At 37.5% G+C, this 72,089-nt stretch overlaps 1 protein-coding gene, 1 long non-coding RNA gene and 2 pseudogenes across 7 annotated transcripts; 1 reads left to right on the plus strand and 3 right to left on the minus strand.

Annotated features, from left to right (window-relative positions):
- Positions 1-30,992: 30,992 nt before the first annotated feature.
- LOC141618236 (uncharacterized) lies at positions 30,993-34,348 on the minus strand (annotated as a pseudogene).
- A 7,379-nt stretch (positions 34,349-41,727) lies between these two features.
- On the plus strand, positions 41,728-44,945 carry LOC141620753 (L-ascorbate peroxidase 3-like). Its single transcript, XM_074437544.1, has 8 exons — positions 41,728-41,778; positions 41,872-41,947; positions 42,177-42,310; positions 43,056-43,104; positions 43,197-43,279; positions 43,357-43,436; positions 43,539-43,641; positions 43,731-44,945. Exons 1-8 carry the CDS (start codon positions 41,728-41,730, stop codon positions 43,833-43,835), a joined length of 681 nt encoding a protein of 226 aa, XP_074293645.1. The 3' UTR covers positions 43,836-44,945.
- A 648-nt stretch (positions 44,946-45,593) lies between these two features.
- On the minus strand, positions 45,594-51,138 carry LOC141618239 (uncharacterized). 6 transcript variants are annotated; one of them, XR_012531343.1, is made up of 6 exons: positions 50,812-51,138; positions 50,017-50,089; positions 48,919-48,976; positions 48,577-48,700; positions 47,571-48,497; positions 45,594-46,539 (listed from the first exon to the last, which is right to left on the minus strand). It is a non-coding gene; the product is annotated as an uncharacterized LOC141618239 (long non-coding RNA). The 6 variants fall into 6 exon arrangements; XR_012531342.1 differs by having other exon boundaries at positions 46,748-48,497; XR_012531338.1 differs by adding an exon at positions 50,307-50,358 and having other exon boundaries at positions 45,594-48,497; positions 50,812-51,137.
- A 5,257-nt stretch (positions 51,139-56,395) lies between these two features.
- LOC141620754 (signal recognition particle 9 kDa protein-like) lies at positions 56,396-56,755 on the minus strand (annotated as a pseudogene).
- Positions 56,756-72,089: the final 15,334 nt, after the last annotated feature.

The raw sequence follows: 72,089 nt of genomic DNA on the forward strand, positions 1-72,089 counted from the left end.
TTTTTCGAGTTGTTTGATATTTTGCGAGATGGATTTCATAGACTGTTTTGTAGAGGACCACTTGAGTATCCCTTACTTCAAGGATCCCATGCAAGCACTAGAAGCCTTAGAAGCAAGTGAGGCTAAGAGCATATATTGGGAGTTGGAGGTGGATCTCTTTGAGGCCGCTCTAGCTAACAAGGAACTTACTCGTGCACAATCCGAGTTGGTGCATAATATTCTAGTGGAAGCATGTCAACCCATAGAGGATGAGCAATCCATCCTAGAGGATATTTTGCAAACTCAAGAGCAAGAGGAACCCATCATGGGATTTGAATATGATGAGGTTTATGAAAGTGAAGTTGAGTATGCTATGAGAATGGAATGTCTAATGGAGATGGAGCAAATTCTCAATGAAACTCCAAAAGAAGAAAGTAAGGTACAAGCTCCTACTTTGAAACCCCTTCCCCCAAATTTGAAATATGCTTACCTTGATGAATCAAAGACCAAACCCGTGATTGTTAATGATAGACTTGATGATGACCAATTGGGAAAATTGTTTGATGTGTTGAAACAACATGAGAAGGCTATAGGTTATAGTCTAGATGACCTTAAGGGGATAAGTCCCGACTTTTGCATGCATAGAATTCATCTAGAGGACGACCATAGACCTACCATTCAACCCCAAAGAAGATTGAACCCCCACATGCAAGAAGTTGTCAAAGGAGAGGTCATGAAATTACTTGATGCGGGAATCATATATCCCATATCGGACTCTTTGTGGGTTAGCCCCGTTCAAGTGGTACCTAAGAAAGGAGGTACCACGGTAGTGACAAATGAAAAGAATGAATTAATACCCACAAGAATGATCACCGGTTGGCGTATGTACATTGACTACCGGAAATTAAACTCCGCAACAAGAAAAGATCACTTCCCCTTACCATTCATTGACCAAATGCTTGAGAGGTTAGCCTCTAACAAATTCTTTTGTTACCTTGACGGGTATTCGGGATTCTTCCAAATCCCTATACACCCGGATGACCAACATAAGACCACCTTCACATGCCCTTATGGCACTTTTGCATATAGGAGGATGCCTTTTGGATTATGTAATGCCCCCGCCACTTTCCAAAGATGCATGATGAGTGTCTTCTCCGATTACTTAGAGACCATAATGGAAGTTTTTATGGATGATTTTAGTGTTTATGGAAAGGACTTTGACTCATGCTTGCATAATCTTTCTCTTGTATTGCAAAAATGTGAAGATGTTAGCCTTGTTTTAAATTGGGAAAAGTGTCACTTCATGGTCAATGAATGAATTGTCTTGGGTCATTTGATTTCGGAAAAGGGCATCGAGGTCGATAAAGCTAAAGTTGAGGTGATAGAGAAACTCCCACCTCCCGTGAATGTTAGAGGGGTGAAAAGTTTTCTCGGTCACGCGGGTTTTTATCGTCGTTTCATAAAAGATTTTTCGAAAATAGCAAAACCCCTCACTCAACTTTTGCTTAAAGATGCCCAATTCCAATTTACTGACGAGTGTGTTGAAGCTTTTAATAGAATCAAAGAAGCATTAATCTCGGCACCAATCATTCAACCCCCGAATTGGGAGTTACCTTTCGAGATTATGTGTGATGCTAGAACCTACGCCGTTGGAGCGGTTCTTGGCCAACGGGTAGGGAGAGCTCTTCATGCCATCTATTACATAAGCAAAACCCTCGACCCTTCTCAAGTGAATTATGATACAACCGAAAAGGAGCTTCTTGCCATTGTATATGCTTTGGATAAATTCCGTTCCTACTTGCTTGGATCCAAGGTGATTGTATTTTCGGATCACCGTGCTCTTCGACATCTCTTGATAAAGAAGGAGGCAAAACCAAGATTGTTGAGATGAATTTTGCTTCTTCAAGAATTTGACTTGGAAATAAGAGACAAGAAAGGAGCCGAGAATGTAGTGGCGGATCACTTGTCAAGAATCCGGTTTCATGATGAAAATGGAGAAACCCCGATCAATGACTCATTTCCCGACGATATTTTGATGGCTATTCAAACACAACTTGAAAGGCACATCACCCCATGGTTTGCCGATTATGCCAATTATATTGTTGGAAAAGTGCTCCCTCCAAACTTGAACCACAACCAAAGGAAGAGATTCCTATTCGAAGTGAAGAGGTACTTTTGGGATGACCCAAACCTCTACAAGGAGTGTAGTGATGGGCTCTACCGGATATGCATCCCTCAATGGGAAATCCAAGGAATCTTGGAAGGATGTCATTCATCACCCTACGGTGGGCACCATGGAGCAAGGAGAACCGTTGCAAAAATTCTCCAATCGGGCTTCTATTGGCCTACAATGTTTCAAGATACAAGAGAATTCATCATTCATTGCGATGCTTGTCAAAGAACGGGGAATATATCTTGGAGGAACGAAATGCCACAAAGAGGCATCCTAGAGGTAGAAATCTTCGATGTTTGGGGAATTGACTACCAAGGGCCCTTTGTGACATCCAATGGGAATAAGTACATCCTTGTGGCCGTCGATTATGTCTCAAAGTGGGTGGAGGTAATTGCCACCCCAAATGATGATGCAAAAACGGTCACCAAGCTCTTCAAGAAGATAATTTTCCCAAGATTTGGAATTCCTAGAGCAATCATTAGTGATGGAGGAACACATTTCCATGAGAAGAAGCTTGCATCCCTTTTGACCAAATATGGTGTTCAACATCGAACCGGCTTGGGATATCATCCTCAAACAAGCGGTCAAGTAGAAATTTCAAATAGAGAGATCAAGCAAATCCTTGAAAAAGTTGTGAACAAGACTCGGAAAGATTGGAGCACAAAGCTTGATGATGCTCTTTGGGCTTATAGGACGGCCTATAAGACTCCCATAGGAGCCTCCCCCTACAAGCTTGTATATGGAAAAGCATGTCATTTGCCAATCGAATTGGAGTACAAAGCTTATTGGGCAATCCGAGCACTTAATCTTGATCTCAAATTGAGCGGTCAAAGGAGGATGATTCAAATCCAAGAGTTGGAAAAATTCCGACTACAATCCTATGAGAATGCAAAGATTTACAAAGAAAGAACAAAATTGCTTCATGACAAAAGAATTAGACAAAAGGCCTTGCACAAGGGAGACAAAGTCCTTCTATTCAATTCCCGCTACCGACTCTTTAGGAAAGTTGAACTCTAGATGGATGGGTCCCTATGTGATAACCGAAGTTGGAAAATATGGAGATTTCGAACTCAAGGCGGAAGATGGAAGCAAATTCAAGGTAAATGGTCAAAGGTTGAAGCCCTATTATGAAGGAGCGTTTGTTGGAGAGGTCGAGGCTACCTACCTCGGGCCTCCTCCCCCTTGAAAGGACCATCTAAGGGAGAGTTTGGTGGAGTCCTCCCTAAACCACCACTTGTAAATATACTAACCCTCTAACTTGTATTTATTTATTGCATTTAATAAATAACTCTTTTCATGAGCGTAAGTAAGGGAGGGTTACTAATGATTTTTGAATGAAGGAAGGAACAATTGCTCAAGTGTGGGGATGTATCTAACGAAGGAGGAGAAGTCAAAACTTGCAGCCCGAATCCGTGCGGATTCTCTGGAATCCGGCCGTCTTGCTGGAATCCGGGCGTTTAGTGGAGAAACCGTCCGTCCAGCTGCGCTGAGAAATTGAAGATTTCTGGACTGAAGTCGAATCCGAGCGTCCTGTGAAGAATACGCCCGTCTTGAAGAATCCGGCCGGATAAGAAGAAAGACGCCCGTCTTTCTACCTATGCATTTCAAGGAAAATCTCTGTACTGGAATCCGCCCGTCCCACCTTAAAAGAATCCGAGCGTCTTATGCTCGGGACGCCCGTCTTGTGGCGTCAAAATTTTGGTAATTTCCTCTGTGGCAAAATCCGAGCGGATTGTGAAGAATCCGCCCGTCCCGTGAAGCAAGAATCCGAGCGTCTTCACCTCGAATCCGCTCGTCTTCTCACAGCGTCTTGACCCGACTTCTTCCTAATTAAAATACCCCCACCACACATACTTTGACACATCACTATCCCTTCCACTTACCCTATAAAACCCACCTCCTTATGACTCCCATACATATCCAAATCACTCTCTTTACCCTCAAAATCAAAAATCCCCAATTTTCTAGGGTTTCCAATACTCAAATCAACAAGGAACATCCTTAGCAATCTTCAAATCAAAAGAACGCAACAAAAGAAGCAAGAATGGCACCAAGGAGATCCTCCTTTAGAAGTGCAAGAAGACCAAGGATGGTGGGAAGTTCCTCTACCTCACATCTCAACACCATTAGAAGGGAACATGTAGAGATTGTAGATCTCACAAGGCTCGATGATTTCTCGAATGTAGAATTCCTTGATGATGTGCAGCGATTGGTCTTCTACCGACTCTTAAGTAAGAATATTCTTCCCACTAAATTTCTTTGTCATGCTACCCTAAGAAAGCTTGGGATTTTTCACCAAGTAGAAGCACTCTTTGAGGTTTTTGGTCTTTCAACTCTCTTTCGCATGTATGAACCAACCTATCGGTCCCTTGTGCTAGAATTCTTAAGCTTTTTGAAGATTACAACCGTAAACAAAGTGATATGCATAGAGTTTAGGTTGGAAAATGTTTCTAGGATGATGACCCTTGTCGAGTTTGCCAATGTGTTCGGACTTGATGTTTCGCCTACCCGAACATCAAAGCCCAAAAAGTATAATGTTGCACCATTGTGGAGGGCCATGACGGGCCGGGATTTCATTCTTACTAAAGAGTGTCTTGCTTTTCACATCCAAAACCCGATCTTGAGGCTCACATATCGATTTCTTTCGGGTACTCTCTTCGCCCGCCGAGATCCGGCCATCGTCAACCAATTGGACCTTGTATTTATGGAATCATACCTCAACATTCAAGGGAGAGATAGGTATCACTTCAATGCACCTCTAGTTTTGCTAGAGAAGTGGGCAAGGTTTAGAAATGGGGATGATGATAGAATGAAGCACATAGTGAATGGTGGACTCATAACTAGACATGCAAAGCACTTTAACCCAAGGTTCAATGAGAACAATGAGTACACTCCACTTACGGGGGGAACGAGAATTAATGAAGATCTACTTGTCGTCCAACACCATTGGATAACCCTTGAGGGGGTTGATAAGCGGATAAAGTGGTTGACAAAAGGGAGCGATCCAATCTATCTCCCAATAACCGATCTACCACGGATCTCCCCAAGAAGAGGAAGCTTGTCCCCAATGCCCTCCTACCTCATCCCAAGTCAAACAAGGCAAACTCCACCACCACAAAATCCACCACCACAACAACAAGAACAACAAACTCAAAATGAGAAGATAAAAGTGCCTCCTTACCCCTTTCCCTACCAACCATATAACCATCCAAATCCCTTCATCCTCCCCCGTGACGACTTTGTCACGGGAATTTTGCAAGATTTATACTACCGTCAATATGAGGCCTCCGTGGACGCTTACTACGCTCTTTACCCCCAATACCATGAGATGGCTCAAAAAGGACGGATTAGTGAGGAAGGAGCTTTCCCCTCATGGGCTCAAATGGAATTGCTCTTTCCCAACTCGGAGAAGGCTAATGAAGGGGCGAACGGTCGCCAAGGGGAGGAGAGTGGCAATTCTTGTGGAGGTGACACGGTGAAGCTTGAGAGTGAGGAAGACGAATTCATGGATCCAAGTTTAAGCGATGCTTCAAAGGATATTTGGGATAGCGATATAGAGGGAGATGATGCCGATGTCTAGGAGACCACTTCATCACTAGCTGGAGCAAAGCAAGAGCACCCACCTAAGTTCAAGTGAAGTTTTCTCATCTCTCCTCTTTATCTTTATTTTTCATGAAAAGAAGTTTGTGTCTTGTCTCTTTGTATTTTATTTAATTTTGATCATTGTTGGAATAGTCCTAGCCCCATCAAAGGACTCACACCTCGGTACCATTGAGGTGTTCTTATTTTATTGTTCCCATTTGTAAAATCCAAAATGACAAACTAGTTTCATGCATAGCATAGTGTGTGCATGAACTATACCCATCCTTTGACATTAGCAATAGTGTCTCACTCGGTTTGGGGAAGTTAATGCATACGCAATGGGAGGTAATCTAAATTATCCTCTCCGTCATAACAAAAACCATGCATCATGTAGTGTAGCTTAGTGTAGATTGCATTTAGTATAGAAATCATGCATCATCTTTGCATAATTTCCATCATTTTGGCCATTGAGGACAATGCCCATATTATTGTGGGGATGGGAATTCTAACATTTAACTCTTATTCAAAAATCCAAAAAAATTGAAAAATTTCAAAAATCATAAAAATTGAAAAAATTGAAAACCCAAAAACAAGTTCATTTCCTTTGTATATATTGTCTTGTATATATTGTGTTTGTTTTATTCTTGTTCACATTGATTGACTACGCCACATCCGAGACATGAGGATATTGAAGACCGCATGGTATGATCTTTCCAATCTCCTTTTTCCTCTTTATGTTAATGACTATGTGGCTTTATTTTGATTGATGCGGTATAACAATGTGAATCTAGGACTTGCATTTAGATTGTTTGTCATATTAGTTGGTAGAATCATTTGCATTAAGATGTTTATATGCTAGTTGCATCATGGCATGTAGTTGCATGTTAGAGAAATTTTGCGAAACCGTCTACTTGGGAAGCTTGACAAGTGTATATAGGCCCTAGTAGATGCCTTTTGTTCTTAAGACTTTGCTTGTTAGAATGCTTGTAAAACACCCTAGGATGTGTCATGCTAGTATCCTTTGACCCATGGTTTAAGGCCTAGTCAAGAGTACCTTGTGGTGTGATAACTCCTTGGCTACCGTTTATTCCAAGGTGACCCTTGAAACCATGCAACCATCATTCATCCATGTTCTACCATACATTTTGTCAACAAAAGGGAATGGGCACAAAAAGAAATCAATTTGAGTTCAATGAAATGAAAAGTGAAAGAAAGTTTGCAAAAATGCATCAAATGAAAAAGAGGAGCAAAAATAGAACTCCTAAGCTTCAAATACAAGGCACCCTCGTTACTAATTGGGGTGACTTTGAAAATGTTCAAAAAGAAATGCAAAAAAAGTTGTCAAGTATTGAAATGCCAAAAATCAAAAAGAAATGGCAAGAAAGTGTTCTCAAATGTCAAATGCCACAAGAAATTTGGGGGGAAAAACAAAAACAAAAGCAAACTCCCAAAGTGAAACTCAAATATTTATTGATCCCTTTATCCATCATATCCATTTTTGTGCATGGTAGAGAGGGGACGACCCTTCTTCTTGTCTAGGCAAGAGGGGGAATTCCGTGATCCTCCAGTGTTTCTAACACCATAGGGAGTCTACTCTTGACAAAAGCATTTAACGATTGAGGACAAAGGTACCCTAGCTTGACACAACTTGGAGGTGATTTATTGCTATCCTTCTAGGCTTAGTAGTTTGAACAAATTGCATCTATGAAGGATTGTGTACCCTTGAATTGCTTCCCTTGTAGATAATTTCCGCCACTTGATGAGGGAGTGGCTGTTCTTTTTGTAGATGCATCCATTATGTGTTTTTGTGTGCTTAATGTTTGGATGTGTCGCCATTTTGGCAAGACCCACCTTGCCTTGCAAGAAGGCATCCTACCTCATGGTTGTCTTGTTGTGAGTTGAAGGGGCGGAGTGAGACCCGCTAATTGTCTCATATCGGCTATATTATTAGGATAGGTTAGTTTTGGTCCTAGTCTTTGTCACCTCTTTACTCGGGACGAGCAAAGGTTCGATTTGGGGATATTTAATGTGACCATAATTAGCGCATATTTAGCCCCCGAATTAGCCTTGTTTCCATGCTTTTTAGTGCTTATTTGGGTCATTTCTTATCTTTAGTTCTTTGTTTTGCATATTCTTTGAGATTTTGATCCCTTGGTAGGAAAGGAGTAAGAATCTTGCATTTTCATGGCAAAACGAGACTAAATTGATCGAATTCAATGACCAAGCATCAAGGAGAGACAAGATTAGAAGGCCTTTGTACATATCATAGTAGAAGAGCAATGTTGAGGAAAGATCCTTGAGTCCCCAAGGAAATCCCCAAGGAATTTATGAAGAAAAGGGAAGAAAAGAAGAAGTTACTATGCTGACTGACAATCCGAGCGGATTGCCAACAATCCGTCTGTCCAGCCCCTGCACAATCCAAGCGTCCCACGCCAGAATCCGCTCGGATTCCCCCTCAACAATCCGCCCGGATTCCCCAGAATCCGCTCGGATTCCAACGGTGCAATCCGCCCGTCCCGACCCTATTCCGCCCGGATTTCTTCACAGCACGGATTGTCTTCTTCAAGCTACGAAAAGAGAAGCCCTTCTCTCAGAAAATACCGGGTCCTCCTTGCTCAACTTAAAAAGTGTAATTACTAGTTTAGCCCTTAGTTAACCCTAATGCATCCTCCCTAATTTTCACTATAAATACCCCATTAGTCTAATTAGAGGAGCATGTTCTTCTTATCAATAATTAGTGTAGTTAATATCAATCAAATCTCTCTTCAATATTGTAATCAAGTATTAATCAAGTTTTAATCCAAGTTTTAGTTCTTTAATCTCTCTCTTGTTCATCCTTTATTTTGGGTAATTGAAGATTATTTGGGTTATTATTGGGAGATTGACAACCTCTCAATCAAACATCAAGTACTTCTATTATTCTTGCTTTATTATTGGAATCATTAGTAGGTATAATCTCTTAATCCCTTTTTAATTATTGTTAATTACTTTCATTTATTCATCATGTTTCATATTGTTGGTATGATTGACAACCTTGCTAGCATGATCAACATGATAATGAGTGAGTAGTCTCTTAGCTAGGGTTAATGGGTGATTAGGGAAACCAACATGGGGAATGATTCATGCTTAAATTAATATGCTTTCATGTTTTATTTGCTTGCTTGTTTTGATCTCAACTCATGCACATGTTATATTTGATGAAATGCTAAGCCTATGAATCCTTGCATTTACTATCATCTCCTATCTTTTCAATGAGACTTGTAAGACATAACCCAACTCGAGTCTCATTAGACCATGCATGTTGTTGAGTAGGGAAGATTAAGTCAACTTGTAGGTGTTGTACAATCTAATCGATTCGGCTCCGGGACCCAAACTTTCCTAGGATTGTCAGATATAACCCAACTCAATCCATCACAACAATAATTGCTTGCTTATAATTTGAGAACATGTTTGTATGATCATATCCCATGATTCCCCTATGATCCCATGACACCCTAGTGCCTTTAATCAATTGTTTACACCCCTTTAATTCATCTTGCTTGTTTATTTTCATTGTTATTCTAGTTTAGTAACCTTCTACATCAACCCAATTTGTGACACCCCTTAGACACCACTAGTTACAATAGAAATCTCATTTCAACTCCCGTCCCTTGGGATCCGACCTTTACTTGCCTCTTTACTAATTGTAGAGTTGTTTGGGGAGCTATAAATTGTGTTTTGATTCGACCGTGACCAACGACCACATCTTAATTTGTGAACACTTAGCGGGATCGCATCACGCAGCAAGAGCCGCGTCTCTTGGAAGAGGCGCAGCACCTGCTGCGTCTTTTCCTGGATGTGGCTTTGTCTAGGTAAAAACCCGATAAAAGTCGTGTTTTGTTCATAATTTCGAAACACAAATCCTCACAATACTCTCTCAAATTCCAACCATTTCTCGCCAAAATTTGATCAAAAGCTTGCATTTGCCATGACTAATCGAGGTATGTGTATTATCTTTGCATTAATCTTCCATATTTGATCACTTTGGATCGACAAATTAGGGTTTCCAACCCTAAAAAATGTCGAAATTTTGGGGCTTTTCCCCCAAACGATTTTGTCTTGCAAAATTGACTTGATAAATGAATAATTGGTAGTATACGAATCATAACCATGTCTTCATTTCGAATTTTTATTGAGTTTTGAGCGTTTGAGTGAAATTGAGAGGGTCTCACAACTGAACCGTAAATTGCTTCGAAAATAGCCTTAGAATTTTCATTGAATTTTGATTTGTGACGGCTTTTTTAGGACACTTTTCTAGGGCATAATCATCGTTATAACGAAATGCTGTCGAAATTCCGACTCGAACCCATGACTAGGCTTCAATTTTGGCTTGACTTGACCCCTATTACCACATGAGCGGTCGGGTTTTTGGGAAAATGGCCAAAGATGGCGAGAAAAGAGCGAGTTCGGAGCTTTGAAAGCTCGAAAATCCCCTAACTAAGGCTCGTCGTCATTTGACGCGGCCTAAATTCACTTTAATTTTGCAGGTGACGAGGCTTATACGTCGGGGAGAGGTCTCATGGACGTGGATACGTTCTTGACCCTTCTCGTACGCTCGAGGAGGCGTTAGAGCAGGCTTTTACTGCTGCAGTGGCAGCTGCTGAGGACGAGGTCGTCGAGGAGGAGGTTGTTGTGGAGGAGGAGGCCCGAGGCGGGCCAATGTTGGACGAGGTGGTCGCCAGCTGAGGGGAGCACCGGAGTGAGCTGAGAGTTGGGACAACAGACACTTTATTTGGGCTGCGGAGGGTCACCTGTCCTACAGGACGGTCAAGAGCTTGGTAATTTGAACTCATCACTTTTTCATTTATCTTCTTCTATTCTTATTTGCTATTCCTTTTCTCTTTCATTCGAGCTAAAGATAGCTCTTGCTTCGAATCAAAATAGGAGGCCGGGAACATCAGGTCTTGCTCGGACTACACGACGATGATGGAGTTTTACGGGAGGTTGTCGGCGGATGAGCGGACCATCATCGAGCGGGGAGCATTTGGTGCCTTGGTACGAGCTTGGAGGGACATCAAGGGAAGGAAGATTCGGGCTAACCTTAGCCTGGTTTGAGCTTTCCTTGATCGGTTTTGGGACACGACCTCTACCTTTCACATGCCTTTTGGTGAGGTGGGGGTCACGTTGGAGGATTACGGCATGATTTATGGGTTGCCGTGCGGGACCGAGGCTGTGGTGTGGCCGGAGATAGCCATGAGAGTGGACTCGGCTGAGACTAGGAGCTTGATCGGTTGGAACCTGATGTCGATGGCTGCTGCGGTTCCCGGGTTGGTGCCGAGTTCCTACGTCTGGGATTACTTCGCTGGGAAGAGACCGACGATGGTGGTGATCGATGGGAGGGAGACGGCTCCTCCTCCTTGCATTGCAGAGTAGAAAAATCGTTTGTGGTTCTGGTGGTTCTTGTCTTCGATCTACCTCGGAGACAAGGGAGAGAGGCTATCGATAAAGCTTCTTCCCTTCCTTTCTGACTTGAGTAACCTAGGCCGTTAGGACTGGGTCACTGCTGGTTTTGCGGTCCTCATTCGCTATATGAGGGTCATGGTTCGTCCGGAGCTGGTGGAGAAGGGGACTTCTCCTGCCACTGTTGGCCCTAGACTGTTGCTGGAGGTATGAACCTTAATCTCGTATCATGAAAGATCATTTCCTTTTCTTATCGAATCACGAAAGATCGTTAGTGATTATCTTGTCTTGCAGGCGTGGGTGTACTCCTACTTTCTGAGTCTCGCGCCCAAGAGGATGGAGCCAGTGGAGAGAGCCTATCCCGTTGTGAGGGATTGGGTGATGTGTCGTACGAAGAGCCAGCGTTCGTTTCATGACGTCTATCGACGGGACGTGAACGCTCTGCAGTTGGAGGGCGTGAGTACCTTCGACTCACCTTTCTTTGCTTGCTTCTTCATTGCTTTCTTTTAGAACTGATCATAAGAATGACCTCTTGTTTGCTTTTCATAGTAGGTGCCCAGGCCTTGGGTGGACTACACTGGCTGAGGTCCTTCGACCCAGGAGCTCGAGCCGGTTGCTGTTGAGGACGTCGATGGGTCCCGTGTGGTACTTGGGCGACCGTTTGACTCGTCAGTGCTCTCGTGATGTCTTGACGGTCCCCATCGATCCTCCTCGGACGATGTTCAGGGAGCCTTCCGATGCTGAGAAGGAGGCAGACTTGGCATATGTCGGTGGCGACGCCCTCTTTCTTCCAGGTGAAGACTACTCAGTGTTCCTCTATCGAAGGTTGGCGTACTGGCCAGTTGTGGTAAGTGCTTTATTCTTCTTTTGATTGTCTTAAAAACATGATGAATGATCATCAATTAATGAAAACCATTTGAATTTTGCAGGAGGTTGAGATGGCGGGCATCGAGCCCCCAGTGTACCCCGAGACCCTCGAGTACACTGATGCGACGGGGATGACGACGATCTCCGAGCTTCGCGACTTTGACGTGGCGGTGAGAGATGCTGGCCTGGACGAGTGGCAGCATCTGATTCGGAGGGTATGTTCCCCAACTTGTTTAATTTTTGTATAAGAACACATTTGTTTAAACTTATCCAATCATTGAGAATCCTTGTTTATTGCAATGTAGGTTGCGCCATCCCGGTTCGTGGCTTTGTGGAGTGTAGCCAACCGGCTACGGGCTACTGCCATCGAGGCAGTTGTTGGCGGTCGAGGACGTCAGGTATGAACCTTCCGTTTACTTCATTTTTGAATTTTCTAACTTTCTTTATGTTTGAAATGATTGACATGAGCCAATTCTTGTCGTTCGCAGAGGGAGCGTGACCTAGAGCGAGAGTTAGCCCAGTCCCGAGAGGAGACGGCTCGCCTGCTGAGGGAGCTAGAGGTTTGCGACGCCGAGATCGCTGCTCTCGAGGCGAGATTTACCGAGTTGGGCGGCGACCAGCAGTAGTTTGTTGCTTTTTTGTTGTTTTTGTTGTTGGCTGTACTTCACACACTTTTGTACATTTTAGGACATTCATTTTGCACTTTATACACTTTGTTTCGGGCTCGAGCCCCCAGTTTGGTGTACATATTCCTTTTGGTTGTATATATGATGGCGTCGGGGCCTTTCTTTCTTTGGGTTGTATGTTTGTACTGCAGTTAACTTTGAACGAGTTTGGTAGATGACGGTTTATGCCGTCATGCGCCGAAATTTTACAGTAAATTGCACATAAAACACATATTTGTACATATGGCCTAAATTAGCGCAAGACAAAGACTCGAGAAAATGCAAAAAATCAAAAAATTTATCGAAAATGACCGGACGGTAGGGAGGGTTACTCCCTAAAAAAATGAAAATGAAGACATATAAGTTTGAAATGAAACGGGAGTAAAATGATTCCCCAAAAAAGAAAAATTAAAAGAAATGGGTAAGTTTGAAAATGAATTATTTAAATTGGTGAAATGATTCCCCAAAAAAAGAAAACTAAAAAGAAATGGATAAATAATTAAATTGGTGAAATGATTCCCCAAAAAAAAGAAAATGAAAAAGAAATGGATAAGTGTGCTGAAATGACGAGAATGCCGATGTCGCCTCAAAATACGTGCCCGTGGAATTAGGAGACTCGAAACTTGGTAATTTGACAGAATTACCAAAAATAATAACCCGTATGAATAAGAAAATATGCTTTAAGGAATTAGGAAATATCCAACGCGGAAAATCACATAAATATAGCTGAGGAAGAGGCGCAGCAGAGTGCGTCCCTTTGAAAGAGCGCGCAGCAAGTCTTTGCGCCCATTCTCGATGTGTCCGTCTGTGATTTTAGGAAACAACTTTTAGTATAAATATAGACGTCGATGGAGGTTTTATTCACATAATTCTTCCGTCTTTCTTCATCTTATTACATAAAAAACTCTCTAATTAATCATACATCATGAATACTTTAGAAATCCGTCTCAAAGAATGGACAAACGAGTTCTCAAATGTGGAGAAACACAATATGGGTGCCTACAACTTTGGATCAATTTTGAGCTTGAAGCTAATTAAGGTCGTCAAACCGTTCTTGGATGCTTGTCTTGAGTATTGGGACCCAAACTATTACGTATTTGCCTTTCCTGGAGGCGATATCTGCCCATTCCCTGAAGAAATTGCTGCAATTGGTGGTTGGGACCCGAAACATTTACCTGTTATAGCCTCTACTTCTCAAGGGTATAAGAAAAAATTTAGGGATTTGCTTGGATTGACCAGACCTGAGGTTGACCGTCCTGTGACCTCAAAAGGAGTCCGAATGCTGGATTTCATTGATCGATTCATAAATAGGGCAGATCCTACTATCTCCTATGTTGCGAGGCGTAGGGCATTCGGGTTTTGCCTATTACATGTTTATGTCATTCAAGGGCATGTTGATGAGGATATGAGAGGTGACCCTCGCTATTTGAGCCTAGTTGAGAAGATGGAGCTGCGCAGGAGCCCAGCTTGCCTATGTTTAGGAGAGATTCTGTTGGGGTTAGATAACAGGAAAGCCAACCGCGAAATTCCTTATTCGGGAAGTCCCATCATTTTGCAGGTAAAAGAATACAATTTTTCTTTTTCTTGTTTTTTTTCTTTCGTTTTTTTTTTTGATTCTAATACCTGCTTTTTTGGTAGGTCTGGCTTATGGAGCGCTTGCGATTGATCGAGCCCCCAGTTAGTGTTCCTGCTTATCATGCTCGCTCAATTGCAATGAGGGCTAGGCTTTACATGGTGGACTTTACTTGAGTCTGCAACTACTGGGAGAACAAGCTAAAGAGCGAGGATGGTCCCTTGATTAGATGGAGCGTACCATGGTGGCATCTCAAGTCTGTTACTGAAGTATCGTCCCTGGATCCTACCCGATCGATGCGCATTCCTGGCTTGGAATTCATGATATGCATCTTCCCAGAGAGGCTGATGAGGCAGGTTGGATTGAAGAAGACGATTCCGAAGCTTGATACTGTTCCTCAGACTACCATGGCGCTTACTACTGCGAGCCGAAGAGAGTGGGGCATCAAATGGGATCAAAGAAACATGTGGTTCCTGAACTCTTCTGTTAGTGCACTATGGGTATCAGATTCCTACTTGCAGTGGAGGAAAGCTACTAATCCTGAGGAGCGATAGAGACTAAGGAAACGCGAGCCTGTTGACTACAAGGTTCGTGATGTAGAGAAGGAGAAAGAGAAGCACTTGACCGAGGGAGAGGAAGAAGCCGGATTTCGAGTTGTTCATCCATCGAAGAAACCGAAGACTTCTTTTGTCGTGGAAAAGGTGGTAGATAAGAATGGCAAGGCTAGACCATGAGAGAGACCGTTGGTGATTAGGTCTGAGATAGCGCAGGAGCGCTCGGCTCGTGGTCGAGACAAGAAATATGATAAAAATGACAAAGGCAAAGGGAAAATGGAAGAATACCCTAAGTCTATGATATTATTTATTATTATTATTATTTGTGATAAGATGGCGGGGTTTTTAGAATCATAGGCTATTTATTTTAGCATTTATTTTATTATGTAGCGTATTATTATTATTATGGAAAGAAATGAAATAAAAAGGTTAATTGGTTATGAAACCGTTGTGATTTTTCCTATTATTCTTGTCGAATTCCAAATGCATATGCAAATGTTCTTCTATTTACATTCAAAATAAAATAAAATAATGGGTTGTATCCTGTGAAGGATTGCCTACGTATTCATTTAAAAAATGAAATCAAACCCTTGCGCGTAGTTCAAGTAAATGTAAAATAATAATTGTTCTAAGCAAGAGCTTGTAATGAACTAGAAAATAAGCATGAGCTTTACTTACTCCTAAAGCATAATTCAATTTATTTGATGATATGAGGATGACGATCTGTCGAAATGCAAGAGCAAAGTGACATTAGCTTTATTTCAGCTGGCCAGGGGCCGTTTATTATTCCGTGCCACAGGAGCGACACGTGAGGTTACGCGAGGCGCGTTTTGTTCCTATTCTAGGCATAGTAACATTTCAGTTGGTCGAGGTTTGTTGGGTTGGCAAATTCACTCCCATCTAAGTCTGTGATCCTAACCGTAACCCCCGGGAGTATGGATTTGACCAGAAATGGTCCGGCCCAGTTGGGTTTAAACTTTCCTCGTGGATCGACAGGTAAAAGAGCTCTAACTGATTTGAGAACCAAGTCCCCTTCTTTGATGTTCCTTGGCTTAACCCTTTTGTTGAAGGTTCGTTTGATAGGTGCCTGATATGTTTGCACATTATGTAATGCACGCAATCTTCGTTCATCCAGGAGGATGAGTTCTTCATATCTATCTTTCTTCCAATCGGCTTCTAGGATTTGACTTTCGAGTAAAATACGTAAGGACGGTATTTCAAGCTCGACTGGTTGTACGACTTTCATGCCGTAGGTCAAATAGAAAGGGGTGGCCCCAGTGGGCATCCTAACAGATGTGCGATATCCCTATAAGGCAAATGGTATCTTGGTTGGCTAATCTCGATAGTTGTCAATCATTTTCTTGAGGATTGTGACAACGTTTTTGTTTGCTGCTTCTACTGCGCCATTAGTTTGTGGTCTATATGGCGAGGAATGGTGATGCTTGATCTTGTACTTGGCTAGCAGCTGCTCAGTCTCAGCCTGGAAATGTGACCCATTGTCACTGATGATCTCATGTGGGCAACCGTATCGACAGATGATATTGGTTTGTATGAATTTTGCCACGTTCTTGGCTGTGAGACTAGTATAAGAAGCCGCTTCTACCCATCTGGTGAAATAGTCGATAGCCACCAAAATGAAACAAGTGACCTCTGTTCGGTACAGGGTAATCTTTCCGATGATGTCGATTCCCAAGCAGAAAATGGCCAAGGAGATGTCATGGTGTAGAGTAGTGAAGGAGGGACGTGTTGCACATTCCCGAAGATTTGGCAGTTATGACAATGTCTGACATACTTGATGCAATCAGATTCCATTGTGGTCCAATAATATCCCAAACGTGTGATTTTCTTTGCCATCATTGGTCCACTCATGTGAGGGTCACATTCTCCATCATGAACTTCTTCCATCACTTTCCGTGCCTGTGAATGATCAAGGCAACGTAGGATTACACCAAGAAGTGTTCTTTTGTATAATTTCCCTTACATGAGGACGTATTGGGAAGCTAGTAAGCGTATAGCAAGTTGTCCCCTCTTGTCCATATCTGGTGGATAGGTGCCGTTCAGTTTGAAGTTCAGGATCGCTTGGAACCAAGGTTCCTCTGGGTTTTCTTCTTCATCTGTGATTTGGTGCACATAAGCAGGTTCTGACTGTCGTTCGATGCATAAAGGCATTTCTACCATATCATCCGGCATATTAATCAAAGATGCAAGTTTTGCAAGAGCATCTGCAAATTGATTCTCTTCTTGAGGTAGGTGTAGGTACGTTACTTGATCGAAGAATTGGGCAACTTGGTCTATCCTGGCTTGATAAGGTGCTAGGCTTTCACTCCGAATTTTCCAAGATCCCGTAATTTGGTTGATGATCAAAGATGAATCTCCATGTACTCGAAGATTTTTGATGCCTAAACTTACTGCTGCTTGTAGTCCAATGAGGCAAGCTTCGTATTCTGCCGCGTTATTTGTGACCTCAAAGTCGAGTTTGACAGAGAGTGGTGTATGCTCGCCTTCAGGAGAAATGAGCAACACTCCTATTCCAAATCCTCTTAAGTTCGATGCTCCATCAAAGTAAAGGTCCCAGGAGTCTATATCGGTTTGGAGTATATCCTCGTCCGGAAACGACCAAGTGTCTATTGTTTGTGCATCATTGATGGGATTTTCTGCGAATAACTCGGCAACGGCGCGCCCTTTTATAACTTTCAGAGGTACATACTTGAGATCGAACTCTGAGAGCATCAAAGTCCATCTCGCTAGGCGTCAATTGAGAACGGGTTTCTCGAAGAGGTATTTGACAGGATCCATTTTGGAGTATATTTTGACGGAGTAGCTAAGCATGTAATGGCGTAGCTTCTTCGTTGCCCACACAAGAGTGAGGCATGCCTTCTCGAGCGGTGTGTATTTGCACTCATACTCCAAGAACTTCTTACTAAGGTAGTAGATAGCCCTTTCTTCTTTTCCTACGGTTTGGGCTAGCATGGCGCCCATGGTCGCTTTTTTTCGATTCTTGTGAGATATAAACCAAGAGATTGATCTCGTTGGGGTGGCATGAGCACTGGTGGCTTGGCTAGTATCTCCTTGATTCGGTCGAACGCCTTTTGACAATCATTATCCCACATGGTGTGATCTATTTTCTTTAGCTTTTTGAAGATAGGTTCACAGATCATGGTGAGTCTCGATATGAATCGACTTATGTACTGCACCTTGCCCAAGAATCCTCTAACCTCCTTCTCTATTTGAGGTTGCAGCATTTCGATTAGAGCTTTGATCTTGGAAGGGTCTATTTCTATACCTCATTGGCTAACAACATACCCCAGGAGCTGGCCGGATGTTACTCCAAATGCACATTTCTGAGGATTGAGCCTCATGTTGTACTTTCGTAATCTGGAGAAGAATTTGCGAAGGTTCGCAATGTGCCCGTCTCTATCTTTTGACTTGACAATCATGTCATCTACGTATACTTAACCTTCTTTATGCATCATGTCATGTAATAGTGTAGTTGTGGTGCATAAATATGTAGCTCCGGCATTGATTAACCCAAACGGCATAACCGTGTAGCAATAGGTACCCCATTGAGTGACGAAGGCGGTCTTGTGCATATCTTCTATGGCCATCTTGAATTGTTTATATCCCGCGTATCCATCCATGAAGGACAATAACGCGTGATCTGTCGTGTTATCCACCAATATGTCGATATGTGGTAGAGGAAAGTCATCCTTGGGACTTGCTTTGTTTAAGTCTCTGAAATCAACACAAACACGGATTCTCCCATCCTTTTTGGGTACGGGTACTATGTTGGCTACCAGTCTGAATACTCGGAAACTTTGATGAACCCGGCTTTGAATTGCTTATCGACTTCTTCTTTGATCTTAAGTGCCCACTCTGTCCTCATTCGACGAAGCTTTTGTTTTACGGGTTTAAAACCTAGTTTGATTGGGATTCTGTGCTCTGCGATATCCCTGTCGATCCCTGGCATGTCTTTCTAGGACCAAGCAAAAACGTCATTGAACTCGTATAGGAGGTCTATAAAACTGGCCCTCTCGGCGGGGCTTAAGGTCGTCCCTATCCTAAGTTCTTGGGGTTCTAGTTCGGTTCCTACATTGATGGGTTCAATGTTTTCTATAACTGGTCCCCCTTCCCCCTCTTGTAGTATTTCTTTGGCTATGTAGGGAGGTATTTCGATTGAGTCTGGGTATGGGTCACCCTCATTATCATCGTAAATAGAATTGCATTCGGAATAACACGAAGAGTAAGCAGAACCTGATTTATTCATATTAAAATTTGAAAAGAGTTTAAACAAAGAAGCCATCTGTTCGGTAGTCAGTGTCGGTAAAGAGACAGCCGTTGGGACATTTCCCGAACTACATGTTACTACTTGATACTAAGCTAGGAGAAACAAGGGGAGTGGGAGTGACGACGGGAGGAGACTCTCTAGGGACTTCTCTAGACTCGACTACGATTCGACTCGAATTCATCGTCTTCTGGTTCTCCTTTGAACATCTCTCCTTCTTCAGTGGTGAGCTTGAAGAGTCTTCCTTGGTTGTTTGTCCACTTGATCGACTTTCTCCATCCTTTCTGTTGATTCGAACTGGTTTCTGTGATCAATGCGGTAGGTTTGAAGTGATCGTCTTGAAGTATCATGGTAATGATCTCATCCTGCGCAGCTGTAACAAATCGATCTTCCCCAAATAGTAGGCTAACAGCTTGTTCGTCTAAGCAAGGTACTTGACGAGTCTTGACGGTAGGAACCGTTTCTGGAGGAATGAAGTAGCAATCGTGAAAGATCTCGATTCCAGCTAACTTTCTTTCGAGATAGTGCCAAGGTTCGGGAAACCCGTGAAAGAGTTCTTGACTCCCCTCCCTAACAAAGTATCCATTTAGGGTAGGGAGGTAGGGTCGCACTTGGATTCCCGCGTTCTTGCGGTTTTGAAATTGAGTGAGCATTTCGAGGACCTCTTCTTTAGTGGGTTTGTACCCTAACCCGAGTGGTATCCTTTGTGAGTTGCCTTCTTTGTAGGGTGCAAAGGTGTTTCTTCGGATAGGATTCAAAGGTATTCCCGGGAAGTATCCCTCAGATTTGAGTATGTGGTTGACCACTAAATTAGAGTAGGGATTGAAGTATAAGGGTGCCAACTCGCTTTCTATGACGTTTATGCAATGGAAGCCCCCAAGTTCATATACTGGATCCGCGAGTACTTGGTTACTTGACCTCTTTTCTATTACCGCTTTGATGGGTGACGAAGTGATCGTCACCACTTTACCATCTAGTGGGATCTTGATCTTCTGGTGGAGGGTGGATGTTACCGCTTTGGAAGCGTGAATCCAAGGTCTTCCCAGAAGTATATTAAAGGATGCTTCAATGTCCACTATTTGGAAGTTAACCTTTCGTTCAATCGGCCCTGTTGCTATGGTAAGGTTAACTAGTCCAACCACTTTTCGTCGTGTACCATCATATGCGCGAACACCTTGGTTGGTAGGGGTCCAATCCGACTCTTTCATGCCTAATTTGTATGTCGTTTTCAAGGGTATGACGTTAACTGTCGAGCCATCATCTACCAAAGTCATTGACACATTCTTCTTCAAGAAAATGACAGTGATGTAAAGAGCTAAGTTGTGATTAGCGCCAAAAGATGGTAAATCTTCATCCGAGAAAGTAACAGGGTTACTTAGCTTAGGTGACTCTTGGAAGACCAAGTTGACCACGTCATCGGGTGTGGAGTTATGTGCCACATTTAGTTTGGCCAAGGCTTGCATTAAAGCTTGGCGATGTGGGAACGAGCTTGCAACTAGTTGCCAGACTGAAAGATCGGCCTTTGTCTTCTATAGTTGCTTTAGCAAATGGTCAGTAAAGGTATCTTCGTTATCATTCGGCGTGACAACGTTGGTATTGGTGCTTGGACCATTTGTTATGGGACCATTTTGAGAAACATTTTGGTATGGACGCCCTGAACGAGTAAGGTGGTCTACATCTTGGTCCTCACTGTTTTGGACTATTTCCTCACTGACTTTAACTAGGTAGTGTTCGGTGAGGTATTCATCTTCATCATCGTCGACCCATACTCCATTGACAGTAGCAAGTTCTCTCAATCTCATGATCTCGGCATCCAATTGGATAATTTGTTCGATTAATTCATCAACCACGGCTACTAATTCTTGCATTGTAGCATTTCGAGAGAGATTTAGTAGCGCACGTTCTTTGGGTGTTGCATTTGGATCACGTAGGGTTGCCACTACACTTTCTAATTCTGAAACTTTCCTATCCACACTCTTTGCCCAAGCTATAAAGTCGGTGATGGTAGGGGAAATGGTAGAGTAGTTCCCTTATTCTTCTATTGCATAGATCTCATCTTCGAATGGAGAAATGAGGTGTGAACAATCTAAGGTAGATTCTTCACTTGTAATCATCAGAACTCCAAGAGGATTCTGAGTATTGTTAGGTTTGCCTCCAGGCGATATTGGTAGGCGACCATCTTCAATCATGTCCTGAAGTACATGTTTTAGCTTGTAGCATTTTTCTGTGTCATGTACCTTACCTCTGTGATATTCGCAGTACGAATTCTCGTCCCAGGACTTGGATTTCTTTTCTGGTTCAGGTGTAGGGCCTATGGGTTGAAGCTTACCCTATTTCATCAATCTCTTCGGAGCATTGGAGTATGTATCCCCAATATTTGTGAACTCTCTTTGTGGGATACTCTTCTTTGATGGTTCTAGAAGGTTAACCTCATTAGTCTTGCTAGTAGAGCCGTAAGAACAACTTGTTAAACCTCGATATCCATGACCTACCATTTTGGACAAGAGTCCTTTACGGATCTCATCTTCGATCCTTGTCCCTAGTACAGTCAAGTCTTTGAAGGTCTTAATGTTTTGGTACCTCAAATTACTTGCATAAATGAGTTTTAAATTGTCCACGAATTTCTCCACGAGGGTAGCTTCATCTGGACGTTCGACAAGTTGGGCACTAGTCTTCCTCCACCTACTTAGGAAGTCGGTGAAGCCTTCTTTATCATTTTGGGTAAGAACCTCTAAGGTGCGCATATTGACTTGGATCTCAGCATTATCCGCATATTGCTTAGAAAACTCGATCGCGGCATCATCCCAAGTGGCAATCTTCTTGTGCTCTAGAGAATAAAATAATTGTTTTGGGATGGTGTCAAGAGATGAAGGGAAGATCCTTAAGAACATCTCAGGTTTAACGCCTTTGATAGACATGTAATCCTTGAAAGCACGGATATGGTTCAAAGAGTTTTCATGCCCCTTGAATTTCGGGATATCCGTCATGTTGAAGTTGGTTGGCAATTTGGAACTCACGGCCTTATATTTGCGATTGTTTTCCCTATAGATATCATCCCCTTTGAGATACATCAGTTGTTCTTCCAAGTATTGGAGTCGTCTCTCAGCTGCAGTCGGATCTACGGGAGGGTTGACCTCTTGTGCTCCCACAAAAGGTGGAGGATTTTCATTCACAAAGTCATTCATAACTTCATGGAGTATTTCATTTTCTGCGGGAGGCAACCTAGTTTCTACAGCAACAATTCGACCCTCGATCGTGTTGAGGCGATCATTCACCAGGTCTTGGCTAGTTTGGAGACGAGCGAGTGCGACTAGGATTAGATCATTACCATTCGGTGGTTGTCCATTGACACTTGCGTGACTAGTTCCAGGCATCTTGAAAAACTGGATAAGAGATCGACGACGAATCAAAACACAATCGACCATTCTAGCACACTTACTCAAAGAAAAGGTTCGACTTGTGAAGTGGGAGTGTGCCACTTGTGTCAAGTGAGGTTTGAAGAAATGACAAGGTTTGGAAATGTTGGTCCTAGTAAACTATAGTGTAGTTGTAGGAGTGGACTCGAAGTGAGGTTTTGGAATGGGCTTTGAGGCCCCAACTTTGACTCGACAACAGGACAGAGTTTTGACTGGTTTTGCGCTAATATTGGCCTATTTCGAAAATTGTACATTTTGAAAGAGGTTTTGATTTTTTTTACAAAATTCGTCATGGTTTTGTTTAGGAATGGTGATCACATATAATACAGGCACTTATACAGGCATTATAACGGGATGTTGAGTGCATTTAAAAGGGTTTTGGTTTAAAGGGTGGGTTGCCATACCGAACAATCATTCCCGGGGTCTGTGGAGAGGCTCGTACCAAACAGGAGTAAGGCTGATTCCTAGTCCATTTCCTCGAGTAGTGAAAGTCCTTGATATAAATAAGAGTAAGTACCATGGTATGGTTGACGTCAATCGCTATCCATCCTTAGGCCCAAATAAGAATTTGGACCGTCTAGACGGGACGATTGCTCGAATGGGTTGGGTTGAGCCTTAGGAAGGCCGAATAAACGGTCTAGGAAGACCGAGTTATGAAAACCAACAACTGTCTTGTACAAACTATTTCCTAACCTTGTTCAAGTTTCACCCTAGCTACACGTAAGTGTATTAATCCCCAGCGGAGTCGCCAAACTGTGGACACGGGCCCACGGGGGTCGCTCGGTGAAAACGAGCAAGCTTTGTATTTGTGGAGTCGCCACCAATTTATTGTGGAAAATTGGAAACCATTCGAATACCTCGTGTCATGTCAAGACACAAAGTAGTGACATGAATACCAAGAACTCGTTACCCTTAGCATTCTATGTCTAGAATGACTCTCGTGGATGCCAATGAACACGGATGTTCACAGATATCTGGAGTAAGGGGTGAAGGTACGTATTAGGAAGCTCTTTTGATCGAACACCTAATCCCGCCCGCCTCGATAGCGGCCTCTACTAATGATTAAGGAAGTTATCTATACTTGATATGTTGTCGATTATATGCATGCAATGCAACATCCAATAAATTAATCCTAGCATGTGAATTATCTAAGTCGGTAGACACGTACGTTAGCATACATTAATGTCGAGGTAGAAATTTAGGTTAATTGCATGTGAGAGCATACAAACAATATGATACTCCCTCCATACCACACCAATGGTAACATTGACTTTTTCACACTTGTCGAGACACGTTTTGCAACATGAATATCTTTAGTTACACATTATTAAAAATTATAAAAATTTGATATTCTTATAGCATTCATGACGATAAATAAAAAAAGATCTCACTGACTATATTTTGTCTTATAAATTAAGAATAATATCAAAGATTTCCTACGATCATGAATAGTGCCAAGATTCTCAATGTTACCATTGGTGTGGTATGGAGGGAGTAATAAAGAAATAAAAATACAATAATTGAAAATTACAATAATTACAATGAGTTAATTGATTTACGTCGAAAATACACTTAAAACGGATGGTTTGAGAAAAGAAAGAATAAATAAATTAACGAACAGATTATTAGTGATAATACGATTAATAGTTAATTAATACGTAATTAATAAACTAGGTCAAGGCGTAAACGGAGTTTGAGGTAAATCAACCCGAATAGCAGCAGAAGCTGCGTCCTTTGGAAGAGGCGCAGCAAACGCTGCGTCTGTTCCTGAGTTCAGTTCTGGCTGTGAAGCCGGAATTGCAAATTGTTAATATTCATTAGTGATTTAAGGATCGATTATGGACATTTGACTTAGAAGTGATTTAACGTATTATTTACATATGATTGGGTCATAAAAACAATAAAACATGGATAAAATTAATTAGGACAAATCAATAAAAAAAGGTTGATTATGGGATTAATGATACAAATTAATAAACTAATCAAATTAATTAGGGTATTAATGACGAACTAATGATGGCAATGATAATAAACAGATGAAAATATATCAATGAATGAATTTCAGAGACTCAATATTGATGAATCGAACCTCAAAAAACCCGAATTGATTTCAATGACGAAAACGCGCAAATATGAATTATGAGGGATTTAAGTCGGGATTTAAAAGATGAATTAAATAATGATTTACATGTTAAAATTGTTATGTTAAAATTTATCGTGTTAATGAACATGAACAATTGAAAACAAAACAAACAGACGAATAAAAGAGGAAGGAAAAAGAAAGGAAGCAGGAACTGCGACAACCTCAGGAAGAGGCGCAGTAGATGCTGCGTCCCTTCGAAGAGGCGCAGCAGTTGCTGCGTCCTTTCTCGACGTTTGTCTCCCGTTAATCCGTAAAAAAGGTTTAAAACAAGGTTTTATAAATCGGTTTTGAATGTGTTTTCGACGTAAACCTTACAATAATGATTACAAAAATAAAGTACAATAATAAAAGAAGGGATTTACACCCTCAGACTTACATGTTTGACGAAACGAGATTAACTAAGTTAACGTTTAGTGATGCTCGACTCGAATGTACGACGAAAGTGCCCTCTAAGAGGAAATTAAACAAAGTTGATTAAAGTTGATTGATGTGGAGTTGGTCAAATTGGTCGGTCATGCAAAACGAGGTTGGTACTCAGAAGGATCCGAGCTTACGTGGTCGAAAGTTCAAGCACGTAGACGCCAAAAAGTAAGAGCGTGGTCTTAGAATGCAAAGGGAGAAGAGAAGGGCGGACACTCGCGTGAGAAATATGAGGAACGAAGGTCCCTATTTATACTAATCACGGAATTAGGGTTTCGGAGAAACTTTGGAAGTGAATCTCGAAAAGATTTGAAAATACGCAGAAAAGAACTGGGGAAGAGGCGCAGCAGCCACTACGTCTCTTGGAAGAGGCGCAGCACCTGCTGCGTCCTTTCCCAAGTCGTTTCGTCCTGCGGAAGAAAGATTTCCGTGTTTTTATTATGGAATTGCGGTTTGATCTCAATTTCTTTAATATTTTATATAATATTTCCGGAATATAATTTGCCAAAGAGATTAAAAGATTGAAAATATGGAATAGAAACATCCGGAACATTCCAGAATATTCTGACTCGGCATTTTAAACGGTTATTAGAAAATGAAGACGGTTTTTGACCCGGACTCCAAATGTACTCTAATTACTGTCAAAACGACCGTATCGGCGCGTAGATGACGACTATGAGGTAGACAAAAGTGTTTGAGCTATCACTTGATGATAAACTTACGAACTGTCATAAATCGTTCCGCGTACCAAACATGCGGCCCAATCATCACCGGGTGGCTTGCGGGAGGTGCAGAAATGAGGTATCTACATTCTCTTTCACGGTTTTTTCTGATTTTCTTTTTCGTTTTCTTTTCTTTTTTCTTTTTTTTTCAACTTCTTGTTTTTCATCATTTCATCCTCCTTCTACATATATTACCAACTCCGATAATCAAATACAAACCAAATTCGGCTCAATAGTAAAATACCGCAAAACAATCACTAAACTAGCTTGACAAGGCAGGCTAAATTTGGATGTAGGTAAGGGTTAAAAGGCAAATTTGGCTAAATGTGGAGTTAAACGGGTAAAAATAGGAAAAAGGGGGAAATAAGCACCTCCCTGCATATGACACCAACCACTAACCCGGAATGTATGTAGGCAAAAAGTAATTGAATTTCATATATGTGCAAATTAATGATACATGCTATGCAGGGAGTAACTACTCACAATCCTACATGAGCTGGTCATAAATGACACCAGTTTTAAGGCTCTAAAACTTAGAATATATGAGTAGGTTGCCAAAATTTTAGGTCAAGTCTATCTGTTCAGCTAAATTTCAACATTAACTCGTATATATGCAAAATGACAATGCTAAAAGATATTTAGTTTTGCAAGGCTTAAGTAAAATGACTAAATGTAGTGCAATTTCATCATTGAAATACGCTGTTCCGATGCAACCTAAATGCAAAAATAAACGTGAATTTTTTTTGAAATTTACGGGATTTTTTTAATTTTTATGAGTTTTTTGAATTAATTTTGAAATCAAAAACAAACAAACAAAAAATGCATGCGGAAATAAATGTGCAAACTGAAATGCAATAAAACAATGGAGACAGAGATATGGATGCATATACCCTCCTCAAACCAAACTGTACAATGCCCTCATTGTACCCAAAAATAGGGAAAGGAAATGCAAACTAAAAAGGAGATGGAAGCTCGGAAAACTTACAAGAACATGCGAAGTATGGACCTCCCCAAACCAGCCAGCAACAAGGGAGGTCGCTAATAGCTCCATAACAGCATCACTGGAAGCGAATGAAAACAAGCGAACTCGATCGAGAGAATAATGTACTCGATCGAGTAAAAAGGGCCGTGATAATGCTCGATCGAGAGGGTCAAACACTCGATCGAATAGAATAGTGCTCGATCGAGAGCTTCCTAATGCGCGAACTCCTAGACGTCATTGGAGGCTCCTGCAAACACGCAAATAGCGACCACAAAAACGACCAAAAACCAAGTCTAAATTGTTCACAATCTATAGTCTGAAGACCAATTATTGAACACACAACAAAAACTAAAATGTTTAAAAATCACCAAAAACGTTTTAAACTCCGGGTTGCCTCCCGGACAGCGCTAGTTTCAGATAGGTCCCAGCTCGACCTCTTTCTCTTTATCCACTTACGCAAATCCATGGCCCACAACAAGGCTTTTGACTAAATGAAGTCCCCTCAGCGTCTATAATTTTTACTTTTGGTCGCCACAACACAGCATCGGAAGAACAACGAGTCTTCACATCATCAACTATGTCGCGTATTCTCTTGGCCTTATCACGGGCCTTCTCCTTATGTGGGAAGAAGTCTTCAAATCCTCCTCCTGGGTCTTCTAACCTGTCAAGACCTGTATAAGAAGAAACAAGATGATATTCCCCCAACTCGCTCCCAAACTGGGCAGAGGCGTCAAATCAACAGCAGTATATGATTTAACAGAAGGAATAGAAGGAATCCCATTGAGTTCAATAGAAGGAGTATCATTACCTCCAATCTGACAGGATTGGTCTTCAATTACCTTCTTATCGTCATCCGGAATAGGCGTAAATTACGAGTCAACGCTGTTCATAGCCTAATCATTCGCTTGAGAGTGAATAGTGCTCGATCTAATGGATTCTTCACCAAAACGACTCGATAAAACACATGCATTAGTTCGATCGAGGTCTTCTTCCTCGACATTACTCGATCGAACACCAACATTTGGTCTATCCAGTAAATATTCCTCCAAATTGTTCGATCGAGTATCGTAAGCTGTTCGATCGAACCTTTGTTGCTGTATAATGCCGAAGTCTTCGTATGTTACTTTATTTTCAGTTAAATCTTCGAAATCCGAGTCACACATATCATCTTCGTCAATAGGTAACTCAGGTCCTTTATAGGAAACACCGATGTCGGTACATATAGAATATACCATCTCTGAGTGCCTAAAATCCAACTCGGCAGCTAATTGAGCTATTTGAGATTCAAATAGCTTGAAATGAGCCTCTCTAGATTTATCAGATTCTTGCACTTGAAGTGCAAGTGCCTTCACCAAAGACTTCAATCCAGCAATCTCTTCATTCTTTTTAGCAGGAAGAGGGGTTTGTTGTTGCGGTGGCCAGATAAATGGAGGCTTTTGATAGCCACTTTGCTGAAGCGGATGTTGCGGCACATATGTAAAGGAATGACTAGCTTGTCTATGTAGCTTAAACGCATAGACTTCATCAATCTCCGCTATACAAATAACAGTATTGTGCCCCACAGCACCACATCTCTCACAGTATACCACCCGTTGCACCATAGTATGGAACTGAGGTGGACTACCCCAAGATTGTCTACTCTCCAACTTGTCAGATCTTACATTCTGAGCTTTAAAATGTGCTATAATCCTGGAGACGTTAGACATCTTGGCAAAAGAAGCAAACGTACTCAAGCATTCCCTTTGCTGATCTTTCTCCTAGAATCCTGTATAGGTAGTATCAAAACAACACTAGAAGAAAAGATAAGAACTGCCGCAAGGAATAAATTCCCTGAGGCTAAAGACATACTAAAATGAAACAAGTAAATAAAATAGTTGCCTCCCCGGCAACGGCGCCAAAATTTGACACGGCTGTCGCAACTCTATCAAAAATAAAACCAACAGGCTCTAACTAATGTAGCAGAGGCAAGTCGGGTATCGTATCCACAAGGAGGCGGTCACTATCTACTCGTTATTCAGTCTGTCTATGGTCACAAAGCAAGGGGGTTTGAGTTGTTTAAACTAAATTAATAAACTGAAATAAAAGCAAGGAATGAAACAGGAGATTAATCAGATAGAGAGAAATATGTCAGGATGTCGGTTCACCATGATATTACACAAATCAGCTAAAGGTGGAACAGTCGGTCTGATGTGAGAAGGGTAAAGGAAAGGTCCTCTCGGTCCGCTATCCGCCCTAAAATACTACTAACTTAGCTCTCGCCCTCATTAGTGTAGTCTATTGTTCATAACAGGTCTGTTCATTCCAATCTCTCGATCTAGGTCTGAATTTAACTACTTTAATTACTTCAGTTGCATGAATTCAACCTAATAATTACAATTATATTGCTATCAAACAATTCTCACAACCAAATCTCCTAAACCAATTATCCCATCATCGTTATATTACCATGGTTCCCCTAATCCTAGCATTAAGGGATTAGTTACGCATAATAACTAATAAGACAATAATGAAAGATAAAGAAATAATAAACAACATGATATAAAGAGGTTTGAAAAAGAGAAATAACATAAAAGAGAAAAAGGAAATTACAAAAGTTGAGATCCGGAAGATGAAAAGTAACAAACTGATTAGAGCTGACAGAAAAGGATCCCATTAAACCTAGTTTTGTCTTCCCTTTATATAGGGAAGATATTTTATTAACCTAAAATGTAATTAAGATATTAAGCAAATAAGTTTACGCGAGAAAATCTCACATCAGATAACAAACCAATCGATCGAGCACTTTGAGACTCCTCGATCGAGAAACTCCAACCAAAAACCTCTCGATCGAGTAGATAAACCACTCGATCGAGGAGCCTCCAAATTGCACCTTTCGATCGAACAAAGAAAGTACACGATCGAGCACTATAGTACTCGATCGAGTGGTTTCCAGTGCGTATTTCTTGCTTCGGGCACTGAACTTTAAACGGCCGCCATTTCTTCGTTACTTGGGCAAATATAGCGTTTTCGGTGGTGCTGGAAAGATAACAGGACAAGCTTTCATTTCCAATTATAATCACTTGAGTATCGGTTGTAGAACTTGAGATATGGCATTTCAAAGTAGGCACTAGTTATATGAAGCTCTTCCTTTGCTCGCCTAGCTTCCTTACTTCCACGCGCATCACAATTAGTAGTTTCCAAGTTTCGACTCAACTCATCTCCTAAATGCATGCTAATAGAACAGTAAAAGACATAATTTTGCTACTTTCATGTCCATTCCTGCAATTAAAGCCAAACGAACCAAAGTAGACTATTCGAGGCATTTTGTAATATAAAACTACGAGAATCGCAAAGAAATGCGTGCATATGAGACTTAAAAAGGCTATATAAAAAGCACGCATCACTAGACTCGAAGTGATGACATTCCATCTCATCCCCGTAGCTAATGACAACCATCACCTGTCAAAATCTGCTCACCATCCCCGAATGGATCACCACAGTTTTACAAAACAACAACGGGGTCAGTTCACTTTATAATCAGGATAAGCAAAATACAAGAATAACAATGACAACAACTCCACAATCATCCACCATTTTCAATCATGTCTCATAACTACCAAATTATTGCCGCGACAGATATCCACACCGCCAGTGGGGGACCGCAGCCTTGCCCACCTAAGCCCCGCTCATCGCAATGAGCAACAACCCATGTTCCTTAATGTGCACATCCTCTTTTGTGACAGGATCCACAAGGGGCCAATCAAGGGCATGAAGCCACTCCTGCAAGTGACTTCACTCAGCCGATGACGAACCTCACCAACATAGTCAATCCACCACAACTCCAACAATCAAGAATACAATTCAACAACAATGCTAATCATGTCAATATAATCACAATCACCATATCTTAAATCAATTATGCAATCAACTGATTAGGAAAACTCTACCTTAGCACATATCCGAATACGAGTCAACAAGCGGAAGCTAGAAACGTTCTTCTACAAATCCTTCACCTAAAAACAATCACAACAATCCTATCACAACATGCAATCACCCCTTTTTCCCCAAATTGCAATACTAGGGTAAAACCCTAAAAGACAAAATTGACAAAAGATATAACACTAGTGACTTACCGACGCAACTGACGCACGAGAGAGATAAACAAACAGGGGCATCTTAACAATCACAATGGCCCGGTGCTCCGCAAGAAAATGAAGCCCTAAAAATTACATTTGAAATTTTATATAACCAATAAACATAGTGTCGATAATTCATTTGCTAAAAAAGAAAAAGCATAAAATTAAAATTTGATAACATCATCTATTTACTAAAAAAAAATCAATTGTGTCTCTCGTCCTTGTTATACTCCTCATATTTACTTGAAAAGTACCCTCCTCCGAGCTTTTCTTGAAGCAAATATTTCAATCAAACTTCCATAATCAACCTTTTTCAACAGATCTTTCTCTATAGCTATCAATGCTAGTCCATTAAGTCTGTCTTGCAACATTGTAGAACGTAAATAAGATTTGAACAACTTCAACTTTGAGAAACTCCTTTCTGCAGATGCAACTGTCGCAGGGATAGTCAACAAAATTCGATAGGCAATACATGCATTAGGAAAATAATTCTTACGTTTCAAAAACGTCAATATATCAATGGCTCTCATATCTTCATTAGGCAAAATATCTCTAAGTAACTTTAACTCCATATAAAGATCATTTCCATCAATGTCAAAATGTTCACCACTCGTAAGTGCCTTTTGAAGATTAATACAATTGGAATTTAAGGTCTCATTATTTAATGACTGCAAATTATTAGAAGTGAACAAAAAACCAAAAATATTTTGAAACTCTTGATATTGCTCAAATCTTTTATTAAGTGAACCGATAGCCTGATCAACAATGTATAAGAAATAGTTCACTCAAAATGATTCTTCGGTAGTTTGGCTAACCACATCAGATGAGCTACTTTGATTTTCATCAAAATGTTTTTTCCTTCGAATTTCTCTCCTTTTTGGAAATACTGGATTCACATCTAATTCAATAGCAATTTTTTTAGCCTCGTTAATAGCATCAAAAAATCCAGATTCTCTATATTCTTCAAAAAACAAAACCAACTTCTTAATATCTTCAATTGCTACACCAAGAACCATATTATGTGATTTTAAACTTTTACTAACATAACTAACTCTATACAATATTTCATACCAAATCACTAAGGCTACCAAAAACTCAAAATCACCAAGTTCATTTTTTTGCTAAGGATTTAGCTTCACTTCTTATCTTAGAATCATTATCAGTTTCACCGACTTGAAGTAGAGCTTCACGTACTTCCAAAATTTGGAATCTTATAGCTCTAACACTTTCCACACGACTCTCCCAACGAGTAGATGATAATGGTTTTAGAGTAAGTTCCGACATATTTTCTAACAACATTTTCCATCTCTTTGTTGAATTTGCAAAGATAGTATATATTCTTTGAATGACTCCAAAAAAATCATTTGCTTTACCACAACTATTAGCAATATCACATAATGTTAAGTTGAGACTATGAGAACCACAAGGAGAAAAAAATGCACGAGAATTTTTATCCAAAAGTTTTTTTTGTACACCTTGGTGTTTACCTTTCATATTTGACCCATTATATATCATAACTTTGTCCTCTCACATTACCAACATCAAGGTCAAGTGATTTCAACTCATTCAATAAAACATTAAAAAGACCTTGTCCAGTAGTATCATCTACATTCAAAAATCCTAAAAAAGATTCTTCAACACAGATAGAATTAGAAGACACATCCACATATCTCAAAATCAATGACATTTGTTCTTGATGGCTAATGTCAGGAGTACAATCAAGAATAACGAAAAAATATTTTGCTTGTTTCACATTTTTTATGATTTTAGATTTAAACGTTGAAGCAATAAGAATTATCAACTCGTTTTGAATATTATGACCAAGATAATGAGCATGAATACCAACATTGGTTATACGATGAATATGGTCTTGAATAATAGGGTCAAACTTCGCTAACATTTCAATTAATCCTAAAAAATTGCCATTGTTATTTTGATACAATCTTTTTTTTTTACCACGGAACGACAAATTATGTTTTGCTAGAAATTCCACGACATACATAACTCTTTGCAACAACTTTCTCCAATGATCTCTCTCTTTTCTTATTTTCTTTTTAGTGATTTTATCAATGGTTTTATCTTTTCGAACTCCTTCACGCAAATCATACCAAGCACTCATATTAGTTATATGTTCAACACCCTTTTCGTGTTCCTTGAGTCTAGAACTAAGGTGAGCCCAATCTGCAAAACCCTCGTTAGCTAATTGCCCTTTACCAGCCCCTTTTCTAAATATTTTACAACAGAAACAGAATACTTTATCAAGCTCCTTTGAATAAACAAGCCAGTCTCTGTCACATTTCTCTCCATTTGACAAAACTCTAGTGAACCATGTTGAAGAAAATTGTCTAGACCATTTGCCTTTGGGTCCTTTCTCAAATGAAAGATCTCTACGGGATCCTTTATCAGCTAAAATACTAATCGTATTAGTTTCAAGTGCATTCCAATTTCTTGGATCAAAAATATCTAATACATTTTCGATGTTTTTAGCATTATTTTTACCATGAACAGTTGGATCTCCAGCAGCATCATCAATTTTGTTGTTACCATTTTCATTATTATTACCATTTTCATTATTACCGTTTTCATTATTATTATTATTACCATTATAATCACCATCATCCACATTATCATTATCTTTTTTAGCACAATCTGCAGTATTTTCAGTCCCTATAACCAAATTATCACAATCAACAACATTTTCAACAGTACTACTAGAGCCTTTCACTAAAAACTTATCAAGGGCGCCAATTTGGAACCGAGTTAACTCTTCTATTCGCCTTTTTTTCTTACGTTTTTCAGACCCAGAAACAAACTTTCTTATTCTTGACGGCATCTTAATAAAATTAAAGAGTATAAGGGAAAGAAACAACCTGATATGGTAGGTTTGAAAATTAAAATACTTGAGATTTTGATTGAATTTATAAACCCCCAAATTTGATCTAACAAAACCTGAATAAAATACAACACACATAAATAAGAATAATTAAATGAAATTTAATTAGGTAGAACAAATTAACAACAACTTGACATTTTGTCAGATTGTCCCATAAACGGCCAAACATGTATAATGTATTGAATATTCAATCAAAAAACATGATCTTTAGATTATTAAGATGAAAGAAATTACAATATAGTTGTTAAAGAAATAAATTAAAACTTAAAACTCATAAAATTAAAAGAAAATTTTACCTGCGATCTCCTTCGTTACGCTTTTCAATAGAAATCGAGCAACTGTGAATTTGTGATGATTTGTTTTTAAAAAATAAATAATAGCTAGAACTTTGTTAGATGGGTAATCTGATTGAAAGAAAAATTTGGAGAATACAAGTGATTATTGTGAATTTGAGAGAGATATATAATCAAAAAATAAGATCATTTGATTATTTTGAGTATATGAGATTAATGGGAAATTGGGAATCTTAAAGCTATATTGGGAAGGAGAAGATTATGCTGATTGATTGGGTATTTGATATGATGATATCTTAAACGTTGGCCTTCACAGTTCACACTGCGGAATTGGAGAAGTTTAGTTTTTTTTTTTTTTTTTATATTAACTGGCAGAGAGTTTTTGGGCTGAAATTTTGGAGGCCCGGTTCCTGGGCTCAGCCTGAACCGGCCCAAGGCCGCCCCTGTAAACAAAGACTCACGAACAATTCTAATGGTACTGATTTTGTTATAATACGTAAACTTCTAGAGTTTGTGATGACCTTTTTGTTGCTATATATAGTCAGCCAATAAACTGTGTCCATCCTACCAAATTCACATATTCACTTATTTGTTTGTAGAGAATATTATGTTTATTTAGTTTTACGGCTTTTACCGTTTTTCCATTATGGTTTTAAAGGATGTTGATTGAGCAGATGATATTTACTGATTTTTATACTATGTTGTATACTTTTACCATCATCATTTGCGTATTTTACGTTATAAGACCATCCCCAAGCAAGGTCAATTGCTAGGTCATGACCTTGCTTGGTCACACTAATCACCAATTAACCAAAAAATTATGGTGACCTTTGGAGAGAAGAGGTTAATTTGTGACATTTGGTAAAGCAAATTGAACCAACTCATGACTTATATGTGGTGATATGTGATTGGTTGACAATATTAATAATTAATAATAAAAAATATACTCCCTCCTATTCTTAATAACCCTCCATATTTATGGAGGGCACGAGAATTAAGGGAGGGTAGTATTATATGGTAAAGTATTGTAGTGGGGTAGGAGATTAGAGAGATGGAAGGTATTGTGTGATTAAAATAAGTATTGTTGTGGGGTAAGATGATTAAAATAAGTATTGTTGTGGGATAAGGTAATTAAAATAAGATAAATTATGAGTTTTGTGGGGTATTGTTGTGGAATGCGGTAATTAAAATAAGTATAAAAGTTTGACAAATAAGGAAATATGGAGAGTATTGTGAATAGACGAAAAAGGAAATAAGGAGAGTTATTTAGAATTGGAGAGAGTATATATGAAAATGTGATATAATGTGGAGAGATGTAATTGGTTGGAAATTGAAAAATGATTGGGTTGATGACCTAGGTCGTGATCTTTTGCTTGGGAGGGTGAAAGTAAGTCAAGATAAATAAAGTGGGATTAAGAGTAAAACATGGTGGCGACCTAATTAGTGTGACCTTTGCTTGGGGATGGTCTAAGTATGTTTTATCTGTTTACTACTTGGGAGTTTTGATCATTATTTAAAATATAATTTGCATCAGTAATAATTGGACTAATTTGTGATATTTTTTAATCATCATAGATTCATAGATAATGTGTCAATGGAAATTGAATATTCCTCCAAAATTGAAATTTTTTCTTTGGAAAGCTTGTGTTAACGGTCTTCCAACGAAAAGTAGACTTCTCAAGAGTCATATTGATGTCCCACCTCATTGTGTTTTGTGCAATAATCCTATTGAAAGCAAAGATCATTTCTTTTACGAATGTCCCTTGATTGGGTCTGTCATCCAAGACCTGAACATTAATAGTTTCAACGAGTTTTTGTCAAATTATGATAATATTACAAGCCAAAGTTTTCTAACGAAACTTAATTATCTCAAAGATTTAATTCCAAAAGATGATTTCATTAAGATTATTTTTATTTGGTGGAATGCATGGTTTCATAGAAATGATATTATCTTTAATAATGTTAATTTAAGTATCAGCAAACTTATTACTTTATGTAATAATAACACTAGGACCTGGAATGTGACTAGATTTAAGGATCTCAACAATCCCGAGATAGAAGAGTCAGGTAGAAACAACTCTAGTAAGGAAGAAATTTGGTGGGAAAAACCTAGAAACAGTTTCCTAAAGCGAAATTTTGACGGATCGAGAATAGAAGGTAATAAAGCTGCTTTAGGATATTCTATAAGAGATCACAATGGTAAAGTCGTTTTGTTGGGAGCAAAAAAGTGCGGATCCAATAGTATCCTTGTTGCGGAAGCTCTCGCTTTAAAAGAAGGTATTTTAGGAGCTAAATACTTAGGAATCTCAAAGTTAATTGTGGAGGGTGATAATTTATGTGTTATTAATTAACCCAATTCGAGGTACTTGGCAAATTTCTTGGGAAATTTCTAGTATTATCAAGGATGTGAAATTAGACCTTCATTTTTTTGATGAAGTGATAATTAAACATTGCTTTCGTGAAGCCAACAAGGTTGCTGACTTCATGGCTTCTATTGGACATTTATGTCCAACTCTTTTGAGGTGGTTTGATAGCCGGTGGCTTCAACTTACCTCCCTCATTCGAAAGGATGAGATATGTTGGTCCTACCCTAGAGGATCAACCTAATTTTTTTATCTAATAAAAAAAAAATAATGTGTCAAATCATGGGAAGAACCGATAAACATAGGAATAACTAAAGATGGCCCAATTCCATAATGGACAAGCCACCTTTTCTACGTTCAAAGGCTTAGAAATCACGTGCTCACAGCCGTAGACCTGGCAAATCGGGTCAACAGGTCGGGTCGGTCGGGTCGGTTCAGGTCGGGTTATTTCGGGTTAGTTTGGACCGGGTCGGGTCATTTCGGGTTTACGGATCTGTTTCGGGTTTGTTGGTCGGGTTGTTTCGGGTCAAGCGGATCGGGCCATTTCAGGTCAATAATTAAGAGGGAAAAAGGCATTTCAAGTCTTTTGGGGCCAATTAAAGTTACGTTTTACCGGGTCATTTTCGGGTTGGGTAGTTTTGGGTCGGGTCATTTCGAGTCGGGTTAATACGGGTCTATGAAAGCTCGGGTCATTTTCGGATCGGGTCGGGTTAATTCGGGTTTCGGGTGCCATTCGGGTGTGGCAGTTTGGGTCAATTTCGGGTCTCGGATCAGCTTTTTCGAATCGGGTTAATCGGGTCGGGTTGATTTTTTCACAGGTCACAACTCACATCAAGAGAAATAGGAAGATAAATATTAAAGACCAACGATGCAAAACAAAGCCAAGATCAGAGAACAAAAGCAACGAACGGAAGATGAAAATTGCAAAATCTCTTCGGGATCTTTATAGATTCACAAGTTCTATCTATTTCCAAATTCTCTACACACAGAGCTTAGTCAAATATAAATACCCGCCTCCATACAAGATACGAGGGAAAAAAAGCTTGGCCTTCTTGGCTAGAGGATGTTACAAGGATCTTCAAGGGGACAAGACCAACTCAAGTCCAATTTATTATGCGGTTGTATGTATTCTATCTTACTTTGTATTATTTACTTTTATCATTATTCGTCATTTTTAGATATCGTTTATCTGGAAATCAAATATGTACTATTACTTAAGCTTACCAAATAGCAAAAGGTTACTTCTATGGTGAAAACGAAGGGTCGGAATGAGTGAATGAATGACCATACAATTCCAATATGGTGAATTGGTAAGGTATTAGACCTTGAAATTTGTCTTTATAAACGGGTTATGGGTTATTTGGTGGCAGTATAATGTAATGTATCAAATGTAGAATAGATAAACATACTATGTTTCATGTTCATGTGTTAAATCCGTATTTTAACCAAGCGATAAAGCATTGTGTTTATATGGGTTAGACTGAATTGAGTCTTATCATATCGTATTTCAGAGAATTGAGTCTTATTACGAGTACAACTTTATCCTATTAAACTCTTTTAAATGATAAAAGAGAATCAAATTTTAACAAACTACTCATTAAAACATGAAATTGATTACGAGTACATTATTTGACAAGAAAAAAAAAAGATATCATGTTCCTCTAAAAACAATCATATCATATGTTATACGAAGTAATTGAGTTTCATACAACTATATTATTGCTCCATAGGGAGTATAATACAGAAGTTGAAATATAATTATCAACTACAATAATAGTGTGTAATATATATCTAAATTAGTGATAATCTTCAATTTCAACTACCTAAGCTATATATATATACGTAACTTAGTATATATAAAAAGTATCGTTTACCCGTGGGTAAGGGCCAGTTATTTTTCAGCTTATGTTTGTTGTCGATAAAAAAAAACTTAATCGACATATAACTCTAAAAGAGAAAAAAAAAACTAGAGTAGGAGTCTTTTTTTTTTTGACAGGGGAGTAGGAGTCTTGGTACATAGATAAAGAAGTCATTAATTTTGACAATTATCAAGTACTGATTAGTTGTTTGTCCGGCCTCCGTTGTTGATTTGCTTATTATTTATGATTGAATTCGTAACACACAATGACAATACACAAATTCTCACAAATTACGTAGAAGGAGATTCTCGGTATTGTTGAATAGTTTTTAGTGTACATTTCATATTGGAAGTCTTTATATATTTGACTTAAAGCATGTATCATAAGTTAGTCGAGGTTTAAGCGAGAGGATGAGAAATGACAAGGTTATCGTAGGAGATGATTTGTTTTGGAGTTCAGAGATTAGATTGAATTGATAATGTATTTAGGAAAATGAAAGAAGAACTCGAAATGAATTATTAAGACCTTTTCTCCGATACATATGTCACTGATTTATTCGTCTATTGCGTATTTTCCAATTAGGTTCAAAAATTACATATTATCAGAAGTTTATTTGGACTGACTGTTTTAAACAGGTTCAACACCAAACATTTTACAAAATATTTTACTGTAAAAGGGCCAGCAACACAGTCGTACTCTTCCTTAGTATTAATCAACCAAAGTATGTGAAACATGGATAATTTGGTACGTATTCGATCGCTATAAAAGACTGTCTTAAAAAAACTTCTTGAAAATACTCAAAAGCAATTGTACGATATAACCCGGGCAATGCCCGGGCTTGAACACTAGTTTATTTATAATTCTTGGATTAGTTTTTTAATCTTGGAAAGGAAATTTAAGTTTTTTTTTTTGTTGAAAGAAGAAAAAGTGTAGTTCACTTACGAACTTTTGAAATAATATACTATCTTTGGGATATTTTTAAGTTTGGAATAATTAAAGGAAGGGCAAAGAATAATGAATTAAGACATACGGTTATTATACATCTATATGATTGGGTACCCTAGTGGGAGGTACAGATTGTCCTAGAGTCATGTACATGTACTTAGACTAGGACTTCGCACTGCGTGATAAGTCGGTTCCTATTATAGTTTGTTGTTTAGTTAGCGAGCTTGGAGCTGGTCATCTTTGCGTGATACTGGGTTCCCGAAACTAGTATAGATGTTGCGGTATCAAGGAGTATAACTAAAGTGAAAATCTAGCCCGAATGGTATTATTTTCATTTTGTCATTTGAAGAATTTTGCTTTTAAGCATGCAACACGTTTGTTTTAAACGTGATCTTGGTTACAGTATTTTGTTACATATTGTTTAAAATGTTTCAAGTTATTTTGATATATTATCTGATTCTGCAATATTTATATCACGTGGTATGGCTAGGAGAACGTCTAGTTACTCCCCCACTGATTGTGGCTGTTATGTTTATAACATGACAGGGTATTTGTTTTGGCTGGGGATATCAGTGTGAGCTAGCGAGTAGTTTGCAGATCATACTCTGTTTTTCTACTTTCTTTTATGGTTTTAGTCTTGAACACTTTTGGAGGTTTCTGTTTTCGCTCTTTTTATAAAAGTGGCAATTGTTTAGACTTAACCATTTTATTTCATCCTTGAGAATTTTTATACATTCTCCATTTATCATAATTAGAACTTTTATCTTTGTGTTTTTAATCCCAAGTCAACAATGATTCCGACAATATTTTGCGTTAGATTTTAAAGAGGATTACACTAGCTCTTGGATCGATTGGTGTTGTTGGACTGTTGGACTCATTTTACTCATTACTATGTGAAGGGATTGGTGAGTCATAAGTTTTTTATGATTTGTTATTTAAATACGGAGTAACAAAGATTTTCATTATAGACGTAGATCTCCGTCTATAGTTATAGACGAGTCAAATATTCACTCACTTTAAGCATAAGACAAACAACAAGTTGTATGGTGGGGCCCAAATATGTCACAACTTTAAGCATATTTGACCCGTCTTTTACTTTAGACGGATATATCTGTCTATAGTGAGACTAATTGACGGAGTAATTATCAATTTTTTTTTATTAGGTAAGAAAACTAGATTGATCCTCTAGGGTAGGACCAACCTATCTCATCCTTTCGAATGAGGGAGGTAAGTTGAAGCCACCGGCTATCAAACCACCTCGAAAGAGTTGGACATGAAAGTCCAATAGAAGCCATGAAGTCAGCAACCTTGTTGGCTTCACAGAAGCAATGTTTAATTATCACTTCATCAAAAAAATGAAGGTCTAATTTCACATACTTGATAATATTAGAAATTTTCCAAGAAATTTGCCAAGTACCTCGAATTGAGTTAATAACACATAAATTATCACCCTCCACAATTAACTTTGAGATTTCTAAGTATTTAGCTCCTAAAATACCTTCTTTTAAAGCGAGAGCTTTCGAAACAAGGATATTATTGAATCTGCACTTTTTTGCTCACAAAAAAACGACTTTACCATTGTGATCTCTTATAGAATATCCTAAAGCAGCTTTATTACCTTTTATTCTCGATCCGTCAAAATTTAGCTTTAGGAAATCGTTTCTAGGTTTTTCCCACCAAATTTCTTCCTTACTAGAGTTGTTTCTAGCTGACTCTTCTATCTCGGGATTGTTGAGATCCTTAAATCTAGTCACATTCTAGGTCTTAGTGCTATTATTATATAAAGTAATAAGTTTGCTGATACTTAAATTAACATTATTAAAGATAATATCATTTCTATGAAACCATGCATTCCACCAAATAAAAATAATCTTAATGAAATCATCTTTTGAAATTAAATCTTTGAGATAATTAAGTTTCGTTAGAAAACTTTGGCTTGTAATATTATCATAATTTGACAAAAACTCGTTGAAACTATTAATGTTCAGGTCTTGGATGACAGACCCAATCAAGGGACATTCGTAAAAGAAATGATTTTTGCTTTCAATAGGATTGTTTCACAAAACACAATGAGGTGGGACATCAATACGATTTCTTCGGAAGTCTACTTTTCGTTGGAAGGCGGTGATTAACATGCGCTTTCTAAAAAAAAATTTCAATTTTGGAGGAATATTCAATTTTTGGAGTAATTATCTAACATGATCACTTCATCTCGTTTTTGATGGCCCCTTTGAATATTTCTTGTCCGAAACAGGAATGGTGGTGTTCTTGTTTTTGCGATGGCTTGATCAAATACCTTTGTACTTGTTACCGGAGTATTTCTGCTTGGTTTTGGTTTAATTGAAATTCCACCAAGCCCCTGGAAAAATGCTGATTGGGCTTTTCAGCAGATACCACAAAGCCCCTGGAAAAATGATAATTGGGCTTTTCAGCAGAAAGTATTTTCCAATATATTCGCTAAAATGGTTGCAAAATTGGATAAAGCTCATCAGAACTATTCAGATGCAATTGTGGTGAGTACAATGCTTCTGTCACTGTTAGGGCAGCTTAATTATCAACTATTTGGTCCTAACTTTCAAGTATTGCATCCTGCTGTCCCCTGTTAGGTTGCTCAAGCGACATTAAACCAAATGTCAAAGCGTGATCCTTTAAGGCCCTACATCAGGAGATCATTAATGGAATGTTAGCTGAGATGGTACGAGAATTTGTATTTTCGTATCTTAAACCTCTTTTTGATCTAAATATTTTGAGGCCAACTTGGTGCTTAGTAAAGAAAACGTTCAGCTATGATTTAAAGATTGTTGTACTGTTGTCCATGACAATATAAAATCAGAGAGTATCCTTTCTTGATTTACTTGTGGATTGAAATATTCTTGGTTCATTTTGAGAATTCTCCTTAACAAATTTGTAGATATGAACTACATATCTTGTTCAGGATGGAGATACTTCAATCAGAGTTTGATGTTGGAATTAAGAGCAACCATTAAGCGGAAATTAGTTAAGCAAGTTTGTTCCCTTTTAGAACTTATTCAGTGTAGTATGAAGGTTGGATTTTTCGAAGAATTTAACCTCAACGATTATGTTGAAAAAAATCATCTGTGATAAGTCTGAATATTTTCGCAAGTCTAAGCGGAATATGCGTAGGGAAAGCTATGACATGGTATGTGATATTAACAGCAATAATATTACAGCAAAGCAATCCCCTCAAATCAAGGCTAATTGATTTCATACACATTGTAAATATAAAAAAGATCATATTGTAATTATTTAGTAATAGCTATATAGGCTCCTATCCATAAATAACCCCATGTACACTCCTATATATACTGTACAGTTTCATAGCAATGGTATTCATTCAAACTATTCATTAATCACCTCTTTATATGTGAAACCCCAATGAGTGGGGCTATGAACCTGGTGTTCCCTTCGGTACGATACTTTTACGGGTACTACTAAAAGGGTTTTGTTTCAAGACGATCCTTTTCTTCCTGCTGCGTCAGGATCTAAATTATGAGCTATCTGGGATCTGGCTAGAGACCTAGATGAATGTTTCTTAATTCGCTAAAGAAGACTCGTACAACAGACAAGTGGTCATGCTTTAGCCTTTGGTTAGAGCAGATCACAACCAATAGTTTACAGTCTTGCAGCAGAAGACAGAATTGTATCTATACATAGATGTCTCATAAATTCTGCGTGTTTTCAGTTATACAGAATTCCTGAACCGTGGTACTCTCTACGTATTACGTTAAATCAATTATCGATTCCTTTATTTGCTCATTTTGTTATGTAGGATGCGTTGCGACAAGAAGACAATGGAGCTCTTCCAAACCAAAATGGAGGTACAGTGCCTGCTTTCGATTTTTTAAGAGAACTTCTTATATCAACAAAATTACGAATTGATCAGATTAACAATGGTGTTGACGGGTTTTAGGAACTCGACACCTGAGAGACATATTCTACCGTATGGGCTTCAATGACAAGGACATTGTAGCACTATCAGGAGCACATACACTGGTAAGTCTTTAATATTTTGATCGAGATGAATTCGCTGAATTAATATTAATATCGTATACCATTTTGGTAATTTTTAGGGTCGCGCACATCAAGATAGATCGGGTTTTGATGGTCCTTTCACTTATGAACCTCTCAAGTTTGACAACTCCTACTTCAGGTAATAATAATACACACACATCATCAACAGTCAAATTATGTTATTCCGACTCAGCTATCCAATTCAATTTACATTTATGACTCGTTTTTTCCATGATAACAGGTTGTTATTGGATGGTGATGACCCAAACCTGGTGAAGTTTCCTACTGACAAGGCTCTCCTGCAAGAGTCTGCGTTCCGCGGCTATGTTGAACTCTATGCTAATGTAAGCGAATAATATCGACTGTCTCACACAATAATTAATTAGTGAATAGTCTAAATGAGTTTTTAACTATTCTACTGTCAAAATGGCAGGATGAGAGGGCCTTCTTCAGAGATTATGCAGAGTCACACAAGAAAATGTGGGAGCTCGGGTTTCACCCACCATGCAGTGGAAGACAGAATTGTATCTATACATAGATGTCTCATAAATTCTGTGTGTTTTCAGTTATACAGAATTCCTGAACCCTGCAGAGTTAATGAATCAGTGGCTAATAAATATTTGACTCCGTATTCAAATTGTACGAAACGTGGTTGTATCAGTTCAATTTTCTAGAAAGATGCAAATATGACTAAAAATCAAGAGAACCAAAAGACTGTTGATAATGTAATTACATGCATAAATAACTATTCATCATAATACGAAAAGCTAGCTAGCAATGGCTGTAACGACCTAGTGGAAATGACCAACATTACTGGCTGGGGTTTCCGAAGAAGGTGTGGACACCAGTAGCCAAAACAATAGCTTCAGCCTCACCTTGTTTGCAGGTTGAACCACAGAAAACCAAGTCTCCAGAACCCCTTGTCACAGGGAGAGATTCTCGAGTAAGGACATATTGGTTGACCATTATAGAATCGCCTTGGCCTTGGAGAAGACGTGCATCAGCAGGGACAATGTCTCCACATTTAATTCTGATTATGTCTCCCGGTACCAATTTGGCAGCTTTCGACTCTTTCCATCTGTAATCCCTCAGCACCATACACTTGGGACCAACATCACCACTCTTCCCTATTACTATTAAACAACCCAATGATTTCAAAGATTTCTTTTTCTTTTTGTCGCCGTCTAATCTGTTGGGTCCAAATATTTTGAGCCTGCGAGTTGCCTCTTTTGAGGTTAGACCGTCCTGCGTACATTGCAGTTTCTCAAAGACCTCCTCAATAGTTGGATTGACCAACTCAGTTTTGGTATCTTCAACATTCTCAATCGTTATTATTGGATCAACCAAGTCTTCAGTTTTGGCATCTTCCTTGAACATGTTGTTGGCAATAATGTATTTGGCTTCATTAAGAGTCGGAAATGGAACCATCCCAAGAATTTGGGTACGGATTGCACCAAATTGGTCATCATCAAGACCCTCCAGAAAATCATAAGTTTTGGCTCGCTCTGCCCGCGCTATCATCATAAGTGCAGCGCACATATTCACTGACTGGAAACGATACGCTACAAGAGAACAACTTACCAAACAAAAGAGGATGACTGTCGTCTTCGATCGGCTAACTATGTAGACAATATAAGACTTGATTGATTATTGTGTCATTGATTGATGATTGTTGTATATGTTGAAGTATAGATAGATTACGCAGATTATTGGGGTTATTTATATATACTAGTTGTCTCTCCGCGCGCGTTGCGCGCGGAGTTTCAAGGACCATCTCCGTATTCTTTTAAAACATTTAGCTTAAATATTAACATATGATTAAACTGATAAGCCCAAAGTTTTGGTGGTTACATACCCAAGTATTACAGATTTCTAAAAGGTGCTAGTAACACCGCAAAAAAACATCTTGATCTGGATGTAATACGGGAGGGCGGTTCAGTTAATTATTTAAGTCTAGTCTTAGTATGCAAAATATTAAGGTTACAGGCCATTACTATTAGTCATTATGCTAATAGTAAATCTTAATACTTGGATATGTACTTTAGCATACCATAGACACAGCATTATGCGGTCCTTGCCTTGCTGCATACGGAGGCAAATAAATTCTCAGTTCAGGTAGAGATTGCTACAGAACGACTACAGTGCTCGACAGAAACATTACAAGCAAACCAAGCAGTAAGCTTATTCTATATGAGTTCAGCTATTTGGTCTACCCCTGGTCCGACTACTGATCATTACAAGAGTCATAACTTGTTAACCCGGTAAGCAAAGCAAACATGTGAGAGTTAATGAACATACGTGAACCTTGTGAGGATGCATATGAAGCAACCTTAAAAAATCAAATGCATGACACACCTACAGGAGTATATTTCATAAACACATAACTACTACAAAGAGTCACTACAAGAACACCAGTTTGCACTAAATTCATTACATAATATATAATAAAGATATTGCCTTCACTAAAGGCTAATATGCTAATCAAAATACAGCTTCGACAGGAGGGCCACGGGACCGGCAAAAAAGAAGGTTGACTGTTGCTAACAGGCAACTATAAGTAAGAGGATAGCACAGTAGTTCCACAACATTAGACGCACTTCATAAAACCAAAAAGGTGAAAGAAACCACTAGCAGACAATACCACACCTGCAAAGCCCCATGAACCATTTTTTTACGCATTCCTTGCACGCCTGCTGCCCATTCGCTGCTGCTTTGGCACCTTGTAAAAAACGGGATAAGGACCTGCCTGACATACAACTACGTTTCTAGGACTTGCGAAACGTCGGCTTCTAGGCGACCTTGTTCGCACAGGTGCTGGAGTAATTGTTGGTATGTCAGCACTTGCATTTTCAAATGCCATGTCATCCTGCTCCACAAGTAGGCAGGAATATGCAGGTTCATCAGGGATCCCAGTTATCCGTTCCCTTATTGTCAGGTAGCTCTCTTGTTCAAGTTTATATAGTAACGAAGCGAACTTAGAATCCCGTGATCCATAATTTGCATCAACAATCTCAAGATGGTATGCAGGTATTAGATACATGATGACTTTCCTAGCCGTTTCGCTCTTTGCGTGTGCAAAAGTATCACAGCTTGGCCAATAAATACTTCTTTTGATGCATTGTTGAATAGAGGTTGGACTGTAATCCAAGATGTGTAACGACCATCGCATTGCCTGACAGTTTCCAGCGGTGTAGCCTGAACCGCAATGATATTGAAGATCTTCCTCAGAAGAGGCATATAATCTAGAGAAACATGTTTAATGCGGTTAGGGAGATCAGGCACAACGTCTTTAAGTCAAGTAGTAAGTAACTAAACCAACCTAAAAACTCAAACTTATTCAAATAGGGTAGAGACCAACGTATACCAACTGTTTGTTTTGATTCGCTACTGACCAACTATTATTATCGATGAAGGAAAATCCTATAATTAGTAAGAACAAGATGATCATACCTTGCAAGTTGGCAGATGAATATGTGATTGATGAAAAGCCATTGATGTTAATTTGGCAAAGCAGGCATTGTGTTTTTCGGACACAATGCAACAATATTATTAGTTATTTAGAAAACCATACATAGACTAAAGCATTAATATTTAGATATGCCATATTTATCTTTTGATGATGATGATTGATGATGAGAAAAGACACCCGTAAAAGAAGTAGTAGTGTAGAGGTCTACAGAAATTGCATGAGGCAATAGTGGAAACGCACCCTATTGAAAGTGTCCAGAAACGCACGTACAGTCCATAACATACAGAGGAAAATCAATGCAATAGTGGAAGATGCACCAAGACTGTTTCGACGACTAAACATAGTAATGACCCATGACGCAATTTGGAAATTAATAACCCAGGAGTATCCTAACTTAGGAAGACTCAGGCTTCTCATATTAGAGGATACCAGCCAAATTACACCGCCAGTTGTAGACGACATTGTCCCAGACGGTATTTAAGTTTTTGTATCGTTGGTGCCTTTTCTATAAATATAATCTGTGCTTAAATTATTGATTTTGTTTCATCAATTATTATCTATGGTCAACCTTCACTGTTCCCTCACAGGAATTGTCCGGATGAAACAAGCTCTTTTAGACCAGCTAAAGGAAGAGGTGGTAACCTTTTTTAAAAGGCTAGAGACAATATTGACCTTGAATGTGATCTTCGATCTCTGTGCTGGTGGAGGGCAGGTTGTAGCCCCTCAACCAGGTGAGCAGGAAAGGATTGACATAATTACGATATATGAAAGCCACATTGAGGATCAGTACGAAGAAATGCTTACGGAGCAAAGGCGTCAAGCTCGTGAATCCTCATCTTCATCTAACGATAGCTGCAACCGGCTTATTTGGTAGAATTCCAAGGTGAAACCAAAAATGGCGATAAGCTGAACGCCACATGTTCTAAATTTCCATTTTTGTTACCTATTTTGTTGTTTAGTAAACGTTTATTGAGACTCATTAGTAGTTGGTTGTTAGCTTGCCTTGTCTTTCTTAAATAGCAATTTGGTGACTTCAGGTTCTATTTAAAAAAAATTATAATGAAAAGTAATCCAAAGAATTGTCAAACCTCAAGTAAGTAACGATTCAAATCAGAAACTCTAAATTGTTAATTTCACTGTACAGCGTAGATTTTAGAAATTATAAGTTGAAAAGAAGAAATTAAAAACCTAAATCTCAAAAGATGAAGTTAATCACGAAAAGTAATTCCAGAAATCACCAAAACTCGAGTAAGAAATTATCCAATTCAGAAATTACAAATGATTAATTGTTGCAAAAATTCAGAATGAAAAGCAATACCAGCAATTACCAAACTCGACTAAGAAATTCATGGCAGTCCTTATTTATCTGAATTGATACATGGCCATCACCTCCATGTTATCTTTTTGTAGTGAGCTTACAGCCAAGTCATGTCTCCCTTGCAAAAGGGATCAAATCCATTACGATTAAGATCAATACTATTAATTCAGTACTTTCCAATTCTCGGAATTGAAAAGCATATGATTTCACAAGCAACTTTCTTAAGGTTTTATTAATCGGTAAAGACGAAAATCAAAACACAAACGGGAGATTAAATGACCAACCCAACACTAACCTCCATTTTTTGGCCTTGTAAAGAAGAAGCAGGCTACAATGAAGCGACCAGGAGGTATTACCACACCAGGAACAAACTTTGCCCGACCATCATCATCAAGTTTTCACAAGCAAGTTTTCTATTAATGGGCAAAGAAGGAAATCAAACCACAACAAATCAGTAAATTAAAAGAGGAAATTAGAAAATAAAATCAATACCTGGGCTTGAGCGAGTTATAATTAATCATTCACGAAAAAATTCCAGATCCACATCCTCATTTCTTCAGTACCCAGATTGAATGTTTGATTATAGAATACTTGGGGAATCATGAAGGCGAGCAATCTTCATCATCAAAAATACGACCATCGATTTAGAGTATTAGGATGGGATAAGGATAAGAAATGAGTGATGAAGAAACGAAGGGAAGACATATACCCGCAATAAAGCTAAAACTGTCATGAACCTTCAGGTTTGTTATAATCGGGAAAAAAAAGGAAATAAAACAGCATGATAGATGATTTAAGAATTAAGAAGATAGTAAATTGAAAAAGGGTCATTACCAGAATAATGTGAACCATCCGCCTGTTGCATCTCCCTCTTCCAAAGATTAGCATAAACCTAGCAAAGACCACTCAACCTCAATAAATTGAACAACAAAGATTGTAAAACGGACAGACTAACTCAAGTAAAACAATGAACTATATACTGAACTATAACTCGTCTGGCCAAAGTAAACAGAGGCAACAGACCACTGAAAGTATCTCTAAATTTAAATATCAAAGTATCAGCTGAATATAGAAGTAACACACATGTCTAGCGATGAACATTAGGTCTTTCACCCCTGTTTTACTTGGTTTTATAATTGGCCTCAACAGAGCAATAAGGGGTAGACGATCATTAACATGTGAAGTGTGCATGGATTGTCAAGATTTACAGCCCATACATTAATATTAATAATTTGCTGCCACATAACTCTAAAGAAAGACAAATTGAAAAGACTATGTAGCTAACATGGAAAAGTATATGACCATAGGATGGCAGGATGACAACTTTTAAAATAAAATAGCATCTAAGCCCAATTATACGACCATCAAAACCGGATGTACAATATGATTGATAAGCGTGCAATTCCCTGCAAATGATCTTTTATTTTAACTGCAATTCTCCAACACCTAAGAGTCCGGATACAAAAATCCAAGCTTGCAAAGCTATGAAATGATCCAACTATACCTTGTTCTAGATGAAAAATGACAGAGAAATGAGTCGTAAATTCTCAGTTGTGTATTTGTTTCGATAAAGCTCAGCTATGTGCTTAAGCTAAAACTAAAACTTTTACACCCAATCACCCATACAATATTAAGAGTAAATAAACTCAGAAAAATGAACCCAAATCAAACCTAACCACATATGTACATCAACGACATTAAAGATTACTGTGGCTTAAAATCAAGACAATAACCACCAAGAATGTTATGATTAGAAATAATAATCACTAACAAAGAGTAATTATTGGACTAAAAACAAAATGTGAACAAAGAGTAATTATTGGACTAAAAACAAAATGTGAACAGAAGGGGAACTATTCATGATCATATTGCAGATAGAGCGATGTACATGAACAAACTTCTATCAAAGACAAAAGCAAAAGATGATCATACCTTGTCACGAAGTTTGAGAAGTGAGATATGACAATGGTTACCAAAACACACCCTTAGATATAACATTTCTGATCTGCAAATAGTAAAGCCGCAGTCGGTTAGATCTGCTGAAATATTAAAGACGCAATCGGTCATATTTGGTGAAGGTAGATTTCAATAATGATTTTCACGGTGGAGGAAGCATTTGAAGGTCGTAAACATGATGCTGCAATCTTCGGACCAAACAAATGGGGTACGACATGAATACATGGTTGAATAAATGAATGTGAAAGTAGGAAAAAGAAACACACCCAAATGAAATTGAAACAGGCATGGCTGCTATTGTGTCGCAAATGACGGAGGCTACAAACACGGTGTTGTGAACTGATTTAACAGAATACGGTGAAGCGAAAAAAGAAGTAAATCGGAACTGATTTGACAGAATACGATGAATCGAAAAAAGAAGTAAATCCACCCACCATTACAATTTAAAATCACACAAATCAACGGAAGAAAACCGATACCAGGAAAAAATAGTGAAGGGACCCAGTTCAATTTAGCAAGCAATAATTAAAACCTAGAAACAAATTTTTAAATTAGACAAAGACTTCAACTTCATTTGTTAATTGAAATAAGGAAAAATCCAGAAAACAAAGAGTAAATAAAGCGATAATCGAAATGAGAAGAATGAAAAATTGAGAACCATAATATTGTCCAACAAAGAAACCCATGATCGAAATGAGAAGAATGAAAAATTGAGAACCATAATATTGTCCAACAAAGAAACCCATGAAAAAAAGAGTCGAGTAAACATACAAAAAAATTCCAGATCCACATCCTCAATTCTTCAGTACCCAGATTGAATGATTGATTATAGAATACTTGGGGAATCATGAAGGCGAGCAATCTTCATCATCAAAAATACGACCATCGATTTAGAGTATTAGGATGAGATAAGGATAATAAATGAGTGATGAAGAAACGAAGAGAGAAGGAGGAGCAGCAGAGTGCTGAAGAAATGAAGAAAAAGGGAAAGGCAGTAGAAGGTGGAGAAGAGCACTGTAGCAGGACTGTGTCTCACATGTTAAGCACGGATAACACTGCTCTACTGTTCCTCATAGAGAGTATTTCCAAAGTTCTCACATTTAGAAGGGTCTTAGATATATACTAGTATGTTAAAACCCCAACTTTCCTTAATTTTTTTTTTTTTTTAAAAAGAGGAGCGGAACTTTCCAAAAAAAAATATTATACTATTATATTCTATCCTATATTCCTATACCCTTATATTTTTTTTAGTCTAACGAAAGAAGCACATAGTCGCATTACAATAAACGGGAAGGGGGATTTGAACCTGTGACCTATTGTCCACAATACATCCTATACCCTTATGTTGGTATAACTAAAAGATTATATTCGATTCTCAGGTTTATTTTCGGCAGCTATTATGTCGATTCTCATTTCTCAGGTTATGTGATGCCATTCATAGTTGCCTCATGCTAGAGCAAGCCGTGATTCAACGATTGATAGGTTGGTGAAATAATATGATGCGAAAACACTGGATGAGGAAGGGTAGTATCCGTGTTAGGATTTTTTAATATATACGAAGTATGTTATTTTAAGTCATGGCTTAATTTTTGTACTAAGGATCTCTTTGGTAAACTTAACTGAAAAGGTAGCTGAAAACTGAAAAACTAACTGATAAGGTAGATGAAAATTATGAGCTGATAAGATAAATGATTATATAAAAACTAGCTTTTGAAACCATGTCCGCACGGGTGATCTTTAAAATTGCATTATAAATAATATTTATATTAGTAATTGTAATTGTCATAATTTATACGGAGTTGAACTTAATGAAGAATTTATTGAAATTTGATGCTTGACTACGGGAACATTGTTTGAAACCTATTTTTGATCTACCATTCACTACGGGAACATTGTTTGAAACCTTTTTCTAATCATTCCCAAAAAATCTTTCTTAAGGTATTTAAAAAACGATTGTTTTCTAATACACCAAAGTTCATATGGCTGCTCGACTCAACTCCAATATTGTTTCGAATTGTAATGACCCATCTTTATCCCGACATATCAAAATATTCCTTTTATGGGTTTATCTACATTATCCTCGTATTTTTCGAGTTCTACGTGTGACCCTTCGATCTTTCGAAAGATCACTGCTACCCTTTAATTTGATTATACATCAGATGTAGCAGAACTGGTTGTGTAGTTTTTGAATCTTATAATTACATTTTCGAATTTTGTTTTAAAATTAAAAAAAAAAAAAAGTGAAATGCTTGAGAATGTACAAAAATTTTGTCACATCTATGAGAGTATGTTTGTCATTGTGTTTTACTTTTTTTTTTTTATGTATGTTGTATGTTTATCACAAATTCATGGGTAAAACAGTTACACAAAAATACTAAAAAGTATATTTTTTATAACTATCTTTCAACTTTAGTAGGTCAATATTTGTGGGATCCATGTAGTAGATAGACAATATTAACATAAAACCGCTTTATAATCTACATAGTATTGTTGTGAATTTTATATTTGTAACCTCGCAAGTATAACGAGTGATCGTTGTAGATGTGAGGGTCGAACCCAAAGGACGGGATTATGGCTCTTAAATTGATCTTTTGTTCTCTAGTTTAGTTCTTGCAAATGCTTGAGTGAATTATAAGCTAATAGGTAAGACTACAACTAAGACAAGTAATTAAACTAGATGAATGACAAAGTGATTAAGATGCTAATTAAGGAGACTAGGGCGGTCGAGTTCACTTGTGTAGACCAAGTAGTGGCATAGATAAACAAGTCATTAGCGCAATTTCAAAGGCACATCCTCACCTCTCGATGTGAGATTAACTCGAGGCTAAGCATGATTAATGCAGCAGGAGCTGTTAACCAGACCAACAACCTTTTGGAGACTGATCAGGCACCAGCAAAGCACACCCTTGTCTTGCCAATGCGATCCGAGATCAAACCAAAGAAAAAGACTCGAGCAACCTCAACTACGGTCCCGGTCTCATCAAGCCACCAGATAAAGACCTAGGCTAGCCACCAGCAGCCACCCTGGCCTGCTGACTCTCTTTTCAACTAATATTAAATCAATCCTAAGGAGCCAGGGACCAATCCTAAAGAATTCCACAGAAAAATCAAAACTGAAGCAAGTTGCAGGAGGGGTAATTCAGATAAAGCAAGTTTGCCATTTTTGGCCAAACAGGTGAAAACTCTCAACAAAGAAAGCATTGGCTTATTTCAGCATTCATAGATAAAGACTTGAGCCACAAAATATGCCTGGACCAGGGCCATTTTGACCATCAACAACCAGACAAGAGGGTACAACAGTCAAGAAGACAACCTGTCACCATCAGTCTGCAGCTCTTTTGTTCTATTCAGTTTGCCTTAATTTTCTTTTGTAACCGTTGTAATATAGTCCTAATGTTCTTGTTTGTTTCCTTAGTTTAATCCCGGCCCTTAGATGGAGTTGTCTAGGGTATCTCATGTACTGAAAACTTCACAGGAAGGCCTATATAAGGACCATTCCTCAGTCTGTTTTACTCAGACTTTGATTAATGAAAAACCTTGAGATTTCTCTCAAAAATTTGCAAATCTTCTAACTTTGTTGAGTCTTAGTTATAAGTCAGACTTGATAATACCTTGTGCTTGCTTAGGTATTGATTAAGGATTTGTGGTGTTACTTAGAACAGGTATGTGCTTGCTTGAACTGTTTTAAGTGCATTGTCTGATTGAGCTTGAATTGATTCTGTGCTTGCTTGAACAATTCAGTCTTAATCTCCCTAAATTATTAAGTTTAGTCTTTGTGCTTGCTTGAGAGTAAATTTGATAATTATATCCCCTTTTAAGTCAGAAAATATCACATAAATAGTCACAAGAGTCATACTGAGGGAACTGTCTGAGAACTAGCCTGTTTCAGTCTGGTTTTCTATTTACTAAAAATACTTAGAATGCGTGTAAAATTCTGACATTTGGCACAGTTTAAGTTTACCATTTTAACTAAATTGTCACCAAGTTTCATAATTTTTCAAGTCCATTTACTATTTTTACAAAATTCCTCAAGTCTACTGCATTCCCTGAACATTGCTCTTTGCCTGTTTCAGGGATTGTTCAATTTGTGTCTGTCCCCATAGCTTACACTACAATTAAGCTCTCGCTTTAACTACCCATAACCCACTAATCGTCATGTACTATCTAGTTACAAGTCAAGATCTCACCCAACAAGTTATAAGATAATGGAATCGACTCAAGTTCGCATTGAGACATTTCCACAAACACCTTCTATGCATGACAATTAGAAGAGAAATTACCCATGTAATACTTGTTTGTTCAAGCCAATAGTCCACCCATATTAACTACACAAGACCCCCCCTCTCCCCCTAGCAATACACTACTCACACGTGCTAATGAAAATAGAAGCAAAAGATGGAAACTTTAACAAGTGAATAACAAGAGTAAACATAATGATAAGACAAGCAATTTTAATCAACAATAAACATGTAACTAAAAGCAAGTAAACTAAACAAGAGCAAAAATGTAAATAAATGAAATAAAGAGTAATTAGAATGAGAATTGTACCAACAATGAATAAAAGAGCAAACTTGGATTGAAATAATAAGGATGAATCTCTTCTCCCTTCAAATTAAAACCCAATACTAAATGTAAACTAATGAGAAATTGTAGATCTTGACTAAACTAAAGAGGAGATTAACTAATATTAAGAAAGATTATAACTTTAATTAAGGAGAAATTAATAAGAGAGGAAAATAATCTAGGGTTCTTGTCTCAATAATGAGATATTAACTATCTAAAAATAATCTCCCTAAAATAAAGATGAGAGAGTTCTTAAATACTAGTATATAATAATAATAATAATAATAATAATAATAATAATAATAATAATAATAATAATAATAATAATAATAATAATAATAATAATAATAATAATAATAATAATAATAATAATCTATCTATCTATCTATCTATCTATCTATCTATCTATCTATATTAATAAAGGAAGCTTTTTTCGAGCGATTACAGAGAGTCCAAATTTTCGATACTATCAAAATATTTTTTTAATTACCATATTTTAGAGATAATAATAAAAGATGAAGATAATATTTCATAACATTATAGTCCTAAATCAACCGTATAGAAAGTGTAGCGCGATTAAAATTCTACTCCTACGTAGCTACATTGATTAGAAATAGGGTTACCAAATAATTAGTATATAAATCCTTCTATGAATGAATGTCTGCCATTAGCTAGCTTTCAATTCCCCATTCCCAGAAATTAATTTTTGTGAATGTGTCTAAATCTTTTACGAAGTAATCGTTGTTTGTCACGTTTAATGAGATCTAACTTTTGTATTGTACTTTTTATGATTTTTCAGGAAATCAGGAAGATAGGAGTTGAAAAATTGCAACATCAATGACACGTTATTGATGGTAAGTGGGTGACCACATGTCTAGGAGTAACCGGTATGCCTAATGTCATTATTGTAGTTGTTTTCATACGTATAATAAATTTAATTAACGAAAGAGAAAATTCATAGTAGAAATATGAACCGTATACGAAATTATAAAGGTTTAATAGTTCATTTGACAAATTTAACATCTTTTTGTTGTTATGCTTTAAAATTATAAATTTATTACATCTACGGTTTTTATGTCATTCCTTATTATTTTATCAAATAGGGTTTCCCATCCCATGATAATTTAGTAGGTACTGGTTAAAATTTCACTTACAATTGATGGAGCAAGCTCCTCCTATTATTTGTCGTTTGATTTCGTTATAAATTAATGTCAAGAGGATATTACGGTATACTTAGAGATTTGCTATTAATAGAAGTGTAGTGGCTTATCAAAACTTACACTCAATGAACTTTTATTCTTACAGGTGATCAAGTCTTTGCTTTTGACTACATGCCCTCTCATATATACATTGTATGTAGGCTAGCCTTATGTGTATAATCTATAGGAGTTCTGATGTTTGCTAATGATTTTATTCTCTTTTTTTATTTGGATGTACATTATTAGTCGCACAAAAAGTTTTAGACAAAGCTAAACAAATGGGTTGAAGATTTGGGGTTGTGGACTTGAGTTAAGATACATAATTTCTCATCAAGAGTAACTTAGATATTAATATCTTCATCAATTTAGTTATGTTACCTTTATACTTTTTACTTGCGATCTTACATTATTTTTCTTACATTGCATTGTATAGTTTTCTTTGCGTAAACGTATGTTTTCTAATTATTTCCTTTTCTTTTTGTTTCAAGAATTAAGCATCGTGGGATTATTGGCATCGATCATGTCAACTTGAGTACTCTGAAGTACAAGGTGTGGAGAATATATGGCATATATTACGTAGCATATATAGAATATTATTTTGTGTATCTTTTAGTTATAGCAATTATAATATTGTAATTATCTCTTCCTTTCTTGGATGGTTGTGCCTCTATCACCTGTTCCTTCCCAGTTACTTCAGCTATATATATCGACTTCAGGGCCTCGACATAATACATTCTTTTACGCAAAGAATATATTGTTCAGCTTCTCCATCTTCTTCGCATCTTGAGCTTGATCGTTCTTAAACTTAAGGCACTTTTTGTTATCAGTAACTTTAAGAACCAAATTACCATCACAATTTCTGTATTTCATCGAATAACGGTTAGATTCAACATTGGTGCGAATAATTGGACTGAGCGTTCGAGAAATTCATTCGAAGATGTAATGTACAACATGGTTTTTTAAGGAGTTCTTGAGTGAGATGAAGAGACAAAGAGGAGTTGTGTATGTGTTGTGTATGTATTTGTGTCAGGAGATGAGTTAGGACTTTGGTTATTTATTACAGAGCACTTACTATGATAACATTAGATAGTTTGCTTTAAAAGTTGGGATTTGTCGTGCCTTTTTCATGAATATAATAATTTAGGTCTCATTTGTTTTGTTTTGGATTTTTTTTCCATCAAATTACGCAAAGGAGGTAAGGGTTATTTTCAAATTTACATATTATGCTCAAGTAAGCACATTATCTTCTATTTCCAAACCATGCATCGAAGTAGAATTGTTTACAAATACAGCTTTTACGAACGACTTTCAACCCCCAAAATCCAACAAATGCAAACTACTTGTGTTTGTAAGAAAATATCCTGACGGAGTTTTACTAATCTCTATTGACTTTTTCGAGCGATTATTAAAACAACCAAAAGTTTCTCATGATGAAAACATATTGTTTTCGAACTCTTATAAAGGAATTGTTTTCTAAAATAGGTTTTTTTCACAAAATAATTAACAAAATAGGTTAACTTTTAACTTTATTACCGAAAATGGGTCCACGTAGGATCGGATTGGCCGAAGCTGGGCAATGGGTAAAGTCGTTGTGGCGGTCAGCGACTTGCTTCCACGCTATATTCCACAAAACCCCTCTTCTTTCCCAATTCCCAGTCCTTCATTCCCAAAAAAAAAAAAAAAAAAAAAAAATACCAAAGCAAAACTCTAACTCCTCTTACCGATTTTTCCTCCAAAAACCACCCCAAATCAGTCAATTAATTTGATTAAATGTCAAGTTATTGGTCTCTAATCAATATCAAACAAGTATTTGGTGTTGATTTGTGCTATATTGTTCTTCATGATGATGATGATGATTTTTTACCTGACAAATGGAGGGAAACTAGAAGAATGGATTGTAGAAATGGAGAAAGGATTCGTGAAGAACACTGATGCTGAAGTTGGAGAGGACGCAGATGCAAGTCGCTTGGGGGGCTGGCGACTTGAGCTATAACCGCCCACTCCCACAGCGACTTTATCCTGAGAGGGGGTATATTTGTGCAAATTAAGCCTGCTACTGGACTTCTGAAATCGCCTAGGGGGAGGACGACTACAACTCAAAACGCTCACTCACCCAGCGACTTTGTTTAAAGTACCATACTGAGGTTTGGATTGGCGTAAAGTGGCACCTTGGGTATGGTCGCTGACCGGGTGAGCGACTTGAATACGAGCCTAGCTTCGGTGATGACGTGGACCCATTTTCGGTAATAAATTTGAAAGTGAACCTATTTTGTTAATTATTTTGTGAAAAAGCTCCATTTTGGAAAAAAATTCCTTATATAAAGAGTCGAACTTTTGATAATGATTTTCTGATGGTGCTAAAGTCTCCACTTTTTTAAAAGACTCAAATTAATTAATGCGCACTTAATTAAATGAGTTAAAATGGGATAAAAATATATGATGATATTAAAATTGATGCTTGCTAAGCATTCGGAAGCGTTTTTGTCTACTAAAACAAGGAGAAGAAAATAAGAGTTCTACTAGACTTCATACAACTAAGATTATGATCACAAATAAAATTAGTTTATACATCAGACATAAAATTGAATTTATTTTCCATGTTATATGATAGGATTAATCGTAAAGTTTTTCGTTGTTTTTAACTCATTGGTTATACTACTTTTATTTTATACACACTCTTCACCTTGCTTTCTTTTTATTTTACCTTCGGTTTATAGTTAATTATGATTATGATAATGGCTAGGTTTACTATTTATTTATATATTTTGTTAATGGTGAACACCCTGTTTACAACAAAAAAAAAATATAAACCTGGAGAGAGAATTTCATTATTCAACGAACTTTTTTCTTTTATCAAGAATAGGTCTCCGGCAAAAAAAAAAATTAAATAAAATCTAACAATTTTTACAATTTAAAATTTACACACATTCCTCTATGAGGTTTTGTTATTTAAAATAGAAAAAAGATAATTGTAAAAACGCTATAACTTGGTTACTATATGGCCAACGAAGCGAAATTAAGGAGCATGATGTCCACAAACTCAAATTTAAAGATGGTTAATGATCCAAATAAAGGAGATACCATATGATTTTTAATACTTCAAGGCCTGTTCAGTAGGCCGGGTCAGGACAGGCCGAACGGGGCTAGGTGGTTGCAACCCAGGCACATCCCGAACATGAGACTAGACTGGTCGGGCCGGTGTACCTATTTTTGGTTGAAACATGAAACCAACGATGATTTGGTTTTAACCATCTGCATGCCTTAGTTAGATATATGAGCAGATTGCATTATGACGGACTAACAATAAACTCCTCGGGAATTTGACACTTTTGGGGTCCTATATTTTGAACCTAACTCCCGATTTACTGAATTACGGATCGAACACTTATATCCGCATGTTCATCCCATACTGTTAGAGCTACGCTTGAGACATCAGGTCGATTCGGAAAAGAAAAATACTTGTGTGTTAATATATCGAGGTGTCAATTATACAGAAGCACACTCTATAGAAAATTACATATAGGCTCGTGCATTGCACGGGCATTAAATCTAGTAATAATAATAATAATAATAATAATAATAATAATAATAATAATAATAATAATAAAAGCTTTTTTCGAGCGATTACAGAGTCTCCAACATTTGTGAGCTACCTAAAACAAAAAATAATATTATACAATTTCTCATACAAAAAATAATATAAATATATTCGAATAAAACTAAAAGATAGATTATTATAATCAGAAGATTAGACCAATTTCCATATAATTAAATAATAATAAAAACAAAAGTTTTAGTATGCTACAAACAACTTTATAGTGGTTCATATATGTATACATATAAAGGTATAAGACTTCGGAGAGATAAGTCTTTTTACAGCTTACGTTTTTTTTTTTTGCAGCTTACTGCTTACATTTAATTGCTTGAAACTTCAATGTCTTTAACTTCCTTGCTATGTTGATTACTTGATTGTGAACAATTTATCGATTACATGCCCCATTATAAATAATACATGATGCACAATTTATTTTTCGTAATAATTTTGTAGCTTTTGTACAGTTATTATGATACTAATGCATGTTTTTCTGTTCCACAGTTATAATCATGGGGGATCTAGAATAACAAAGGTTAAAAAGACAGGTATTATTTCCGTAAAAGGTAAACCAATTTTCGTTTTTTCACTTGATTATTTGTAAGACTTTTCTTTATTTTTTACCTTTATTATCCTTTTGTACGTATGTTCGATTTTTTAATATTGTTCATCCATGTTCAAATTGATTCTAATATAAGGTAGATAAGGTAGATAGATGATGAGACTTACAATTAGAATACTGAATACTATCAATACAGAGTTAAACAAGCATGCGCTGAAGTTGAAGTAGCATTATGTATTTTGATTCTATTAGGATATGTGTAAATTTGAGCTATTTGTTTACCTATTCCTCTATCGAGTATTGATATATCTTTTACGTGAGATATTTTTAATCGGAAAAGTACTAGATGACCCCCTTAACTTTGCTTGATAGTGAATTAACCCCCTTAAGTTTACTTTGTAGTAATTTACCCCCCTTAACTTTGCTCTTAAGTGAAATTAAACCCTACTTTTTTCTCCGGCGAAAATCTCGCCGGAAATTCAATATATTGGAGTTTTCTACTGTTGAATTGGTAAATTACTATAAGACGCCATCACTGTTTTGTAATGAATGAAATACATAACAAAAAATTATTGAATTTTCACTCATAAACATGTTATTGATTAATCGATTGTTTAATATAGCCTGTCAACTACCAAGTCAATAGGAAAATTACATATACGAGTACGTAATATTAATTCAAATGCAAAAGTAAGACACTTAGACACTCCGGTAATAATTTCAAAAGAGGATATAGCTTGAACATAATATGTAGACATGGAACTTTACGATAGTAGAAAAGTAGAGTGAAAGACCATAGCAACATGAAACGTAGTTTAATTATGGTGCAAAAAAGCAGTAACACTCTGTAATATACGTGCAAATATATAATGTGTACGTAGGAGTGTATGTATGTACATGGAATGTATCGAATTTCAATTTTTTTCTCCGGCGAAAAATTTGTGTTGACGGTGAATTGCAATGAGATATTGGTGATATATCGATTTTCCGGCGAGATTTTAGCCTTGATATAAATTGGGCTTTGATTTCATTTAAATGCAAAGTTAAGGGGGTAAATTACACCAAAATAAACTTAAGGGAGTTGATTTCACTATCAAGTAAAGTTGAGGGGGTCATTTACCACTTCCCCGTATTTTTAATCAAACGTAAATAGATTGAGATGTATGAACTACTTGATTAATTAGAAACTACCCCATATATCGCATGAACATGTTTAGCATATACTCCCTCCGTCTCAATCATTTGTTTACTTTTTATTCATTGTGAGACGTATTTTATTTAAAGGTAAAAAATAATTGTGCGACGTATTTTATTTTAGGGTAGTATTGATGATGGTTATTCTATGGAATAAGTTTTCTTTCAAGTAATAAGATAAGATGGCGATGAAAGTAGATCTCATGCATGGAAGATAATTCATGTATTAAGTTTATGCACAAATAAAAGATAAATCAGAATAAGTACTCCCATCTAAGATTAAGGGTATATGATGTGTATGTGTATCTATCCTATGCAATTATTAAGAGTATAGGATTGGAGGTGAACAATTCTTGAGATAATATTGGTCCAACAAATTATTGGTTTCAAATTTTATGAAATCTGGAGTATACATTTTGATCTTATAGTAACCAAATAAAATGCATAATTAGGAAGTATATGAGAATTGAAAAGTATTGAAATCATTTTTTTTTTGTTATTGATCTTTCAACGAGTCATTTATGTAATCAGTAATACGAAGACTTATAGGACCATAATTCCCATTATTTCTTTATATTTTTGGTTCTTTATTTCGTATACTTCATCTCTATATGATAAACGAGAATGTTTCATAAAATTTATATTAGATTTCGGGCAATTTCAAGTTTAGTATGCAAAATGTCATAGGATTTGGTGGGATTAAAGGACTTCTCTAACATATAAACTTATTAATTATGTATCAAATGAAATAGACATTTTAAGCCACAATCATTAACAAAAGGAATACGAAACATATATAAAAAGGTACGATAAAGTGGTCTCTCAATAACTTAGTGAGAGACCGTTTCTTCTTAGTGAGAGACCGTATAACTTAGTGAGAGATCGTTTCTTCAAAGTTTTTGTGTGGTTAAACGAACTTCGCAAGTACCAAGAAAGACAAGGTTTTTCCTTCGTCTTAATCGAGAACGTTGTTAATGTTTAGCGTCACATTAGTTAAAAAAATTGGCATATACTTTTTTTTTCTAGACGAAGCTACATCATGATTTATTTAAATTTGTTTATTTTTCTAGATGCAATAGTCATCTCAGTTTGTGAACGACCAAAGTAACTCTAATAAGTTAATTCTTGCTAGAGACAATTCTTTTTTAGTATGAACATTATAGTAAACGAGAATGATGCCAATGTCAAGATACAATTTGAGGAGGAAGGGTTAGGAGAAAGCTCGATAAAGCTAGCCGAGTCCAAATTACACAATTGTCATTACAATCAATATTGTTATAGACAATAATTCTACTTCAACCGGTCCGTTGCTATTTGTACTTAAAATTAATTCATTGTTATTTGTTGAACGGAAAGTATTATACATTCAGATGTACAATATTATTGTACAATTATATCAATAAAGCTTATGAGTACTTTTTCTAAGCATTTAAAAATTCTAAATTACATTTTAATTTTTTAAGTAAATATTCAAATATAACCGCGCTAATATTGTATCATTGTTGAGCTAGCACAATAAGTTTTTGAGCTTAATGTATATATACGTAAAGGAGCTCATAAACATTACATTAAAATTTAGCTCGAAACTTTTTTATTAAGCTTAGAAACTATGTCATCAGTTGTATTACAACCGGTCGTATAATCTATATGGACTGTTTGTTGAAATCATTAAATAGAAAAGTTTAGAGAAAAAAAACATTATTTTCACTAAGCAGAAGGGAGCATGAATTTATTATGGGAACGTTTCAAATTTGTTTTTTCAAGAGAGTTTTAAATAATAAAATTTTAACATTTTACAATTATTATATTATAAAAGATAGAATACTACAAATAGGCCCGTGCATCGCACGGGCATTAAGTCTAGTATCTATCTATCTATATTAATAAAGGAATCTTTTTTTGAGCGTTTATAGAGAATCCAACTTCTCTAAAAGACTTTCGACCAATGGTAAATAAATAGCATAGAAAAATTGTGTTTGTATATGGATGGACTTCCACGGTGATAGGTGGGTAGATGGCTATCAAATAAAAATAAAAATACTATAATAATAATAATAATAATAATAATAATAATAATAATAAGAGTTAGCATACAATTCAAACACATACCTAGCATTATTTTATACTCCTATATAAAAGGGATTAAATCAAAGTCATAAACAACGACTCCCTCCTCCCATCTTATTTCTCTGTTAGCTTTTTTGTTTTTTCCTTTTCTTGCATGCTTGATAAACTCTTTTGTTTATCATATGGATGTGTATATTAATTTTATTATGCTAATAATAAGTTTGCTTATTACGATATATCATATTGTTTCTTAGCTAATACTAATAGTGTAATTTGGTTCAAAATTTCAGGTATGATCTCCAAATAATTGTAATGGAAAAGGCAAGTGTTCAGTAACCCACATCGTTTTTGTGTTTTTACAATTATTTAATTAGTTACTATCATATGCCATTATTACTACCAAACAACAATTACAATTATATGTGTTATATGCTTCTCTTACAGAAATAAATTGACAGAGTCATGCAACCTCTTACTTCTTACATTCGAAAATTTGTCCAAAATCTGGAAGGGTGCTTGAGTTTGATCGATTAGAGCTACAAAACTTTGTATACAAATATAATCATTAGAAGCATTTTAAGTGATCAACTGATTCATGCTACTATTTATACGTTTTATTAAGATGCTATATACTACTTCACGTCTTAGTATTGAGTAAATATTCTAGAGAAGAGACATTAGCTAACTCTGAATTTAAATTTGTCATCCATTTATCACATAAATTTTTGTCGCCGTGAAGGTAAGATAGACGATTGATGTTTTAAATTTGTTCCTTTTTATGAGATCAAATAATTTACACTTACCCATTATTACTCCTACAGTTACTCTCTCCGTCTTTATTATTTGTTTTAGCTTTGTTCTCATTTGTCTAATATATGTCTTCAAATAGCATACAAATCTATTCAATTAAAGAGGTACAAGAAATATGGACCAAAATTCACTTCATGATAGAATTTGTTAGTCTTGCTGACATACAGATCTCCATGAATCCACGTAGATAAAAAGACCTACTATTTTATCTATACGGCTGCTTATGATCGTGATGTGATAAAATTTGTTCTTTATGTAGTTTCAAAAACTTACTCTTTATAATCGCTTGAATAATAATAATAATAATAATAATAATAAAAAAGTTAACTCCATCTGATAGATGAACCAACTCAACCAAAACCTTAAGTTGGTTCATCTATCATGAAGAAATCCAAAGTTCCACATGTGAGGGTTGTCCCACATTGATAAAAGAGGAGAAGAATTACCACCTTATAAGGCAAGGGGCTACTCCCTCTATCGCCAATTGGTTTTAGAGTGGAACCCTCTTGGGCCTACGTTGTGGACTATTTCTTCTCCGTTTGGGTGCGGCCCAGACCCGTTGTTGAATTTAACACCATCCGTGTCAAGAACTGACGCCAAAACCTTAAGCTCCCAATAGTGGAAAAATTCTTCAATACAAGAAACCCCATCCCCAGAATATACTTTGTGTCAGCATATTAATTAGAGTAAATTAGATTTTACTCCCTTATGAAACATGTTATGCTAAAATTACTCCCTTTTAAAACAAAATGCTAAAATTACTACCTTAACTTCAACACAGGCAAGAATTTGCTCCCAAATCCCAACTCAGGTGAAAAAAACATGTGGTTGGACAATATTACCCTTCATTTAACATATGCCCAAATGAAAATCTTTTCATATTCTCAGTCAATTCATCGTTTTCTCTCATTTCAAACAAACACCCCAAACCCAGATTTTCGATTTCCTAAATCAAAACCTAAACCCCTAAATTTCGCCCCCAATTCAATCAATTTTTTTGCGACGATTATAATCAAATGCTCTGGAAGTAGGCGACAAACCCTAATCTGTGCGTTTTCATCCAAATTAAGGTGAGTTTTTGATATTCATGGTGGCTAGTAAGAACCCTAATTGCAATTCAGGGTTAATTACAATTTCACTTAATCGTAAAAAAAAAAAAACAATGGAGAGGTTTAAGATATGAAATCTGTAAATAAAGGGAGAGATAAAGAAATTCACCTTCAAATAAATTTGCCTTCCAAATTGAAGAAATAATTGATTGAAATTTTTTGTAGAGTTAGTATAGATGAATATGGAGTAATGTGAGCAAGAGAAAGGAACATAACATAAGGGTGAAGAATTTACAGGGGCAAAATGGTCATAAAAATAGAGAAAAGGCGGGTTAATTCAAAAAAAGACGGAATATTTCACCTGAGTTGGGATTTGGGAGCAAATTCTTGCCTGTGTTGAAGTTAAGGTAGTAATTTTAGCATTTTGTTTTAAAAGGGAGTAATTTTAGCAAAACGTGTTTCAAAAGAGAGTAATATCTAATTTACTCTATTAATTATAGCAAAGCTCTCAAACAGTGACATTCCAATTGATTAATACAGACACAACCACAAAATGTCAGCAACAATTTTGGTCAATGCAGGCTTAACCCAGCTTGATAATTTTACTCTGAAAAAAGCAAAATCCAACCGCATGTATAGACACAACCACGAAATGTCTCCAACAGTCTTAGACGATGACTCAAACACAAAATTTTATACGGTTTTTTTTATCAATGGCGGATCTTGGAGCAAGTGATATGGGAGGCAAGTTTTAAACTATGGAGGTTGTGGCTTGTGTGTGTAAATTTAATACCAAATCATTGAGCCAATGAGAGCGAGTCTAATGATAATTTTACACAGAAGTATAGACTTCGTATGTTATGAAATCAAAAGGTTAGATTCATTATAGATTATATTTTTTCTGTATACTTCCTCTATTTCGGTCATTTGAATATCTTTAGTTTTGGCGAAAAAACCAAATAAATCATCATTTGTATACCTTTGATTTTGGTACAAAGATCAAAGAAATAAAAAGAGATCAGATGACAAGTTAGATATTCTCACAAAGACCAAATAAACAGTTAGAGTTGTTTTAATTGCAATCCTCCTCCAGGAAAAACATTAGCAAGTTTGATGTAGTGTTTTCTAATTACTAAAACAAATATATAAAAATTTAAATTAAGGGGGCGTTTGGTACGGGAAAGGGTAAGAGAATGAAATCAAGAAAGAGTAAGAGAGGGAAATGAATGGGATCACCCATATTATACTTGGGTGTTTGGTTGACAATTAGAGGAAAAGGGAATTAAAAGCCAACATCCACCACCTCCACCACCATTACCCACCACCTGCCACCATTATCTACACCAACACCACCACAAGTAGTGGCGCCGACGATCTTCCTCACGGTACCCCACGGCGAACCTAATCACCGCACCTCACACCCTCAACAAACACCACAATCCCGACCCCAAACACCTTATTCATTCTAAAAAATCCACCACAACCCTTCGAAAACCCCTCCCCCACCGCTTAAAACACCAGATCTGGTGTGGCCGGCGTCGGGCGGTTGCAGTGGTGTGGCCGAGGAATGTGTTGGTGGTGGTTGGTGGGGTGGGAGAGTTACTGAAGGTGTTGGTGTGGTGTTTAGTGGTTGAGGATATGGGGTAGCGTGGACATGCGGCGTCGCTGGTGGTGGTTGTGTCGGCGTCCCTGGTGGTGGTTGTGTCGGTGTGGTGGGTGTAGGTGGCAGTGGTTGACGGTGTGAGAGGGTGTGGTGGGTGTTGGTGGGAGTGGTGAAAATAGGGAGTAGGAGGAAGAAGGGATTATGGGGTTATGGGCTTACCCAAGGGGGGGAGGGGTAAGGATGAGAATGGTTTTGGAGGTAAGGGGGGGTATGAGTTACCCTTTCTTTGTGTCAAACAAACAACAACAAAAGGAATCAATCATTTTTATTCTCTTTCCCTTTCCTTATTCCCCCAACCAAACACCCCCTAATCTCCTTACGCATTTGTGGCATGCATACTAATGAGAATAAGATTCACGTACTAAGCAATAGTATATTCTAGGAATAATACGAAGTGATTGATTAATACTACGGATAGAAAATAATACCTGGGGTAGTGAGCACTGAGCAGCAAGAAAAGGTTACTGCATTCTGTGTTTATCATCATAATTATACGTGTATTTTACACCAAACTTTATTTAGACTTTCGTATTAAATAGGACTTTTACCAATTTATCTTAGATTAATATCAATATTTGCAAGTGAATTAACGTATTTGACATATATACTTCGTTAAAAAATCTTTTAACCATTAAAATATAAAGTAGTAGTTAAAAATTGGACCCTAATATTTTTGAGGCAATGTGGTGAACTCTTTTGGTGTTTTTATAGAGTAGTCATTATCATGTTATAATTAGTTGATAAAACATTAATCTAATACGTAAGTATAACACTTCACAAATAAAGGAGCCCAATTTCTCTCCATTTCCTAAGAAGAAATGAAGAGGTAAGTTCCTCTTAATGTCTCATAGGCTCATAGTAACTACCACTTACGTTAGCAAATTAAAAGTGTATTAGGATGAGGAATTTAATCAATTTGGAAATAGAATCTTCATCAATCCTCTTTATTGGCTTTGTCAAAAAAAAATCCTCTTTATTTGCAAGACTTGAATCTATAGTGGTTGTTTATAAGACATTAAGACATCAGTATATTACAAGTGGCCCGTGCATCGCACGGGCATTAAATCTAGTATCTATCTATATTAATAAAGGAAGCTTTTTTCGAGCGTTTACAGAGTCTCCAACGTTTACGAACTACCCGGAGTATAAAATATAGATGAAATAATAATATTGATTATCCTAGAAGATCTTAATTACGTAATACACAACAATACACATTGATAGCAAAAATATCAGAAGGATTATGTGCGAGCATGCATTCTACCACTTTTTAATATCAAGTTTAATTAACTACCCCGTATAAAACTCTTTTAAGGAATTTTAAATTTGATAGAACTCAAACTATTAGCATGTATATATACGGCTTTCTAACAGTCAAAATTCCAAATTTCCAAACGTATGATTCCCATGTGGTTTCCCCTTCCCTTTAAACTCATATTTATATTTTTCATTTAATTTTATTTTTATTGTGAATGCAATCTCATGTTTATTCGTAATTTATGTTAATTTATGTTTTTGATATTGATCGACAATTATTCAATGTGTTAATTACATTGTTTATTGAATAATTAAGTTATTAAATGGTAATGATCTGATTTTAAATTTTTGGTAGTGATGGTCTCAAGTTAAACCTCGCAAGTGCACGATTTTATCGTTGTACACTTAAAAGGGTCGATCCCACAAGGAGTAGGTGGAGTACTAATCGTTCTAATTCACCGGTTTAGCTAAGTCGATAAATAACAAAGAGGGTAGTAACAATCTAGCGCTAAACTATCAAAATTAAAGACAAACAACAAGATAAGGTAAAAACAAGCTAAAGATAAAGGAAAGATCAAATAAAGAGAAGGACTAGAACTCGGTCCGACCATGAACATGAGTAATTCCACATACTAATTGTCTCGGCTAATCAAAAGGGGTAGAAAGGTAAGGGGGAGATGGCTCTAATTCGCCTAGAACCTCCCTTCCGGTCTCGCACTAGGACACTAGCTACTCCGACTAACCCCCCTCCCGGGTTCGAAAGTCGGTATCCCCAACTCAAAACCCGACAACCCCAAGAACATGCATTTTCCCAAGGAGGTCAAGTGAATGGTCAAGGTCATTAAGCCCTCATCATATTCCGGGTCATCCCACTCCCCTTCCGGGAGGTCGATTTCAAACACTAGCCTAGAGGCACCCTCCCTGGTTCTCCCTTAGGTCTCAACCTTAGTTGGTGATAAGGCCAAATTTCGAGTGTCCAATTTACTACCTAACCAACTTCCGTCGGTGGACAAGGGTCACAAGTTGACACTACCCAAAACCCAAACCATAAGCATGCAAATTCCTCTAAACTACCCTCACCAATTTCCCCCACAAATTAGCCTTAATGATAATTAGTTAGTGAAATTACCCATATCGGGTCAAACCGAGTCCTAGAAGGAGACTACTCACTAATCATGGTCCTAATTGCAAAATAAACAATAAAGATGGAAACTTTAGTCACAAACATGGTGAGGAGATGAATCTTACTACTAAACATGCAACAAATCAACAATAATTAAGAGAAAAAGAGATTAATTCTAATAGCAAGGTTAACTAATCTAAAAGGCACAATCTTTAACCAAATCAACTCAAAGATTAAGTCTTTGAGGACAACTATCCAAGCATGAACAAATGAAAGAGAATCAAAGCAAATAGGAACAATGAAAAGATGAACAATGATGAAATCAACAACAACAAACAAACAACAACAACAATTTTAACATAAACAATCAAATAAACTTGAAGGAAGAACAAAATGTAAACAAATGAAAATAAGGAGAGAAATAATACCAATCAAGAAGCAAGAAATGAATTATGATAGAATAAATAAGTATAAACTTTCAATCTTCTTCTTACAACCCAAATTCAATCCCAAATTGATTGAATTACTAGTCTAATTAAGGAATGATTAGCAAAAGGATTAGCAAAGTTTTAAACTTGAAAGGGAAATATTCTCAGATCTAGGGTTGTGTCAAAAAGGGTTTAAGAGGGGGTATTTATAGGCTTTTACAAGATTAGGAAGAAAAGAGGAAGAAAAGAAAGAAAAGCCAAATTCCGCTGCTGCTGCGTTTTGCCGGTGGACCGGCTGCCGGTGGTCCTACCGGCAAAACCGTGCAAAGAATTAAAACATCTGGCATTCGTGTTTTGCCGGTGGGCCGGCCTGCCGACAAAACACCTTCTTCAGGACTTCTTCTTCTTTGTTGATGTGTGAAATGCCGGTTGACCGGCTGCCGGTGCTCCTACCGGCAGCGAGGTCAAGCTTGTTTTTCCTCCAATTCTTCATTTAATTCCTCTAGCTATGTTCTCGGTGGGCATTTGTGCACTGCCGCCTCGCCCGCAAAAACTGATCTTAGCTTTTCTTCAACTTCTTAAGTAATTCTCTGGGGTGTGTTTTGCCGGTGGCTGGACCGGCTGCCGGTCTGCTGGCAAAACACACAGTCTTCATTTCTTCACCTCTTCTTCATGTAAAGGCAATGGGGTGCCTTTCTTGCCCCAATTTCTCCATACTTGGATCGTTTCCTACAAAAGGATACACAAGGTAACAAGTACGGGCATTGGGCACAAAATGCAAGAAAAACACCGAAACCGACTCGATCGAGTCGGTATGCATAAAAGAAAGAGGGAATTAGAAGTAAATTAATCGTATATCAAACCTCCCCACACTTAAACCTTACTCGTCCCCGAGTAAGTCCCTAAACCAAATGTACAAAGCATTATTATGATAGATATGGAGAGTGGATGCACAATATAAGCATCACTCAACTAAACTACTACTTAAGCCGATCGAGTATTAGCGCACTCAACGCCCCTTCAACTCACAATTTGACACCCATGAGGGGAGAGTGCCCTATTGCAAGGCAAGTTGGGTCTTGCTACAAAACTTTTGACACATTCATCATGAAAGCACGTAATCAACAAGTAGAATGCATCTAACAAAATGATTCACTTTCCTCATCTAAGTGGCCGAATTTTTCAAATAACTAAACACGGTCTTGGTCGGGAGCACCGTCTCAGAAGTGCCAATTGAGGTGCCAACCCCCTAATTGTGACAAAAGCAACCCTTGTGTGACCAATGCTCAAGAAACAGATTCAAGAGCGGGGTAAGGGGAAAAAGGGCAAGGCCGCCGAGAATTACAAAACCGACACAAGATTCAACCAAATGACCCATGACTAAGGAGACCAAGGCAACGACATCCTCACGGTTTTCACTCGTCACTCAATGAAAGAACAAGGTGATTTTTGTGACAAAAAGTAACCAAAATCACTCAACTAACTCGACTAGCGAAAACGTGCCCGCAATCTAATGTGTAACACCGTCCTATGTCCAATGAAATGCAAACAATGGGAAAATGCACAAAACATGAAGCAAGGGTTACAACGGGGCTAAGGAGAAGGTCGAAATGGGATTGGTGCAAGCACCGTTTGGACATGTGGAGCTCAAATCAAGAATCGTCGACACATCACATCCCATCTCTTATTGCAACACATGAGACACGTCTATGCACTAACATAGCAATGATGACCAAAACTATGTAAAAATTGCATAAACCCAACTCAAGTAGGAAAAATTTGATAAAACTCCTTTTATTTCAACAAATGGTAACGTCTACACCGTAACAACGACTCGGTTTCCCAAGCCATGCAAAAAATGTGTAAACCCGACTCATCTTTGGAAAAACATCAATTTGCCCTTTTATTTAACAACGGCTTTTTCTACCCCTTTAAATGATGAGTAGGGGTGTTGCTTGCCTTTTTCTTTTTCTTGACAACAAACAAATATATACAACACACAACTCATTTTTTTGGTTTTTCATGACTTTTTTACTTTTCTATTTTGTTTTTCGTTTCTTTTTCAAAACCTCTTATTTATATATAATGCCAAATTCACATCGAAATCCGACCCAAGTGGACGTGCAAGCCATCCACCGTCACGACCCAAATCACCTCCTACAACACAACTACAAAAACCGACCAATTCTTGATTAAGGAAGGGTGGTTATGGGAATGTAGCTATTTTAGGTGGGTTTGCCAAATGAAAAGGCTAAGCTCAAAGGGGGTGAATCAAAAAGGGAAACGATGTACGGGAGAAAATAAGGCTATTTGGCTATGTGAGGTTCATAAAAACTGATTTTTTTTTTTTTTTTTTTTCATATCATGTGCACAAAAATGCAATGCAATTTCACGGTCTAAGGACGATGCGACACACTTATGCGTAATGATGTGACACGCCTCGCGAGGAGACCTACTCTCGAACCTAGATGAGGGCGGGGTATGAATGTACCCACCCTAGGAGGCTCTACCCTTACCTTTGAGTAGCTAAGTCGAGCCAAAG

The sequence above is a fragment of the Silene latifolia genome, chromosome X (assembly GCF_048544455.1).
Source record: "Silene latifolia isolate original U9 population chromosome X, ASM4854445v1, whole genome shotgun sequence".
Lineage (NCBI taxonomy): Eukaryota > Viridiplantae > Streptophyta > Magnoliopsida > Caryophyllales > Caryophyllaceae > Silene > Silene latifolia.

Bases quoted from the DNA above. Each gene is read 5' to 3' on its own strand.
- LOC141620753 (XM_074437544.1), top strand. From the start codon at position 41,728: ATGGTTGCAAAATTGGATAAAGCTCATCAGAACTATTCAGATGCAATT. The intron at 43,105-43,196 runs GTACAGTGCCTG...GACGGGTTTTAG, and splicing joins TCTTCCAAACCAAAATGGAG to GAACTCGACACCTGAGAGAC. The intron at 43,642-43,730 runs GTAAGCGAATAA...TCAAAATGGCAG, and splicing joins ATGTTGAACTCTATGCTAAT to GATGAGAGGGCCTTCTTCAG.